Here is a 65,571-nt window from a genome sequence, read left to right on the forward strand (position 1 = left end):
GTTCACGCTTTCGCCCGGGATCGGCAGTCCTGCCGCGTCCCTCCCGTGGGCAGAGGCTCGGAGCCCCTCTCCCCTGCTCTCAGCCTCCTCGCTCGTTCCGGGGGAGGGCGTCGTTTCGCTCCTCTCGCCCTGAGCCGGCGCTCGTGACAGTGCATCCGCCACGACATTGTTCTTTCCCTTCCTGTAGCGCACGGTGAAGTCGTAGCGCTGCAGCAGCAAAGCCCAGCGTGCTAAGGGGCCGCTTGGCTCACTCAATCGCTTCAGCCAGGTTAGTGCCATGTGATCCGTCTCCATCACAAATGGCACTCCATCGACATAGTAGTCGAACTTCCGCAGAGCAAACACAATCGCGAGACACTCTTTTTCGGTCACCGAATAGTTTTTCTCTGCGGGCGTCAACGAACGGCTCGCGAACGCTACCGCACGAAGTACGCCTCCGTGCTCTTGAAGCAGCACTGCTCCAAGGCCCAGGTCGCTTGCATCGGTTTGAATTACAAACTCCCTGTTCAGATCGGGTAGCTGCAGCTCAGCCGCGTCCGCGAGCACGCTAACCAGCCTGCGCAGGGCAGTCTCCTGCTCGGGACCCCAACTCCAACGTTGCCCTTTCTTTCGCAACTTAGTTAGAGGGGCTTGCAGCTCAGCACAATCTGGTATGAATTGGCGATAAAAGTTCACCATTCCCAAAAACCTTCTCAGGCCGCTGACATCTGTTGGCGATGGATATTCTAGCAGTGCTCGAACCTTATCCTCGCATGGCAGAATACGGCCTTCATCGATCGTGAACCCCAACAACGTTATCCGGGTTGCAGCGATCTGCGCCTTCTTTGGGTTCAGGGTAATTCCTGCTAACCTCAATCTCTCAAGCACATCTTTCAGGTGCTCTACATGCTCCTCAAACGTCTTGGAGTACACTACAATGTCATCGAGGTATGCAAGGGCTTGTTGCCATTTTGCATCCCCCAAGACACGGTCCATTAGACGCTGATAGGTCGCAGGCGCTCCGACCAAACCAAAGGACATTCGGGTGAATTCGAACAGTCCTCTGTGACAGGTGAAGGCTGTTTTCTGCCTGTCACATTCATCCATTTCCACCTGAAGGTACCCGCGACTCGCGTCGAGCGTCGTGAAGTACTTCGCTCCACCAAGGTTGGAAACTAACGAAGAAATGTTAGGCAGAGGGTACGCATCTTTTTTCGTCACCTCGTTCAGCCGTCTGTAGTCAACACAAAGGCGGTATGTCCCATCCTTTTTTTCCACAAGCACAACGGGAAAACTCCATGGGCTATCTGACGGTCGCGCAACGCCCGTGTCGAGGAGTTCGTCTAAAGCGTTGTCTAGACCCTTTCTCTTAGCCTGACTAATTGGCCGGGGATTGCATTTCCACGGCAGGGCGTCCCCCGTGTCAATTTTGTGCTTGACGAGCGTTGTTCGGCCCGGACAATCAGTGAACATCGCGTCGTACTTGTGCAACAGTGCCGACAAACGCTCTTTTTCCCTCCCAGAAAGACCGTTCGTATCCGCCAACAAGGGGTGTATGCTCGCCCCCTGCACGGCAGCGCAATGGTCCTCTGCGGCTGGGCGCCCATCCGATTGTCTCTCCCCCGTCCCGGCTGCGCGCTTCCTCGGAGCAGCCTCGGGCGGTTGGGGAGGCCCGAGCGGCTTCTCATCCTCCGCTCTCGTTTTCTCGGCCTTCGGCAACTGCTCTGTCAGCGCCGAAGCTCCCGGCGGCTTTGCAAAAGGTTTAAGGGCACCAGTTGCTCGCTCTCGATATCCGCCACTGCTGATGTCTATCACAATGCCTGTCTTAAGCAGAAAATCCCGCCCCAAGATGACAGGCACTGACAGACCCGGGAGATGGACTAGGCGTTGTCGCCTTACGCGTCTCTCCCGACGCACCACTAGCCTTGACGCGCCACTTGACTGCGCCGTGCCGCTCGCAAGCCGGAAACTCGTGTCGCACATTCTCAGCCTGATATTTTTCCTGCGGAGGTGCTCCAATACCTCATCGACGAACAACGAAGCGCTTGCTCCTGTGTCCAGCAATGCGGTAAATTTCTTTCCAGCTATCGTCAGCTCAATGAAAGGTGCTGGCGAGTCGGCAGGTTGTCCCGCACGGCAAGCCAGCGGCGCGAGTAACTCGGTACAGCTCGTAGCCGCCGTCAGCTGTTCGGTGTTTGTTAACGGCGGCCTTGGCCGTTTCCCGCTCTCGACTGCTGTTGGACAGGTGGGCGCCTGCACTCACGGGCGAAGTGCCCTTGTTGGCCACAACGGTAGCACTGCCTGCCGAAGTTCTGACGAACCTGGCGCTGGCTATCTCCGGCCTCGTGCCCACCATTCCGTCCCACCGAGCTTCCTGCGGCCGGCTGATTTCTCCTATCCGGCCTTTTTCCCTCACTGCGTTCTTTCTGCACTTGGCTATTCTCCGCGCCAGATTGTACAGTCCGCCACGCGTACGAATATGGGTCTAGAGCCCTGTCTGAGAGTTCAAACCCGACTCGAGGCTGCTCGTCCGCATACGAAGCGGTAGCATCTGGTATGCTCCGATGCGACAAAGGCAGCCCTCCGTTCCACGCGCAGCGGGGCTCTAATGAGTGTGCCGCGGGCGGTGGGGGCCGGTACGCACGCGCGGCGAGGATGTCGCCCTGAATGCGCTTCGCCTCTGCGGCGAGCTCCTCGAGATCCCTGAACCTCCCTCCTCGCAAGTACGCCATAAATGTCGGGTGCGCCTGTCGCGTCACGCGATCGACTTTCTCTGCGTTTGTTGCTCGGGGGTCAGCGAGGCGATAGAGATCTTCCATCGCTCTCACGTACTCCAGTAGGGATTCATCTGGATGCTGGGTACGCAGCTCAAGATCCCGGCGCAGCCGCCACTCGTAGTTTGCGGGGAGAAACTCGTCGCGGAATTTCGCTCGGAAGCCCTCCATTGTGCGCTCTCGCTCTCCCACCAGCTTGAACCATCGAGCCCCCTGGTCCGTCAGGGAAACGGGGACTATGCGGCTGAGAAGTTCGGCCTCCGTCAGCCCCGTCGCCTGCTGGTAGTGTTGCAATTGGTCCAGATAATCGTTCGCGCTGGCTCTGTCATGGTAGCCGCTGTACTTGGGGATGTCCACCTTTACGCGTGGCTTCCCCGCCTGCGCCGGGCTCTGGAGGCTATTCATCACTACGGACGCCATATTCTCAACCAGGCGCATCGCGTCCTGAAGGAGTGCCTCTGTCGTTGGCTGACTAGCGCCAACCGGAACGGTAGAGACAGGGGGCGGCGTTGAGAACCGGCGCTGCCCTGCCTCCGGGCTCAACCCATTTCCCGCCAAAACGTTCGCGGCAGCGTCTTCCGTACCGGGCGGGAAAAGTCTGTAATCCTCGTTGCCGGTGTCAACCGCCAAAATGCCTGACCAATTGGCGCCGTCCAGAAAACGACGCTGAGCCGATAGCTCCGACAACACTCGCGCGGCCTGGAGGTCAGGCTCGCCCGCCATTGTCCTTTGTTCTCGCGCCCGGGTTCGTACGCTCTAACAAACAGAGTCCAGGCCTGCCGATTTCGCCCCACGTTGATGCGCCAAGATATGGGGTCGCCTTATTCGCTCAGCCTGGCAAGCGGGCTTCGCCTGGCGGCTCCCGCGCAAGAAACTTAGCGATCCCAACCCGCGGCGCGCTGGACAGCGGCCACGGCGGGTTCGGGCGAAAACGGAGACCTGAACTCTATGAAACACATTTATTAAGCAACTAAAAAGTACAAAAAAACACTGGCTAATCTTATTATGCTAATATAAAAAAGAGAGAAAAAAGGTCGGTCAGGCTTACCCGGGCTGGGGGCGCTCCAACAGAGAACAAAGGGACCCTGGTCGACGGAGCGGGGGTGGCCTACGTCCGTTTTCTTCCGTGGTCAGGACCCGAGAGCGCGTCCCCTCGGGTTATTTGGCGGAAAACAGAAAACGACACCACCCCCCACTTCCTCCGCTCCCTCGACGGACAGCAGCGCACCCCGCGGGCTACGCGGCGCACGGGAAAACGAAACAGCCGTGTCTCGCCTCCCGCCGCTCAGGCGCGCCGCGACACCCGCCGCAAGAGCGGGACCTCCTTGGAGGAATGCGGGAATAATTCAGCATTCCCACAAGCTATAGTTGAGCCATAGAGCGAATTGAAATTTTTGATGGCGTAGCTGGCCGCCCGCCTCCGGGCGGCCGGCCGGCCACGTTATCATGGCATTTTGTGAAGGATTTAGAATGATCTAGGTGGCTGACAAATCCCCCCCCCCCAACCTAAAACCTTACTACACTTTGGGGTTTCCCCTAAACTGGTCGAATGACTCGTGCCATAGTACGAATTGTTAATCTATTCTCTCTCCAGCTAAAAACGGCTAGCCTCCTGGTTGGCAGACTTGGAAGAGTGACTGCGCTTGATAGGCGGTGGCCCCTGCTTCGAATACTGGACCAGGACAAATTTTTCTTCAACTGCGAAGTCTCTGGGAAAACTGTGCAGCTTTACTTTGTAGCCATACGGCTTCATTTCAAGTGGATTTCAAATTTTCCTTCGCAGATCTAGCTTGGCCACTTAGGTCCGCCAGGCGTCCGCGGCCGCCCGTTAGCGGCTCGCGAACGTTTGGAGGAGTGGTGCAATAAGGGGGAGCCATTTCCTGCTACCCCTCTCTATTTGTACCTGCTGTAAAGTTTACTGGTTGTTGTTCAATGGTTGGGGCCGGAATTTGAGCCGTGAAGTATTGCATTTAACAAGAATGAATGCCACCAAATGAATTTTCCACTCGGTGGTCTCACGCACAGATGGGCCATTTGCGAACTTAATGAACGATCGTCGGGGCCATGCAAAGACAGCTTGGCGCAAGACGTAGTATTCTTAATGACTGGTTAATTAATCAATCCCAAAATCGTTAGAAAAACGCAAAGTGTGAAGATTGCTACGCAAATGTTTATGATAGGCGTGTTGTTTGATTGGATTGAAGAATACCGAATCCACTCAGTTGAAGCTGAAGGACTATATTCAAAGCCTGCAAAGTATAGTATGCTGGCAGGGAGGCTAGAGTGTTTAGATTTGGTAATAAACGCACAGCTTTAATAGAACGCAATTTCTTATGACAATAAACCCAACAAAGCAACCTACGGCCCTCAATTTTGATATCTCATTCAAGGGAATAGGAAAAAAAGCACACAGAATGCATTAGACGGCTTTTATTAGGATCATCCAGTAAAAAACCATTTTGGTTGGCAGAGGGTAAGCTTTAATATTTCCCGAAATATTATATTACAATGGCATTCACAGTAACTTTCAAGAAAAAGCGGTAAAAGAACTATTTGAGATCAAAGAGCAAAGAAAGATCACAAAGCGCTATAAAAATTTATATTTTTTTCGAAATTAACAAAATATGCAGTAACTATCACAGCAGCCACTGAATTGTCTTAATATTACCGCGGATTTTGAATACTTTTTATGACATAGCATCCGATGAAGGGGTATGTGGTATATGCTGCAATGATGTGTCATGTAAGTGGAAACTTTGTGTTCGATGGCGTGGACAGAAGGTAGTGCCTGTTGGGTAGGCCAGTGGATGAATATAATGATGATTATGAACACAAGACAACCTGCAACTTAATTCTTTGACCGGACCAGAAAGGATGTCTCACCTCTCGAAAAAATATCCGCTGGCGTACCACAGGGAAGTATCTTGGGCCCGTTGTTGTTGTTGTTTTATATTAATGAAATGACTAGAATTAACGACAAAGTAAACTTCATCATATATGCAGACGACACAAGTATATTGTTCACAGGTACCAATATACAATTGTTACAGCTGGTCATAAATGACACACTTGCGGCCTTGCAGTCATGGAGTGATGCCAACTCCTTGGTTGAATGAATGAATGAGTTTATTGTCAAGAAAAAGGAAAGGAAAGGCCACCAGCAGGCGTAAATTGTCACACCTAGGGATGGACACTGGAACGCCTGCTGGTGTGGGAGTTGGGGCAGAGGATGATAGATTCATAGAGAGAAGAGACAAATGATAGAGGTGACATATTTACAAAACACAGGGGGGAGAGGGGCATATGTACAATTTAACACACACTCACACACCCACACAAAGTCTGGTCCAGAAAAAAAAAGTCCACACAGTCACTGGGCCAGGGAGTGAAGTGACAGGTGGAGTCCTGAGGCATCCAGGTAGCCGCCCAGCACCTCGTGGACGCTGTCCCGCTCCCTGGTGTTGCCCGGCGGCCATAGCAGCTCGTCTAGCGGCCGAGCCCTTCCCCCCAGGGCGGCCAGCAGTTCCGGCCTCCCTGCCGCATACTCGGGGCACTCGAAGAGCAGGTGCGGCAGGGACTGGACAGGTGCGCGGCAGTGGCGGCAGGCAGGGCTGTCAGCTAGCCTCACGGAGCAAGAATTATTCAGGAGGCGCAACTGGGCTTGCTCCGGCGGCGCGATAAATTCACGGCGCGGGGCACGGAACCGACAGCCTTCTGTCGCGAGGCGCCAAAGGGAAAAGGCTCGCCGGTTCAAGGTCAGTCAGTGCATAGCCGGCTGCCGCCGTGGGCACACAACGCCGACGAAGACCTCGCGCGACTAGACTTTCATTGGAGTCGGTTTGCGGTGGATGAAATCATCGCGTATCAAACATTTTTCGCAGAACGAAGGGGCTTTGACTTTTTTTAGAACACGAACCTACAATAAAAGAACGTGTGGTTGAGAATCTAGGTATGATTCGTACCAGTAAAGGATGGTTCTTATCTTCAATCCCATTAGGCCATTAGTTCATATTTACACTGCCCTAACTTCGCCGCCCTGTCTGTGCAATATCAAAAGCGCGCGCAAATCTGAGAAGCCGCCCGCGAGAGGAGAGAGCAGTGAGAGTGAACCACTCGTGACGGGAAGGCGGCGTCGGCAGTCGTCGTCTGCTCCGGGATTCCTTCCAGTGTTTCTTTTCAAGCGCGGTACGGCTTGCAACTAGGGAAATATTTCTAATAACTGCTGCTAAAATGTCCAGAACTTTTATTTATTTTACAGGAAGAAATCTGGCAATTTTCACAATCTTTTCGATGATATTACAATTTTTGGAGTCGCGTCCGTATACGCCTCGAGCGCGGCCTGTAGGGGCGCCACTGAAATCCCCCTAGCGGCCCGTTTCGAAAGCAGGCGCGGGAGTCCCCGGCCCGCTCCCCCCTGTCGCCGTTGCTTTTGGGGCTCGTTCAAGACAGCGATTTATCGTTTGTCCGCGTTCGAAATACCGAATAACGCGGAGCAGGCACTCTGTTTGCAAGCGTGGTGTGTTCACGAGAGTATAAACGTTTATGACGCGATCTTAGTGAGATGTATATGAGCGCCGGGCGTGTGTCACAGGCCGGCGTCCCGAAGCCAGCATTTGCGTGTAGCTGATTGCAATTCCGCTGCCCTGGAATTTAGTGGCAGTGTCTCCGTAAACAGTGTTTCCTCCGATGGTCATGAAGCGGCCATACACACTATGATGTAAATCGACTTTGTGCACTTAGAAAATCCAGCGGAGCACTCATACCTGACAGCACGCAAGTTACGCCTGCCAATATCACATATCGGATATTGATGAGTACCATGAACAAGCCAATGCGGCATAAATCTCGCAAACATTGTACCAAAGAAGTACGATGGATAATGCAAAATTACACTCCGGAGTCAGCACACGAGGACAAATTTAATGCTGTGTCGTCTTGTCCCGAGGTGAGCGCTCGCAAAGATTGATCTGTTACATTTACCCTCCACAGAAGCTCGAAGATGGGCTTATAGAGTTATAGAGTAATCCGCGTCCGTGACCAAACTCTTCTTCAAAACATCGTCATATGACACAGGGAGACTGCCGAATCTAGCATAAACCGAAATCAGAGACTCTTATCAGATACGACACTCTTCCAATGAGCCCGTGTGTACGAGAGTTCGGCGCACGTTAAGGATCTGCAGGTGGTCAAAATTAATCCGGAGCCCTCCACTACGGCGTGCCTCATCGTCTATGTTTTGTCGGCGCGTTAAACCCTGCAATCAATCAATCAACTTTTCCAACGACACCTCGTATCGCTTGTGAACTGCATACCCTGTATTCATCAAAAAATGCATCCGCCGAGTGATCAGCCGTTCGTTGAAGGCGAAAAACAAACGAAAAGTGAACACGCAGCTTGTGTGTGTGATTACTAAAACGTTCATTCGTTGATTTCGCTCCGCATTTGTGAACAACGATAGTTGACCGTCCTCCTCACCCCCCCCCTTCCCCATGTCTAGCGAAATAGTGCATTTCGAATCTAGTTGGTCTGGTGAATACTACCTTGCTCAAACAAACGTCTTTAGCATTTCAGAGCTGCCATTGTTTTTTTTTCCTTCCCGTACGACTATTCTATTTATTCCTGACTTGCAGACCATTCATTTTCCCGTGGTTTCACTAACATATACCTTGGTTCTTACTATAAGGCATGAGTGGGCATATATCTGACAATGCACAGCCTTTGAATGTACTTAACATTTTCGCTTGGCTTATATTCCCATAAAAGGCACACGTTTTTGTCAGCTATTGGGTTATCACATCCCCGAAACATATTCTACGACGTACATATTCAAAGCAAAACCGCGTTTGTTGTTTGCGCTGCAAAACGAACCAACCTCTTACAGTGCCAGTATCAGGTCTAAACGAGGCGACAATAAATAGAATTCACTTGTTCTGACGTATTCGAAGGTGACAGCGGTGATATGCTGCTGCCGTCGCCGACGCCCGCAAGAGCGGCCAAGAAGCGCGCAGAACCGCCTCCCCGGGCAGCTATTGTTGGCGTTAGAGCGCTCTACCAAGACGCAGCTGTTTTTTTTAAGTGCCCTAAACGTGCAGTTAGCTTACAGACGTCACCATAACACGTTGTTTAGTGCGCGGAAAAGCAAAGAGAAGCGAAAGAGAACCAAAACACTGCATGACCACCTATCAGCAACGCAGCGCTAATCCCGCGAACGCCGCGGAGAAGCGGCGGCAGGCGGCGCAGCGATCGTGAATCTCGAGGCGTATAAGAACATGTAAACTATGGCAACTAAGGTCCCTAAAATTACTAAGGTAGCGCCAACCGCTCTTTCCTTCTCCGCTGCCCTCCACTTTTTTCTTTCCCCTCCCCCGCGGCGCCGCGGTCCCTTTAACTCCGCGGCGGTGCCGCCATCTTTGTTGGCCACTTGAGAGCAGACGCCCTCGCAACGCTTCGGGGCGCTCGCTGCAGTTTTTCGTGCAGTTTGCTCTTGTTTTCGCGCCGAAATCGCTCTTTGGTAGCATTTATAGGATTTCTAGAGCCCCTTTTTACCAACACGCACTGAGTGATAGTGTTTTGTTTTATATTTTTGTCTACAAGGGGATATTTGTGGGGCGGATGCCGCTGGCGCATACGCACAGCGCGCTTTTTGTTTACGTGTGCGGCATTCTGTAACATCTCAGGATAGCTCGTGAATGTGAAAGGATCGAGCGTGGACATTTCAAACTGCTCTGTTACGGTAGTTCCGTTCTTGCATTCGCGTGACTGTGGTCGTATGCCGTCGTTGGAGCGCTACGCTGGCGTCCTTGCACTCGCCTTTCTTGCGATGGTTGTGAATACTCAGCGGCGTTCACTCTGCGCCCGCTTTTACTAACGACCTACCTGCTACCTTCATTCCGCGCAGTTTAAATTGCCTTGCCGTTTTTGTAGAAATGTTTTCTTCACCTTCATGTCGTTATAGGCTGCTGTGAATAGATTAACAACATACACATGCTGTTGTGCGTGTGTGCACGTACAGCGAGGTGAAAAGCCTCTGCTTCCCCGACTTCGGAGCCGGATACACTAAACTGCACTCGCGGCCGTACGTTCATGTGCGAACCGAGTGAAAAACGCAGGCTTGTAATTCTGGGAATACGCGCCAGAGAAGACTGCGATGAATCGACCGGTTAAACTGAAATTACAGATTCGTGGCTTCTTATTTCTCATACGAACCAGAGAACGAGACCCTCTTGGTAGAAATAATGTAACTAGTTACTGCAGTTAATTAATCATGCAATACGTTTTTTCACCGGGCGCGGTCGTTTACAGCCGTTATTAATGGAGGCCCCGGGACAGAATTGTTTTTTGCTGGGATATATTCTGGCATATTTGTACATTGCACTAACACAGGAATACACCCGAAAGAAATTCGAAAGAGGACCAATGTCACGATAATTATCAAGAGAAAACAATAAATCACAAAAATGAATTGGTGCTACGAAAACGAATATTTTATTGGAACAAACTTCCGTAATGACGTCGTGCAGGCGTGCAGGTCGCTTGTGGTGCTGACGTGGCTTCCTGTGAGAAAGAATGTTGGGTGTGGCATTTGGGTTTATTTTTTTTTAATGCCAAGCTTCTCCAATATCCGTTGCTCAAATTGATCCGTGAAATCATCCTAATGAAAAAGGGAAAAAAATGTTGCCACCGAGTTTGAGAAGCGCCACAAACACTCCGCAAATATAGGCAATAATGCATTCCAGAAGAGAGTTAGTGAGCATTCTACCGTAGCATGGTCAAATTCATGTTCGCGCATCTGCTCAGTGCCGCGTCCGCTCAACTCCCTACATTACACCCGTTTAGCAAGCGTTTAGCAACCCTTTTAGCTGGACAAAAATAGGTCTGCTGAAAATAATATAGTCGCCCAGTGTGTTTTGGTTGAAATCGCAGTGACCGGATACGCTACGCCGTTGACTACGAAGTTGAAGTAAGCGCGCGCACTGCAAATGTACGGAATCACGTGTAATGCAAACGTAAGATGTAATTAACGTTCCTCTGTGCACACAACGGAAGAAAGGGCGTGCTGCCGGTACAGTGCGAATATGCATTTGAAGTGCACATTGAAACGTGCGCGAATTTAACAAAGTGATAACAGAAATTGCGAATCCAACGCACTTCAACGGCGCGGTCACTATATTAGCTGGCCTTAAATTGTTTTACCTAGCCGCAATTTTTTTTTCTCGCAACAGCCTCAATTTGCGCCGCACCGACCAAGCCCATATTACGCAGCAAATCCCTCCAATGTCGTAACTGGATTATAATACCAGCCGGGTCGCTAACACACAAAACATTGATTGATTGTGGGGTTTTTACGCGCCGACGCAACGCAGGCGATGAGGCGCGCCGTAGTGGAGGGCTCCGGATTAATTTTGACCACCTGGGGATCTTTAACGGGCGCCGAAATCTCGCACACACGGGCGTTTTTGCTTTTCGCCTCCATCAGAAAAGCGGCCGCCGCGGCCGGGAATCGAACCCGCGACCTCGTGCTCAGCAGCGCAACGCCTTAGCCACTGAGCCACCGCGGCGGGTAACACACAAAACATGACTTCACGCCAAAAAGAGCGTACACGCACTCGGAACGCACACGCTACATGGTCAGGCGCAAGCTGCCGTCGGCCAAAACAAGCACGAATTCAGGTGAACAATTCTTGCGTCACGAAAACCTTAGGACAACCGACTGAACATGCTACGCCGCTGATAATGATGCTGGAAGTTAAGCGCGCACATGACAAATACACGGCCTCTTATCCAAAGCAAAGCTTACGACGGGACGAACTCGGCGCTGCGCGCAATGCCTACTCAAAACAAAGGGTGGACGACGGTCGCGGAGGGAATACGCATTTCTTCGTAATATGACCGCTCAAGCTCGCGAAGAATTTAACAGAGCAAGAACAAGCATTCAGAAACTTACCTCGAAAAAGAGTGATGGCAGCGTCGGCCTGAAGTATGCCCGTTCAAATCTATGCAACCAAACTTTTCTCCTTTCTGCGTCGCGTTTCCCGCACGGAATAACGAACTCTTTTGCCCTCCCTGACGATATTCGCGCTGCCTGAGGCACAACACATCGGCACCGAGAAGAAACATAAAGCGACACCCGTGCGACATTTTTTTCGGAACGAGCAGCTAATTCTTACTTTGCTATTAGCTGGCGCTTACGATAAAGCCGCTACTGAAGCTCCGTTGCTCGGAAGCCAGCAATGGCGTCGCAGCGTCGGCGTTGCGCAATGTCCCAGGCGGCGAGGCATCGGCGAGAGGAGCCGGCGGCGGAGCAAAAAAAAAAAAAAAAAAACACGTGACTTTTCTGTTGGCCAATGGCACGCGGCGTTCGCCGGCGAAAAAGAAAATGGCAAAAAACGAAGGAGGAAAGGAGCGCGGGCGAGGGCGAAAGGCGGCGAGATCTAAAGATGGCGCTACCTTAGTCGTTTTAGGGACCTTAATGGCAACGCGGTTGACGCGCCATCTGTTGTGCTTCTCCGAGAGCTGCATTTCCCCCTCGCCAGACAGTGACATTAACGCGCCGCCCGCCCGCGCTGCCCCAGCCCAGCGGATTCCCCTCCTGAAATACTTCTTTCTCCGTGGCCAGCCCCATGCGGTGCTTTCGTTTCGCCGTCCACACAGCCCCCATGCGGAGGCGCAGGATTGCCGAAAGCTGCTGTCGGGGAAGCTGTGCGGCAGCTGTGCCCGCACGTGCCGCTGTATAAGCAGGCGGGAGTCGTCCGCCGCTGCCTGAGCATCCGTGGCCGAAGGCGTCAGCTCGTGGGCCTCGGCGGCCAGCTCGTCCGCCCGCTCGTCGCCCTCGAGCCCGATGAGGCCGGGCACCCACTGCATCCGCAGCCGGGCACCCCTGTCTGCCAGCCGCTCCGCCTTCTCGTGCACGCCCCGAACCAGAGGGGAGTGCGGGTCGCCCTCCCGGATGCGCAGCAGAGCCACCCGGGAGTCGCACAGCAGGGCGCAGCGCTCGGGTGCGGGCTCCAGCTCCACCAGCAGGTCCAGGCTCAGCTGTACCCCCACAAGCTCTGCCGTGGCCGAGGATGCGTCGTAGTGCAGCCGGGCCTGCCGGGTGGCCTCACCTAGAGTTCCTGTATATGCTCCCTACGGGAGCAAGAGTTGCTCCTTTGATTTCCATTCGCCGCTTACGACCCTATTCGCTGATCGCCGTCACGTGCCCAAAAAGCATCCACGCACCGCAGAGAAGCCGGCGATGCGGCTGCAACGCCGCTGCTGCCCTCTGCTGTCGGCGTCTTTCGTACATTTTGCGCCGCTGCCATGTCGCATTCGTAGTTCGTTGGGCGAGAGCGACAAGCCGCAACACGCTAGTACATGAAGAGTATCTTTTTTGCACAACTTCAGTACGCGGTCATGTGAGTCGCCTAATCGTTGCCATGACTGGGTGCTGTGCGCCGAATTGCACAAACCGTGCGGAAAGCAGCGGGAAAGCCTTCTTCTCGATTCCGTACGGGAAATCTGTTCTCCGTCGTCGCCTTCAGTGGCTGCTGCGTTCACGCCGTTCGGCCCCAACATCCAAAGGAGCAAGAATATGCGAGGTAAAGTTTCCTTTATTGCTTGAAACTGTCCCGCGTTTCTTTTAGTCTCTGGTAACCAGGTTCAGGAATTCGAAAGGAAAATACGGAGCATATACCATCATCGGTAGCAGGGCATTTTTTTGTTGGCGTAGCGCAGTTAAAACGGTGCGATAGCCATAAGCTGTTTTGTTTTTCTTATTCTGCTTTGTGGCGGTTTACTTCCGTGGCCTTGGTGCGTTTCTATTCGGACTACATTTTAACTAGTTAGTGCTTCAACATAGCTCGTAAACGTTGGCGAGGTGTAGTACAGGCTGTTGTGGTTTTTTGCTCAAACAAAGCGCTAATTTCGCGCGACAGAGTTCATTGGTCCAGACAGGTGTTGTATATATTTGCTAAACGAGTCTAAAAAGTACCTTTACAAGAATGAAGCTGCTGCACATGTTTGGGACCCATGACTTTTTCTATAACCCGGAAATCACGCTTTTCAACTCCCATTCGTAGCAGTCCAGCCGCCGAACCACTATCTGTCAGTGCTTAAAGGGGCACTGACACAAAAATTTTGCATCTTGTTCTTTTTGTTGCGATAAGTAGCTAGTGACCTACTTATAACCTGTAGAAACCTCATTTGCTTCAGCGTGCGACGGTTGTTTAATTAGAGGCATTTTCAATGCGGCCAGTCGCAGTTTTGGTTACAGCGAGTGCAGCGAAACGATAAATTTTGTGTGAACAAAGCTGACCACGTGACCGTCGGAGGGATATCACAGAGCAGAGCCGCCGTAGCACTGTCGAATCCGCATCGACGGCAGTTTCTGCGAATGCCCCCACGTACTGATCTCGTGAGGCGCTTAATTAAAAAGCGACCGTGGATGTGACGCCGGAGCTGCGAGTGCAAATGCTACCGCGGCTAAAGAACGACGCGCGACGCTCGAGACGGTGGGTGGCAAGACGCGCGCTGGGAGCAGCCGGCCGGTCTGCCTACAGGTCCGCCTACAGATGTGTTCGGCTTAGCACTGCGGCGGATATTCGAGTGCCGCTCTCGTAAGCGGTGCAGATGCCAATTTTTAATGCAACTCGCCATCGCATCATTAACTCCTTTCTCATGTAAGCCACCATGGTCGGGACCTGGGGACAATTTCGTGCAGCGTTAACAAGCTATCACTCAAGCTACCTGCGCCGGCCTGGGCCACTTCGCGGCCGTGGCCGCCGCCCGCACAGCGACCGTGCGGCTAGCTCGGTGGGCTTTTCGTGCCTCCGGAGCGTTTTCGCATCCAATGGTAATAAACAGTAATAGAAACAGAGTGCCTGGAATCGCTGTAGAACTTTGGTCACGGCCAGCTGCCCGATGAGCTGACGAAATCACGGCGCCTCCGCCGCCAACGATCGGGTCGTTCGTTCTCGAGAGCAGAAGCTCCGCCCTACGGCCATCGGATTTGAGCGGCGAGCCGGGCGAGCCGGCGAAAAACGCCGGCAGTGCGGAAGCGGCAAACACAAACTCGTGACGTGTTTGACTGTTGTTTATTTGCACAATATCCTCGGGATGTCGATTGCACGTGGTCCTCTGCTGGCTGCTCGGTTGCGTTTCGCACACTTTAAAATTGATTTTAAATATGCTCTAGGCTGTATTCGCCGCTGATATTTTGCAGATGACGTATATGTGTTCCCACCAATCTATCTCCGAAGTTATCTCGCCTTCAAAATTTTGTGTCAGTGCCCCTTTAAGAATCCTGAGTGAGCACAATATATGGGGTTGGAAAACGAATTGCGCTATAGAGTTGCCGCATTGCAACCATACGCAGAGACTACACAGCGCCGTGTAACTCCGAAGCGAGCACGTTGCGAGCATGAATAATATGATGCGAAAACACGGGAGAACTACAATCACGGGCCATGATGAGGCACGCTTTTGGAGAGCCACGGGGCATATATGAAAAATCTATTCTACTATTAGAAAAGTCGAATAGTAAATGTTCGATTCGCGAAACAAAGTATTCGCAGAGCTGCTATGCTATTCGTATTCGAGTATTCGCACACCCCTAATAATATATCAAAGCGCGCGTTACAAAAAAAAAAAGCAGCGACGTCGGGGCGCGCTCACGCTCCCCTCGCGCGGTGCGCACGACGTCTTCAAGCCGACGGTTGGCTTTCCCACGCTGCTTTGGATGCTCGGCGGTCAAGATGGCGGACCTATTCGCAACTCTTGCTCCCGTAGGGCGCATAAAGAGGACCTCTAGCCTCCCCCAGCACGGCGGCCGCTGTAGCCGAGCCCTGCCACTGCCGCACAGAGCCATCCGAGTAGGCCAGGGTGTGGCCCTCCAGGTCTTTCCAGACGACGGCCCGGGCCAGCTGCAGCAACCCGCAGTGGGGCGTTCGCCGCTTGCTGCGCAGGCCCGGAATCTCCATGTGCAGCTCGGCCGCCAGGTCCGGAGGGCGGCTGGAGGGACCCAAGTCTGTGGTGCCCACCACCTGCTCGTACCGGGCCAGCATGCGCCCCATGCGCGAGTGCCGGTGGGTGCGCAGCCGCTGCAGCAGGGGGCTGCCCCCCTCGGTTCGGCGCAGCCGGTCAATGTGGCCCAGGGCCCTCTGTTCGTCCGTCATCTCCAGCGTCCACACCCCTGCACTAGACAGCATCCTGTCGCACTGCGAGTTTCGGGGCAGGCCCAAGCAGGCACGGACGCCCTTTCGATGGTCGCCCTACAGCTGCCGCCAGTTGGGTCTCCGCAGGGTGACCAGCAGCAGCGTGTACATCAGTAGCCCCACGGCCAAGGGCTGTCTGCTGGGAGCAGCCTTTGTTTCGGGCGACCATCTTCCGCACAGCCGAGGTGGCCAGCTGTGCCCTGGCACGTAGCTCCTTGGCGGCCTGGTGGGAAGTCCACCCTGTGGTCCAGGGTGAGCCCCAGGTAGCGCACCCTGGTCTTCCACTTGAGCTCCTCGCCGTCTATGTGGAGTTTCCTCGTCCGTCCGCGGGTGGCTGCGCTCGGGTGCACAAGCATGGCCTCTGTCTTTGCAGCCGACAGCTGCACGCCGACACCTTCGAGCTTGTACCCTACCGCATCCATGGCTGCCTGCAGCTGCTGCACGACCGCCCTGCCGTCTCCTTTCGGTCCCAGCACCCACAGGGCAATGTCGGCGGCGTACACGGACATGTGCACCCTGTGTCTCCCACCTCTGGGCAGGCAGCCTGGCAGGGCTGCCATTACCAGGTTGAAGAGGAAGGGGTTGATGACGGAGCCCTGTGGGGTGCCGACATCCACTGGCCGAGGTGCCGACAAGATGTTCCCCACCTGCACCTGCACCGTTTGGCCCGTCAGGAACGCCTCGACGAAGCCCCGCAGCTTCCCCGCAATGCCAGCTTCCTCCATGGCAAAGGAGATGGCGGGGCGCTGCAGGTTGTCAAAAGCGCCCTTCACATCGAGCAGCACCAGGGCAGCCACCTGCCTCGTGGCACGGGCGTGTTCCAGGGCCGCCACCACGAGAGTGATGGAGTCGGTCACCGCACGGTGCTTCGGAATCCCCGTGAGCTGCTCCGGGATCGCCTCCTTCTCCACCACTATGTCCTCCATCCTGTGCAGCGCCACCCGCTCCAGCAGCTTGCGCCCGCAGGAGGTGAAGGCCACGGGGCGATATGCCGTGACCGCCCCAAGGCCCTTTCCCGGCTTGAGGGTGGGCCTCAGGATGGTGAGCAGCCACTCGGGCGGCAGCTGCCCCGTCTCCCAGATGCGGTTTTAGTCCACCAGGAGCTTTCCGAACCCCACCTCGTCCAGGTTGCGTATCATCTGGTAGTTAGGCCGTCTCCCCCTGGCGCCGACTTGCGCTTGCAGCTTCGGAGGGCATCGCGGAGTTCGTCCTCCGTAATGGGGGCGTCGTTGAGCGGGTGCAGTCCCTCGGGCTCCTCCAGCGCAGCCGCAGGCCTTGGTTCCGCCTAGTGCTATGGCAGGAAGTGCTCCGCAAAGAGTTCGGCCAGCTCCCAAAGCTGACCTGCTTGCGGATGGCCATGGCGGCCAGGGGGTTGCGGTTTATCCGGGGCTTCAAGGTGGAGCGGAAGATGCCCCAGAGTCGGCGGCAGCGCGGGTCTGCCTCCGAGCTGACACCCAGCTCGGCCCACCGTGGCCGGTTGAGGCGGTGGGCATGTCGTCGGCAGGCAGCATCCACGCGACGGTACTCCGTCCAGTCTGCCCGTTCCCCCTAGCGCTGCGCCCTCCGCTCCGCCCGGTTCCGTACTGACCGCAGCTGCAGCAGCGGCGTGCAGTTAGGATACCTGGCTCTCCCTGGTTCTTAATCCAACAAAAACAAAAGCTGCCATTTGTCATCCTAAGCACCATGGTTTTGTGCACAACATAAGTTTACCCCTAGGGAGTTCAAATATTGATTGTGGACAACACAAAGACATTGGGAGTTTATTTTAATAAAAATATGACTTTGGACACCCATGTTGATTCGGTGACTACTTTCCTGGCTAAATGTGTGGGGATACTAGCAAAAGTTCATTGTTTTTTCCCCAAAAGCTGTAAAACGCCTTCTTTATAACACCCTTTTCATGTCGCACGCCAACTATCTCTTCTTAGTATGGGGTAGAACTACGCAAACAAACATTCAGAAAATAATGTACAGTAGACTCTCGATAAACGGAACTTCAAGGGACCGAAAAAATTAGTTCCGTTTAACAGGAGTTCCGTTTGCTGAGCTAGATGTGTAAAGTGCAAATTTATGTGCATACACACTCTTAATGCCATTCCACGGAACTCTAAGCACTAGAAGGTGAATGTAGCTCATAGGTTTTTAGAAAGCAAGAAAACTACAAGAAGTTTAGGTACAGCATTCACAAAGTTAATTTGGCAGAAATGAGTCGCTGTGCACTACAAAATACACCAATTATTTTTGTTTGACTCTTTGCAACTGCATCTTTACGGAGGCTAGAGGACTGGACTTCGCGAGTGCTTACGAGCCACCGATTTTGAAAGACGGTAACGCGGTAATGAAGCGCGAATAGATCTATGGCATCAACGAGGTGGAAGGAGCCGAGACCTGTAACATCGGGCGTCTTGAATTGAGACAGAACAACTGGAACGGGAACGGCGGTGTTGCATTCGTTGCGCTAACACGGCTGACCACGAACGAGACGAGGCTTACGAGGCCAACAAGGCTAAAAAAAATATGGAGGAAGAAAAGAAAAAACAAAAGGGCCGGAACCGTAAAAATCTGATTCTCATGCCAATGGGTTTCACAAGAGCTCGATCCATTTCTGGTTCCGTTTATACGGTGACGCTAAAAGTTTAGTTCCGATTACCGCGAGTTTTTTTTTACGCTATGTGAATACAAAACCAACCAACTTACAGGCTCCTGTTCCGTTTAAGCTGCAATTCCGTTTAAGCGATTTCCGTTTAAGGAGATTCTATTGTATTACAAAAGAAAGCCGTTCGCCATATAGCTAATGCCGATTACTTAGCACAAACGGAGCCTTTGTACAAACGCTTCAACATTATCCCGATTCCAAAACTGTATGAGTATTATTTAGCAATCCGATACCTTCAATGTATTAAATCTAGACAACAGATTTTTGCAACTTTTTAATCATACAGTAAATATTTCCGTCTACAGCACAATGAATCAAGAATTTTGGCACATTCCATTCTACCGTACGGGTTACGGTCGTCAAATGCTGCGTCTTACAGTTCCACACCTTCTAAAGAAGTTGAGATCCCAAAATATAGATTTAGGTAGCCGCAATTGTTGTGTTATTAGGCAGTTATTCTTATTGTAAACACTGTTCACGCCTATGCTTACTTTTATTTTTCTACTTTTAATATATTTAAGTTCATGATATTACATATTACTGCCGCGAGTGTCTTCAAGGAAAGTTTGACATCCACCTGAATGCAGCCATACGGCTACAAAGGAAAGCTATCCAGCTTTCTCAAGAAGCTCGCCGTTGAAGAAAAATTCGTCCTGGTCCAGGATTATAATTCAGGACCACCGCTTCACCGGAGTAGTCGCTCTATCAAGAGAGCTGACAAGGAGGCTAGTAATTTGTTGCGCGAAAAACGAATTGATCAACAACTCGAAGCAATGGACAGGTATTATTCGACCAGATTTTAAGGGAAATCCCCAAGGTAGAGTAGGTTTCTGCGAAAACTGATATGTCAGGGAAAAGTCATAAGGTGTGCACTTAATACCTTGACAAGAAACTGCAAGAAAGAGGTCCAAGAAGAGTCAATTATGGGGCGAGTAAATACCCACCAAAGAGGGTCACGGAAACTCCCTTTTTTCTTAGTGTGCTCGACTTTGTCTTGGAAGCAGAAACAGTAATAAAACAGATCACATGTGCATAAAGGCCGGACGGTACCTCACACTGTCCCATTCGCCCAGCGATCATCTTTTCTGCTAGTTCTGCAGTTTGGTCTCTTTCAGATCTGCTTTTTTTATTGAAGGTGCACCTGTACTGGCTGCCCAACTCGTTGCATTACTTGTCGTGCTACTCATTCCGGAGGAGAGTACTGCTGTGAAGGAATTAAAGAGCTTCTACCCAAAAAATTCCCATCTCATGCTCCACGCGTAAATTTCCCTTTCATTTTGTCACAGCATAATCTATTACGAGATTCCGCAATGTAGCACACAGAACGATGGCCGGGGAGGCGGTAGGATGACACACTGATTGTAATGCACAATCTGGTATACCTATCGTAAAAGGAATTGCAGTGGTCAGAGCAATAATGCAGTGACGGAGCTTTAACTAAAGCTTGCTTTTAACATAAGTGTGGGTAACACATTCGATAACGTGACAGCTAACAAATTATTCAAGGTGACCAAATAATGTAATTCATTGGTAGCATTTATGGGCCTGTTGTAGGTATTTTCTGTTTTGTCTAAGTGTTCTGTAAATTTCTAACCTAAATTGAAGGCTTGCAGGTTGCGTGATGTGCGATTCCATAGCGACTATTGCGATTTCAACAAAAAAGGAAAGGGCAGAAAATATATCCCGCCGTAATTTCTCTTGGCGGTGGCTTTGTGAATAGTCGCTAGGACAACAAAGTCTCGGCTAGAAAGTAGGTGGTAAATCGTCGCCACTTAATCTGTTTTCCTAATATCTCGTAATTGTTTAAAGTTTGCTTTGCCATTGGGCCACTGGCCTTTTTGATTTGACTGCCGTTTTAAACTACTAAATGTTTTTTTTCTAATTTCAGTGATAATTCAACTCATCGAACCGGTTCCCGAACTGGTTCAAGCTTCCGAAATGGTGCGCGAACCGGTTCGGTACGGGTTTTTGTCGAACTGTATTTGAGCCGGAACGAAGTAATTTTGTCTGAACCGGAATCGTAACCGAACCGGTATTTTTTTCGGTTCGACACACTGCGATAAATAATCAGTAGTTACGAAACAGACGTAAGAATACAATCCGGATTTTAACCTTTAACTGTACACCAGCGACTGATGTTACCATAATTTGGTTTAAGAAAGTGGTATGTTGTTTTCAGTCTCCATGCAGGCAGTGAGAGTCACAATTTGCCTCATCACTTCAAGGGACAATGACCATCGGTTGAGTTTCCGGGCTGTGCCTCATTTGGTGTTAACGCCTGGGGATACGCCCTTAAATGCTGTTTGAAACGGCGGAATGGCTACTTTCTACGCCAAGTGGACAAGATCTTTGCTGTGGATGTCAGACTATGCTGTCCGGCTGCCTATCCACTGTCCCGATTTTGTGGGACAACGTTCGGCTCTCTGCGCCGCATACTCATTGAGGGCTCCGGGGATTCTAAGTTCTAAACTTTGTCACCTGGAGTTGACCCCAGTGTCACCGGGAGCTTAACACTTAGCCCCAGGTGCAGCACTATGAATGAACTAGCAAAGAGGATAGCAGGTGTAGTGGGGAAAGTGAACCATGGCTACTATCACTCGTCCGATAAAATCATCGTCGTATCATCATTTTGAGGTGCCGTTGAGCATCCTTGAAGATCAACATAACAATATTATGAAAGGGCCTGCCGCCGTATAACTCTGCGCTGGGACATGAGCCTGAGCCTTGGTTTCAGGCATATTTTGTAATTAGAGCCTTGGTACAGGCATGTTTATTTATTTATTTATTTATTTATACTGGTACCTACATCGCCCTCACGGGCATTATTGTAGGGGGGAAAACAAGCAAAGGAATACAGTACAGTCAATATAACAAAAAATGGTGGCGGGTAAAAGGCTGTATAGTTGAAACAACATAGTGTTGACTTACACTGTCATAAATAAGGCATCACATTGCAAATACAAAGCAAAAACGCAAAAAAGAAGACTGCTATCGGTTACACAGGGCATTAAAATCAAATAAAAATAAAATGAAAAGCAATTAGTACGGAACGCATCAGAAATGTACAGTAGGGATTAGGTCAACATAAAATTGTGCAAATTTCTAACAAAAGATGAGGGAGGCGCAGAGACAATTTCCTCTGGCAAGCTGTTCCACTCATGCGTGGTCCTTGGAAAAAAGGCGTATTTGAATGCGTTGATCCTGGACGCGTATTCACGCAGTTTTAAAGAATGGTCAGTACGGGGTGAAACATAGGTAGGTGGTCTTATATACTGATCCTTGTCGATGCCTGTTCTGTTCATGAATATGCTGTAAAATAGGGACAGTCGTAGGTATTTTCGCCGGTCAGCTAACAGAGGCCATTGTAATCCTGAAGGAATGTCAGCTGATCTTACGGTGAAGTTATAATTGCTTGCCACAAAGCGTGCTGCTCCTGCCTGTACACGCTCTAAGGCTTCTATATTTGATTTTGTTGAGGGGTCCCAAGCACTGCAAGCAAATTCCAATATGGGACGCACATTGGATATGTATAGTGTTTCTTTCAACTTAGTTGGTGCCTGTCTAAAATTGCGCCTCAAAAAATTTAGCACGCGACTAGACTTTAATGTTAAATAATTAATATGAGCGTTCCAAGACAGGTTGGCAGAAAAAATGATCCCTAGATATTTATATTCTGATGCAACCGGCAAGGTAGCCCCGGCCATGACGTAATTTGAAATCCGAGGCTGTTTTTTGTTCGTAAACCTCACCAATTTACACTTCGACACGTTTAATGCCATTCTCCATGAATCACACTAAGAAACTATAGAGTTCAAGTCATTCTGCAATTGAACGGTGTCCGCTTCAGAGGTAATGTTATTGTAAATGCAGCAATCGTCAGCGTACAATCGAACACGGCTAGAGAGATTGTCAGAGATATCATTTATAAAAATAAGAAAAAGCAGGGGCCCCAAAACTGACCCCTGCGGCACTCCTGACAATACACCGACGCTTGATGAGCACACACCGTCAAGAATCACGCACTGCTGTCTTTCAGAAAGGTACGCTTCGATCCACATGAGAAGGGCATTAGGTATACCTAGACAACAAAGCTTTTGCAACAACAACACATGTGAAACGGAATCAAATGGCTTCTGGAAATCCAGAAATATACAGTCAACCTGAAGGCCTGAGTTAATAGAAGCTGCAATGTCGTGCGTAAACTCGACCAATTGTGTATCGCACGAAAACTTCGCCCTGAAACCGTGTTGCAATGGGGAAAAGAAGTTATTACTTTGTAGATGATTCATTAAGTTTGTGTAAATGATATGTTCGAGTGTCTTGCAGCACACGCTTGTCAGATAAATAGGCCTGTAGTTACACTTGTTTGTTTTATCTCCGCTTTTATATACTGGAGTTACGTTGGCATTTTTCCAATCAGCTGGTAAAACGCATTGTTCAAGCGACGTTTTGTACATGAGTGTTAAAAAAGGGGCGATAGACACTGCGCAGTTTTTCAAGACGAAGTTGGATATACAATCAGGACCAGGAGCAGAGTGAACATTTATTTTTTCCAACAAGAGCACGACACCGCGTTCGGAAATTTCTATGTCGTTCATTTGCGGGAGCGCGCCAACATTCTGGCATACACTACGTGTGTTAACTGGCTGCGAGAACACAGACTGAAAGTATGTATTGAAACTCTCAGCTTTGGCTTCCGTGTTAGAATCGTAATTTATCCCGTCTATGGTGTCAGGTATAGTGGGTGTAGAATTACTTTTATTTTTCACGTATTTCCACACTTCCTTAGGGTTGGTTTTAAGTTTCTCGCCTAGATGACAAAGGTACATTTCTTGTGCTCTGCGCATAGCTTTTGTCACCATTTTGCCTATCGCCTTCATTCTTGAAAGCAACGCAGGATCAGGCATGCAGCAATACTTTCGATACAACCGATTCTTTCTATTTATCTTTGATCGGAGTTCCCTACTGAGCCATGGCTTATCATTGCGTCGCCTGGCCGAAATGATACGCGAAGGAATGAAAGTTTGGGTGAAGGACAATATCTTTGTTTTGAAGAAATTCCACTGCGCATTCATGTCTAACGATGAAATATGCGATTGGAACTCAGGAAAAAATGCATCTAGTTCACGCGACAGTGATGGGTAGTCACCTTTTTCATAAGAGAACACTTTGCGGGGTGCCTCAGCGCGGCGGTTTTTAGCACTACAAGACATTTTACTGATAACAACGTCATGGTCCTGATACCAGGGACTGTGACAACAGAGGATACAAGATCCGGTTCAGTGCACAAAAATAAATCAAGAATGTTTGCGCTGACCCGACCTTTCAGTGTCACATGTTCTTACATATGCTTGGTAATTTGACGGAGCAAAAACGGAGTAACTGGGTGCTCAGCAGAGTTTTCATGAATCTTCTCCGTAGATACAATTTACACTAAGAATCTGCTTGCGGTGTTTTAGAAGCCAGAAAGAAGAGTTTCCGGCTCCAAGATATGCAAACCAATTGTTAATTTTGGAAGTATCGCTCCCAATCACGTTTTACTGGCCTTAACAACGCCATATGCCTTGGCGGCTCCTGCTACGATTGTTGCCAGACTGGACTGGACTAGAAAGGACTGTATTGAAACATGTCCAGCAGTAGGCAGGAGCTGAGTTGCAGCTCCGCCTCGACGTGGCCTGGCGTCGCGCCTTCTTCTGCGACCGTACTCGTCACAAGCCCGTTTTACAGAGCTCGTGTCTTTCGAGCGCGGCGAAGACCTGCTAAATGGCCCATGACTGGTCTGTCTTGCTTGTAGATTCGATGGCTCTCTAAAGTTCCTCCGGATACTCTTCGAAGTGCGCGCCGTCTGGGTCGGCGGCACAGTCCCACATGATGCTCCACCGAGTGGCAGGTCCTTTCTTACACACATTGCACTGGTCACTCGGGTACTCGTCCGGGTACCTTCGGTGTAAGGAGGCTGGCGACGTTGTCGACGCTGTTTGGAGTCTTCTTAGATGTATCGCCTCCTCGCGGTCCAGTACCCGGTGGGGCGGCGGGTACGCTCGTCTGGCCAGACGTAGGGTTTTCAGTGGTTCGCGGTAGCCCCTGGCCCTGGCTTTGGTTTCCGTCTACCACTCCCAATCTGGACGAGTGCCCTCGTTGGGAAAGCGGTGTGTCATAGCGCGCGCTTCCCCGTGGGCCGTCTCGTTGTGGTTCGGCGCGTATACGGTGAGCAGCTGCCCGCCTGCGCAGGGATCCATCTGACCCCCACTCGTCTTCCGTCTCGAATAACTGTTCTTTCTATATTTCTTGCTGCCTTGCCGCTCACTCGACCTCTTTCCAGGTTGCGGACGGCTCTTCCGAGTCGCTCACGATTGTGTCGAAACCTCCCTCAGACATCGCCAGGGCTATGGCGATCTCCTCGGCCTCGGTGGCGTTTTCGCACTTCGCGCTCGCCGACTTAAAAAGCCGTCCCGTGCGTGCATTCAGAGCCACCAGCGCTTATCTTCCTTGCCCGTACTCCGCCGCGTCAACGTACCCCGTGCGCGCGTCCCCGCCGTACTGTTGGACGAGAAACTTTGCTCTCGCCCGTCTTCTCCTTTGGTTGTGCTCCGTGTGCACGTTCCTCGGGATGGGGCTCACCCGCACGTTCCTCGGGATGGGGCTCACCCGCACGTTCTCGCGAACCCTCTCGTCGAGTTCCTGGAGATGTCTTCATGTGACCCGGTAGCCGTAGCCCAGGGTCTCGAGGATGCTTCTGCCCGTCTTGGTCTCCGCCAGCCGCTCTCGCTGCGCTTCCAGTTGCGCCTCGATGATCTCGTCCACCGTGTTGTGGACGCCCAACTGCAACAGCCTCTCGATGTTCGTAAGTTGCCAGATATGAGCTTTTGAATTTGATATCACTGGGGAATCATCGCCGGCTTATATAACAAACGGCTTACTAGTCCTCCAGTCAGGATGTTGATGCTGGTACCTACTGCAAAGCAGTCCTCTAAATTGTTAGTCTTTATTGCAAAGAGCTTTCCCTAATTTGTTCGAAGAAGAAACCTGTTGTGTCAACTGAGTATTGTCTCTACCTTCGAGCAGTGGAGGCCTTCCCTCGTCAGCCCGGACCCGGATAACCAGCTTAAGTTGGTGACCCGAGCACGGACGGCCAGCCGAAGTCAAGGCATGGCGGACTAGGGACGCCTTCCACGGGGCGAGGCCTACACATCAGCCTCTGCTGGAGAAAGAAAAATATTTTATTCTCTCTCTCTCTCTCTAGTTCTGCAGTGACCCCTAATTTCTAGCAGGAAATTGAGACTGTACAGCAATCCTCACGCGATTTATATCGCTTCCCACTTCCATCTACTTCCTGGCTGCAGATGGAGGCCCTACGTTTCAATTTTTATTCCTACTTCGGTTTCTGTGTTTATGGAACAGGAATGAAGTTTCACTTATATTATATTATTCATTCTAAGCAAAACTGTTTTGTCAGCTCACTCTTTAGGCACTGTTATGTTTCCGCTTGGGCATGGGTGTCTTCCTGTTCCTATTTTTCATCAGCTTGATGAACTGCACATGTGCTGCAGACACTTTCTGATTTCAGCATTTCCGCTTATAAGTGTCAGCTAGCGTTATCTATCGAGTTGTCTACAGTCACTGGAATATGTACAGTTCTGATTGCCGATTTACCGATATTCCATCTAGTACATTATGAGTACCGGATCCAAGAGTAACGATCCGGCTGACATGATTCCGTAATAGACATGACTGTGGCATGCATGCACTTGTTAAAAAATGTGAAGAAAGGCCTTAAACTATACTTTTACAAGCGCCAGCCGCGGGCTACTAGCAGACTCTAGTTTTGGAAATCCCATAAGTTGTTTTAATGCAAAATAAAACTCTGAGATATTTATATTTCTAGAAGTCTTTTTAATTTCTTATACATATTGCAGGCCTCATCTATGCCTGAAATATCCATGTAGATGAAAAATGTCCATGCTTTACATTTCCGGTTTTACAGCTAGTTTTTAACTTTTTGAGTGCCCTATATATGGCTTATAAATTAGGTTTTGCGCCGGCGCGTTTCAAGCATATGGTGATGATTGGTGCTTAGTGGCGCAAGGCCAATTAGGGCAAAGAGCGACAGAAGAGTCGTTTTCAGTAGAGATTACAACGATTTAGTTTGAAGACCGCTCTGACAGCGTAGTCATGGTTACTGTTTCGGTTGTTGTAACGGGGTCACTGGTGCAGTTTTTGCTGATTTTGAAAGTTTTGGAGGTTTTGTTAGGTACGCAGGTAGTCTGAAAAGCCGATATACATTCTCGAGGTTCTTGCATACGGGGGTCTTCCCCTCTCACCTTCAGCTCACAATCAACAAGTGGAAAATATCTTTCTGAAAAAATAAAGATATAACACCTTTTTCAGTTATTTTTCCCCAAATACACTTCTCAAAAAATGATAGGAATGAGTGAATATAAATGGTAAATATTATAAGATAAATATTCCAAGCTACATATCGTTTGCCAGGTTGCTTAAATGCTAAAATGTTGGTCCCTCTGCGCGTCACTGGATTTATCCGCCCGTTAAAGATGCAGTTGCAGGATTGCTTGCACAGCAAGTATGTAAAGGCAACACAATTTCTAACTACTGTACCTGCTGGCATTGCTCAAATGTTTATATTATTCAGCTGAAAAGTTCACCTTTGGCATCTTTGAGGAAAAATGCAACTATTTGATCAACAGCACCATTGTATTTATCAATAGCTTACCACGTTGGTTGGGTTTTTACAACAGGAAATAAAAAATACTCGCAAAAACCGGTTCACATGGTGGCGCAATGAAAGGAAGCATTAAAAGAAGATGTGTAGGCTATGCTGTTCTAAGCGAAAGAGAACAAAATATCCCAACAGCAGCCTCGCGAGCAATGAGGAGGAACAAAGACGGAAAAGAATCCAACAAACTTTTATTACATTCATTAAGGAAAGAATAAGAGGGAAAAGGAAGAGCGTCCGGGTTGGTAGGGGGAAGGCTCTTTGTTACGATGCAGGGGCAGCAGAAGGCTATGGCTTTCAGTAACATATCCAGTGAAACGAGGGGATACGTGGACACTTTCTGTTGTGTAATAAAAAATTTGGCCGCGTATCTGCTACTTTCGTTGGAAATGTCGACGAAAGACGACAGTTTCTTGTCGACATATGCCAAGTAAATGCTTCCCTTCGCCGCCACCGGTAGGATCACCGCCACCGGCAGGATTCAAACGTGTGTGTGGTAGATCAGCGGCGTTAGTCGTCTTACCCCCTCAGGTACGATCATGAATTCGTTCTCGGGTCAAACGGCTTACTCCCTCGGCTGTGACTGTGGAGCACCTACGGTCACCTAGTTTAAGTGTGTGCGTTCCTTTCTTTCGTTCTGCTTCTTCGATTTGCCTCTTCTTCGCCGCTATAGCAATAAAGATGGAGTAATGGTCGTTGCGGCCGGGAAGAAGAAGCAAATAAGCGGCAATCATGGATTTAAACCATTGTAATGGTCGCGAAAGTTCTGTAGAGCTTCACTACCTTCAAATATTGCGCGTTAGTGTCAGCTTGAGCTAGTGTTAGTTAGTTGAGCAACTTAGTTTGAGTAGGAGCTTGCCTAATTGGTCTAAAGCGAAGTTTTTTACCTGGACTCGCCCCCCCCCCCTGGGTTTCTGTCGCGACCGTTGATGCCAAGAGAAAACTCTGGCGAACAAATAAAAGAATTAATTGCACTACCACGAATTGAACCTGGAAACAAAGAGAAACGGAGCGAAAGACTGATGTCTTACCAATTGAGCTACGAGCCCACTTTTTTTTCTTTACTGCATGGAAAACTGCCCTTAATACAGCTGTGATGTGAGGTTAAGGGAGATGCAAGGCGAGGTAATTGGAAGCAGGTTTAAGACAAAAACACGCAGATTTATAGGGACTCACGCACGGATAGACGTAGAGGATAAAGGGCATATACAACACGAACATAGACGACGGAGGAAATGTTCGGGCAGCAGGAAAAGGGATAACTGCTCACTGTGACAGTAAGTTGTAAATAAAGGTTAGTGCGTTCTTACGAGGTAAAGAAATGGCTGCTCGTGGCGAGGCACATGAGGGCAGGGCGTTAGGAATGTGCCGGAGGTAGCAGCCATGCGAAGTCTGCAGCAAAGGCGAAGCAAAGGTTCTCAGCAAAGGTCTGCAGCAAAGGTTCTCCCCTCAGAAAGCTCGTGTATCATGGCCAAGACTGGGCCTGTCCCCCTGAGGAGCTGATCTCACGCAGTATATGAACACTTGCCTTGGGCTTGAGTTGCTTCCGCTTCAAGAAGTAATGTATAGTCCACCTCCTCCTGAAACGTTTGTGGCCCTGTGATACTGGGCGCCTCTTGGGTCTTGCCGAACCGTTGATGAAGGAGTGACTCTTCTCTTTCTTGGGCTTGCGTTTGCGTCTCCGCATTTTGCTGCCCGCAACAAAATCTCAGTGCTCCGCAGAGCGCTCGCTTCTCGAAGCTTCATGCTCTGTTTGATCAGGGAAAAGCGACGTAACCGTTTGGGTGTTGGCTGTACACTTGGCTGCCGGCTCTTTCGTCGTGTTCTCAGACGGTAGTGAGCCATCACCATGCAGCGATGCGCTTTCATGAATTGTAGCTTCAACCTTTTTCGCCAATACTTTCTTTTGGAACTCGAAATTCGGTTTCTCTGATCCTAAATGACTCTTATTGGGATTTACTGTGCTGTATTCTTGGAGGTCATCTCGAAAGTTCCCGTGGGGTGCATTCTTGGCAGCTTCTGACCTTGGACCACGATGCTCACTGTCTTCTTCACCAATGACCTCCAATTTGTGATGCCCATCTGTACATCTTCGAAGAGACCTCAGCCGCCTTCATCTTAACCTAGTTCTCTAGAACAGTTATCTGCTTGTTCAGCATGGCTATCCGTGTTTCCTGAAATTCCTTTTCTGCTTCATATTCTGCTTCCAATCTTTAGGTTTCTGCTTCGCGCTGTGCCTTCAGACTTTGTCGTTGGGCTTCCTGTTGTGCCTTGAATTTAGCGCGCTCGTCTTCAACCCACATGCATAGCTCAGTTCCCTTAAATCCGGCTTGAATTCCTTCGGCAACAAGTTTTTCCAGTTCTTCGATCCCCATGTTGGGATCTTAACCTGTAAATCTTTTCCACTCACTTGAGTCTCACTCTCCAAGTTGTTAAAGGAGAGTCCTGTCGCGGACGCCAATTTGTGATGTGAGGTTTGGGGAGACTCAAGGCGAGGTAATTGGAAGCAGGTTTAAGACAAAAACACGCAGATTTATAGGGACTCACGCACCGATAGACGTAGAGGATAAAGGGCATATACAACACGAACATAGACGACGGAGGAAATGTTCGGGCAGCAGGAAAAGGGATAACTGCTCACTGTGACAGTGGGAATGTTGCAAGAATGTTGCAAAAACTCTATGTAGAGCTTGTACTTTAGAACGCGCACAGTGGAGTACTTGCAGCACATAAACAAGCTTTGCAACAAGGAAGACATTCCAAACGTGCGCACGCGCAAACACAGAAAGTTCTCGCCCCATCCATGCCTGAGAGGCTCGCTTGACTTTTAAGTGCGAATGCACTTTATAAGCGACCCCAAACCATCCACCGTCGGCGGCGGCGGCGGCGGCGTCGGCGTCCGCAGTGCTCCTCTATATTTAAAAAAGAAACAGCATCCGGCACCAGGTTTCGATCTGAGGACTTTGCGGGCCGCAGCCCGACGCTCTACCGAATAAGCCACGGACGCGACGCTGATATCGGTGTCAGTAACGCGCTTTATATCTTTAACGCATTCAAACTACGTCGTCAGCGGCGTGCGTTGGCGACTCAGCGGCGTTATAGCGGCTTGATAACTGCGTGGTGTACACGTGATACTACAAACCCGATGGAAGAGATGGAAGAGAAGGCGGCGAGGCGGTGGGCTGCGGGGGCCGAGCGCAAGCGCCGCAAGCGGCCCGACAACCGTGCATTCACACTTTCACATTCTCCCCCTCGGGGAAATGCGGGGGAATTTTTTCGAGTGCCGCTCTCGTAAACGGTGCAGATGACATTTTTTAATGCAACCCGCCATCGCATCATTAACTACTTTCTCATGTAAGCCACCATCGTCGGGACTTGGGGACAATTTCGTGCAGCGGTAACAAGCTATCACTCGAGCTACCTGCGCCGGCCTGGGCCACTTCGCGGCCGTGGCCGCCGCCTGCACAGCGACCGTGCGGCTAGCTCAGTGGGCTTTTCGTGCCTCCGGCGCGTTTTCGCATCCAATGGTAATAAAAAGTAGTACAAACCGAGTGCCTGGAATCGCTCTAGAACTTTGGTCGCGGCCAGCTGCCCGATGAGCTGACGAAATCACGGCGCCTCCGCCGCCAAAGATCGGGTCGTTCGTTCTCGAGAGCAGACGCTCCGCCCTCCGTCCCTCCGATTGGAGCGTCGAGCCGGGCGAGCCGGCGAAAAACGCCGGCGGTGCGGAAGCGGCAAGCATAAACTCGTGACGTGTTTGTATGTTGTTTATTTACACAATATCCTCGGGATGTCGATTGTGCGTGGTCCTCTGCTGGCTGCTCGGTTGCGTTTCGCACACTTTAAAATTGACTTTAAATATATTCTAGGCTGTATTCGCCGCTGATATTTTGCAGATGATGTATATGTGTTCACAACAATCTATCTCCGAAATTATCTCACCTTCAACATTTTGTGTCAGTGCCCCTTTAAGGGCTTCTTGAACGCTTTTTTTATCAGCACAAAGATAGGCAATGTCATCCGCGTATGAAAGGACCTTAACCTCACAGGATAGCGATGAAAAGCCCCGAACTCTTTCACTCTGCTGGATACTAACGCACAGAGGTTCGAGGAATAAGGCAAACAACAAGGGTGAAAGGGGGCAGCCCTGTCTAACAGACGACTTAATCGAAACTGGCTTATACAGAACGCGGTTGACTACCAGTTGTGTGGTGCACTGTTTGTAACAAAGCTGAATGCCTTTTAACAACACATCCCCTAAATTTACCGCTGCCAATAGTGCGAATAGAAAATCATGGGAAACGCGATCAAATGCCTTTGAAAGGTCAATGTCGATAAGAGCCACCTGCTCTGCCGAATCAGACACACACTCCAATATTGAACGGGCAACATGTATGTTTCTTTGAATGCCCCTACCTCTAATACCGCAAGTTTGGTGAGGTCCTACTAAACTAGTGATGACAAGTTGAAGGCGCCTAGATAAAATGTTTGCGAAAATTTTATAATCTACATTGCAGAGAGATATCGGCCGATAGCCGTCAACCGATTTCAGCTTTTGTTCATCTTGTGTTTTCGGAATTAAAACTGTGTGTCCTAAATAAATGGTTGGCGTCAAAACATCATGGTCGTATGCTTGCTGCTGTGAATATGTCTAACAGAACGGGAGCAAGGATAGCAGAGAACTTTTGATAAAACTCTCCGCTCAAACCATCTGGCCCCGGGGTCTTGTTTGTCTTAAGGTCAGAGATGGCAGCCTTAACTTTTTAGAGTGTAATAGGCCCAGAAACCAGAGCGCACTCATCGTCTGTCAGCTTTGGCAGTAAATCAATGAGGGAACTAAATTCTCGCCCGCGAGCTAATAGACTTGATCCCGCAAATAGCGTGCTGTAATGGTCATGGAAAGCACTAGCAATTTCAGCTGCTTCAGTGTACTTAATACCGTTATGTTGAATTTGCTATATCGCTTCCGAGCGAATAATACTTAGAGCACCAGCCACGAACAACATGGCAAGATTGAAGCCGGTTTTATTCCACGCAGCACAAATCCTGATGATGATGATCCCTTGATTGTTGGTGATGATGATGACATATCAGAATTTCGATTACTTCTTTTGCAAGTGCTGAATCCCGCCGCCCACGCGGAAATGGCGCGGACAGAGAGTGCACTTACCGAGCGCATCTGTGGGTTTACTCTCAGCGTACTTGCTGAATGCCACGTGATAGCTTCACGCGACCCCTCGATCCGCTGTGCGCTCCGCCCACGGCGCGTGTAGCTCGTATAAGCGTGCCTTGCGCATGTGCTAGGAGGAGTTAGTAAAAAACGAAGCTAAACCCCGGTGTTAGACGATCTCACTTCTCCCTTTCTGCCGCCGATCTTGTCACCTCCGTCGGCGGCGGCAGAGAGGGAGGAGAAGGGAGATCGTCTAACACCGTGCTTGAGCTTGCTTAAATTTATGAAAAGAATTTCCACTAATGTGCTTCACCAATGCCAGTCAGCCAACCACCATTCATGCATCATGCATTGATTTGTTTCCAAGGACTCTCTCTTTCATGTAGTGAAGGGTGTGGCTAAGTGCTTTTTATTGTGTCTGATTTCACCCTTTGTGGAAGCACATGTCTGAATTGAAATGACGTCGTATGGGGAATCGTTGTGCGTGTCGTATACAGCTTCGCTTTCCAACCACCTGCGCAGGGTGGATTGGCGCGGATTTTTTATTTCTTCGCCATCTTCATCTCTCTCACCCTCCATCTACGCCTTTCAGTCCCCTTCCTCTCCCAGACAGAATAGCTAGCCAGAACTAATAACATCAGTCCGAGCTTCCTGCGTTTTTTTTTTTTCATTTGAATAAAGTTTCCCTCCTATTCCTCGCTAACGGGACATCAGCCCCGCCGTTCGGCCTCAGCAGACGAATTTACCCATCGCTCGAACAGCCCTTGAGTTCTGAAAACATTCCTCCGAGCAGCTTGCGTTAGTGCATAGTTCATTTAAAGGGGTTTTATCCGCTTTCAATTCGATTTTGTTTTATTTATTGGAGCGTGTCAACGTTGGTCCGGCAGTCTTTAAGAAAGTACGTATCTGCTATTCGTCTAATTGTTAATGGTGAGATTTCGAAGCCCCTTTCTACTCATTCCCCTCTAGAACATAGAGCCTTTTTGTGGTAGTTCACTACACTGTAGCAGTATAGGTTGTTTTCATGTGCTTGCGAAAGTATTTTGACGACTTGACCTTTTTATGCAATGATAAACCGAGTATTGATAAACTTATTTGCACGACACGTGAATTGGGCTAGTTTTTGGTGCTAAGGTAAAGCTTTTGAAGAGCTCTGGATTTTGGTTCGGTTGATGGGCACTAACAGCAAACGAGTGTCGCAAAGCCCCCAGTTCGTTTGCTTTTTCTCTTTTGTAACATCCCTCTCCGGTCGCCTAGCCCCGTTTTTTCTAAGAAGCGCATGCGGAGTGTGTCGCTGCGCGCTGACCGACCGGGAGACAGCTGTTGAGGGGAGCGAGCGATCGTCTCGGCTTGTGTTACTTCGCGGCAGTGGCGTTCCATTCCCTCCGTGGCGTGTGCGCTGGTCGCGTTTGGGCTCCGTGTCCTCAGTGTTCTTCAGACGACCTTCCTGTTTTTTCCCCTGTTTACTTTAGTGTCTTTTGTCTAAACTGCTTTCTTTACACCCATGGTTCTCCAAGCGCGGGTTTTCGGGTTAGGCCTTGTGTCTGTGTTTGATTTTTCCTTTTCACTTTGGCGAGAACATGGCTGATTGGAGCTGAGAAGCGTCTCGGGGATAGGCTGCGGATGTGCCTTCTTCCACGCGGTCCGCATGCTCCGGGATGCACTTTTTCCCCCAATACGTCCTCCACCGGACCACTTGAAGAGAATATAACGCGGCTCCTCCGGCTAATGAGCGCGCCGGGCGGCAGCTGCACCAGGGGAGCCACTTGCCGCCGGTCGTCGGGGCCAGATGCCGGGAGCCCTTCGCCCGCCAACTATGTTGCGTTAATTACTCTTGGCTGCCTGTTTTCTCCTATTTTTATGCAGCAGTTTTAACGCTTTGTCTCTATGTTTTATATCTAAGTATCAGTGATTAAACAAGTTAACCTTTTGAACGTCTAAAACCTCCGAGTGCTTCATCACCGGACTCACCCTTCAACAGCAGCGGTGCTGGACCAAATTACACCGTTACACGAGTATGCCGGCATCTAGAGAGAGAGAGAAAGCTCTTTATTAGAGGAGAAAGCCGAGAGTTGGTCCGGTGTACCACCTATATACCTCTGCGTTCCGCTGTACTCCCACCGATGCAGGTCCCTCTATTGACGGGGCGCATTGAGACCCTTCGTAGTTATTCACAGAATTTTAAGCCGCATAACCTGTCGGTTTTTGGAAGGGCTCAGTAATCTAACATACTGTTGGAATCAGAATTGGCTTATGTAATGGAAATTCTTCATTGCTCTCGAATTCACATACCATTGTTCTGTCTGGTTTTTGCAACATTTGTGCGTCTACGGAGCCAATAAGACTGGATCACCTTTTTAGGCCAGTCTACCGTTCTTGTTGTTGTTTTTTCGTTTATTTAATAGCCTCAAGGCTTAGTAGGCATTAAGCGAGCCCGACCTATATCCAGGAAACTAGGTTGACCTCTCGGAAACTAGGTTGACCTCCATGGCAGGTCCATGAAGCCACCGATGGTAATGCGTGTCTTGCAGCAAATTTAGGCCTGCTGCCATCAAACATTTCTTTCGAATTTTCTTAGTTCCAGGGCGTGTGAGGTCAAAAGTGTGAGGACGACTGCGGCGGGAAATTACATCCGCCAGTCTCAGACTCCCTCCCTCCCTTGTGACCTAGTTCTTCTCTATATAATGACCCGAGATGGCACACCCCACTGTCAGGCGTGTGGTGCCTACCCCGATGTTAAGCACACTTACTGGACATGTCCTCGCGCCAGGCGATCACCTCACTTTCTTCATCCCCACCTTTTACCATGCACATTCCATACTCATGGGAAAGATGGGCCGGTCCGCCGCCTGATCTTCGCCCCATCCTTTAGCCTCGCCTCGCCCGGCACATTGCCCAGGTGTGGGGCCCTGGCACTTGCGGAATTCCCGCCTGAACGCATTCCAAGCCCACCAGAACCCCATTTTCGGCATCCCGGACATGGGCCGCAATAAATAGAGTTTGATCTCTCTCTCTTAGTTCCAGAGCATATCCACATTAGGTGGAGAAGGTCTGCCGGAACCATTTCATCATTGCAGGTTGGACATTTCACACGTCCTCGGTAGTCCCCTTTCCATCCACTCCTGCGGGCAATAATAAGAGCCACGCCCAGTCGCATCCTTTGTAGTACAACCTCCTCCATTCTGGTAAGGTTGAGGGGGAGGAGAAATGAACACAAGGTATGAGAGCACGCGTTCATCGTCGAAGATCCTCCTGCGCAGCCATTCGTGTGGCCTATGGGTCACTTGGTCGCTGGACGGGGGATGATGTGGCCGGGCAGCTGTGGGACAGGAAGTGAGCCCGTTCATTTCCTACAATACTGGTGTGACGAGGAACCCATGAACCAATCACCTTTGATGGCATTTTGCTGTGGAGCTGGTGGATACGTTGGCAGATGATGGGGGTCTGCACAACCTGTTTCAGATAGTGGACCACTTCTGTAGAGACGGTACGAAGGTTGATGGTTGTCAAGGCTTCATTGGAAGCGGCTAAACACAGCAGGGCGTCGTGTATAGCCTGTAATTCCAGCAGGATTCAGGTGCATGTCGCAGAGGCGTAGGGAATGCGGCCTTTGATGCTGGTATGAGTGGGGAGGGTTGGGCTTAACCCCGGGCAATGATTTCAGATAGAATTCAGCAAAGTATGACTAATGGACCTCTTTTATTTGCTTGAAAACATTGTATATCATTTCCTGCTTGTTCTTTTGTCAAGATTCACCAATTTTTTCCGAGAAAAAAATTTTGACTACCTGTAAAAAAATTTAGAACGCAAAAAGGAGGACCCCCACCGCTACCTGCCCATCCGAACCGGCCAAATTTAGTAACGTCAATATACGAAAGTATTTCAGCCGCAATTCGTAAATTTCATGTTTGTTTTAAACCTGGCGTACATTTCTCTAAGCACGTTTTATGGCAACAAGGTAAATGCTTCGCCACAAAATATTCAATTTTTCTCATAGCCCAATCTGTTTCAAACTTTGAGCTTAAATATTACAAAAAGTGCTTAAGTTACAACCTTCCAGTTTTGTTCACGTGTGCTCCTTACAGTTTTAAACAAACACACGGAATATTATAAATGTATAAAATACGTTAAGGGAGCAACGGCCGTGCACGTTTTAAGAAAAAATTCAAAAACACAAAGTTGAGAATCTAATACAAAATCTCAATTTTAAAAAAGGACCTTTCCAGATGCAGGCCTTACAAAGCACTTGCATTATCAAAAAAATGTTGCATAATTTTGTTTGTAGAGCGCGGGAAGCGCTTGAGAGGAGCTCTATTCGCAGGCTCCCCACGACTTACTGTAGTGATGGCGACTTCCAAAAAGTTGAATAATTTACACATGTTTTGTAGAAAAAGCAAATTACCCTTCCAATGACACAATAAGTGAGAACGGAAGAGAAAAAAATGGCATTTTTAATGTCCACGTCGGCGTCAGAACAACCCCTCTACCCCCAATGTAAAGTGTGTACTCTAACGGCAGAACTTTGAGGTGAGGTCCTGCCCCATATTTGAAAAAGGCGCTCTTTCACTTTTCGTGAAACCCTTTCAAGATGTTTCCCACTCAATTTGCATTAGTCAGAAGTAAAAACATGTCGCATCATATCGATGCTGGAGTATGTATAGAGCGAACATGAAGACCTATCTGCCATGCTTCTCGCGGGGTGCTCATAGAGGATATAGTGACATAGATACGTTCTTAAGATTTCCACATAGTATCTGATTTTTCGTACGAAGGGCATGCCCGGCATCCTCGGCATCCTGGCGATGTGCCGCGTTTGCGCAGTGCGAACACGTTACGATCGTTTGTGTCCAACGTTGATATGGAAACACCGTCGTTAGGCGTGTGAGCGTTTTGGTTTGTCTTCTCACCACGTTCGGCGCCCGATCAGGCAACCGTTATCTTTGTTGCCGCGATGAGTGAAAACGGCGCCCGCAGTTCAATTCCGTTATTTTTTATTTTGTGCTGAGCGCCCAACGGACGGTGGAAATAGCATCGGCTTTCCATATCGCGGTTGGCCACGAACTCTCGTAACTTGTTCGCCCTGCGCATACGCGGCCCGTCGCCATGATGCGGGGCATGCACTAAAAGCCGCGCGCTCCGCTGTTCCTATTTGAATTTATCACGGTAGTACTTGTCTCACTTGCCCCAACAGCATTCATTTAACGGCGTGCTGGAAATGAATGCACAGTTCCGTTCACTGGCATCTATATTTGCGTTCCTCGTATTTTTCGTGAATGCAACATAAGCGTGCTATTCGTCATAGTACGCGCAGTAGTGCATTTCTTGCTGTCGATTACGTTTGACTCATGCCGGTTGAAAAGAGTGAGATGCTAAACTGGACTAGCCCAGTGGTGTAGTAAAGAGAGTTTAGCCTGTACATGGGGAATAATTCCAGAATTCTCTTCGCCTTGAAATGCTCCTTCACAAGAGTTTCCTCGTCATCACGCACACCTAAGATAGTTTTGTGCCTTTGTCCTTTGTGCTACGTAACCTCACCATTTCTGAAGTAGTCCCGCGCCGGCAGATTTCTCGTCCCCGATCACTCTGAGTGCCTCACGAGTGTACGTTGTTGCCGGTAAGCAAAAGAGGAGTCGCTACGTGCAGCCAAGCACACAGTATTCCTAGTAAACTAGAGCTTAAAAAATGTCTGACTACTCGTATTGTGACATTTGATTTTTTAGAGCGAATGCAGCGCATTTAGAATTCCGGTGCGCACGGATCCAGTGTGTTGGTGATATGAATTAGCTCGGTAATGCAAACAGCACATAAAAAGGAATAATGTCAGCGCTTTAAGAAATCCAGAGGGGAATCAAAGTAATCGTGAAAACATCGTTCTCTTTTGTTGACAACTGCGCGCATTTCTAGAAAACGCTTCCGCGGTGCCGCTTTTGTGTGAATAGGGCGCTGTATATTTCGTATTTGTGATATGGTTCAAAGTGTTTCTACTTATAAACAAAGTAAATTTAGCAGCTCATATTTTAACGGAAAGTGCAAGTGGGCGCTGGCGCAAAGCTCCTTGGGACCCATCACCGACCACCAAATAAAAGTGGATGGCACGGACTCGTGGCTCGAGCGCTCGCATCATGTAAATATATCGCCAATGTAAATATATCGCATCATGTAAATAGATCGCATCGCATCATGTAAATATATCGCTCACATCTTCCATGCTTCATCTCATTTGCTTTGCTGCCACGTAACATGCATGTTTTGATGGAGGTTGCGGTCTTCATCCAGATCCTTTTCCCCGCTCCGCCCCGTATCGGCTCTTGGAGAGATCGTCTCGAGGCTCTTGGGTCACGTCGGCCACCCCAGCCCCGGTGAGCCTTAGACGCGCCAGTTCCCCATCCCCGTGTCCCCAGCCACGACCCGCCGAGACCAGCTGAGACGTGATATACCGCGACCTGACCAGATGACAATGTCGTTCCCCTGCCCCGTTTTCCCGCGTGTCTCCAGATGCTTCGGACCTTCTTTTCATGACATCGGCGGGCACAGCTGCTGCTGAACCACTTCTCAAGCACACCATCATAAGTGGCAGCAAAGACTTCACTGTATATTCCCATCTCATCTCATCATCTTACATCCATCCAAGTACTGTAACCTCGAACGGTGTGGTTGCCTTCGAGGAGTGGGTAATGTTACGGGAAGGGCAAGTGGGTGCTGGCGCATAGCTCCTTGGGTCCCATTACTGACGACGAGGACACAGTGGATGGCGCGGACTCATGGCTCGAGTGATCAAGGCCACTTGTAAATAGATCGCATCGCTCTGCGGCACCATCATGTAAATATATCGCCCACCTTCCATGATTCGTCTTATTTGCCTTGCTGCCATGTAACAATATGTTGATAAAGTTTCGTAAAAATGTTAAAGGGCGCTTTTTTTAAATATGGCGCTGAACCTAAGAGCTTTATCCATAATCCACACATTAAACTCCGCGCAGACAGGTTGTTATGGTGCCGACGTGGACATTAAAAATGGCACTTTTTTTCCATTCTGACATTGTATTCTTGGACGGATAACTTGCTGTTTGTACGAAACATTTATAATGTATACAAGTATGAGGGAAGCAGCTATCACTACAGTACGTCGGTGAGAGGCGGGTGATTAGGGCTCCTCTGACGCGCTGTGGGCGCCCCAGGACGAAATTATGCAACATGTTTTTGACGATACTGCAAGTGCGTGTAAAGGCCTACATATGGGGCGAAAAAATTCGAAGATGGGTTTTTTTATATTGGCGTCCGAAGTTTGTGTTTTTTAAGTTCTTAGGGGCAAATCCTTTATGGACTGAGGCGGTTGGCGGCTCCTGTCGTCGTCGTCGTCGTAATCGTCATCGTAGTCGTCGTCTCCTGTAGTCGCGGTACTAAAACACCGGGAAACCCGCTTACGCCTCGCGCTAGAACGTAACGCGTACTACAAAAATTACACTATCTTCCCGTGGGCAACCATGAGGAGGATGCGAAGCATTATGGTGGTTCCGTGTAGGTTCCATTGTGTTGCCGTTATGTTGTTTCATTTATCGGAGCACGAATGGGAACGTAGTGTGAAACACCATGTAGAGAAAGAGAAATGTAGAGACAGCGAAGAGACCGACACCCGCGTTACCTGATTGAACAACTCCTGGTTCTCGTCTTTATTGCGTGCTCACACTCCTACCCCGTTGCCCCCCCTCTTCGTCCTCTTCTCTGGTTGATCTGGAAGGCGGGTGGCGCCTGCCGTCACAGCTTTCCCACGGGAAATTCAATATCCTCCTCTAAAGTTTTCAGTTCGTCGTTTCCGTTGACGTTCAGCTTCGCGTGCCTTCGTTGTATCAGTATCGTTGTATCAGAGGGCGTTTGTTTACGTGAAAGGCATTAAGATTGTTTTGTTGTGCTTGTTCCGGATTGGGCATGACATGTTGAATTCCAGGTAGGTATTGAAGTGAAGCTTTGAATAACCATTGACTATGCGGTGTAATAATTTAAGTCAATGTAATTTCTGGCGGGGGTCTAGTGTTGGTAGGTCAGAACACCTGCGGAGTTCTGTCACGGATACTCGCCTACTGTATGCGTTGTGAATAAATCTCAATGCTTTATTTTGTACCCGTTCGAGCATCGCTGAATCCATCTTTGTGCGTGGATCGCACATAACGTCTGCATATTCGAGCAAAGGGCGGACCAGCGTAGTATACGCAACGGTCTTCGTTCTGCTTGTACAGTGCGGAAGTTGGTGCCTTAGAAGACAAACTCTGCGCAGTGCTGATGATGTAATGTTTTCTATGTGTTTGTTCCAGGTGAAGTTTGATGTCATGGTTACACCCAAAGTGATTATGTAGAGCCATTATTAATATTAATTAATAAACATAATCAATGTCTATGTTTAGGCACCTAAAGTCAAGATTAGGTTCTCAGCAGTGCAGAAATGTTAGCAAGAACTGTAAATTTTAATTGTAAAATGCTATGTTGGGACCATTCCACACATCGGTTTTGTAAATGGGCGTGGTTAGGCATTTTTAGGTGGTCTAAGGGTTAAGACGCGCCGTACAAAGAAGTTTAATTTACGTTCTGCATTGCATCAGAAGTGTCTTTGTTGTACCTATCTCGGAAGTGAAGATCCCGTGAGGCCAGTTTTCGCAAATATACGGCACGTGATTTCACATCGACACAAGAGCGTTTTGTAACACTGTCGTACGTCGCGCATCCACTCTCATAACCCTCAAGGTGGCATCAATGAAAGGTAACCGCCGCACCGATGACGGCAAAAGAGATGGCCTGTAGCATGCATGAAAATTTCTGTTTGATACATTACATGAAAATTGCGCAATATACTGAAGGCATGTCTAATGGAAAAAGTTAGCTGTTTAACGGGGTTTTGTGGAATTTCACAATGCAGGACAAAAATGGGGTACCCTAATTATAGGTTGAAAATGCTACATGCGGCTTTCCGAACGTGTGATGTGTGAAAATGAACGACCGTAATACTGCGTACATGTGCGTTTGGAAAATTATTTTTAACCTTACGAAACATGAGGGTACAATACTCAGTGATGGAGGTAAAAGTCCCGCTAGCATTCTTTGATGCATTATAATCGTGCGGAACGCCACTAGAAAAAGACACTTGAAGCCGTCTGAATTAGAAGTTTAAAAGATCCTTACCATAGAAATATTCTTGAGCGAGGGGTGTCAGGTTTAAAGTAAGAACTATACCACAGGTATTGTTCTCACCAACGTACACGAGCTGCTCCGTGAACGATTCGTCGTTTTCTGCAACAGATATGATATTAATTTATTATGCCGTTTTATTAAAACTGTCCAGCAGAAAAAAACTCATGAACTTTTTTTTTTCGGAAATACTGCAAACAACAGCGTCCAAAGTGCAGGGCATAAAAATCCGTAAGCTGGGGCGCTATTCCAGAAGGCCCGAGTTCCGCCTACTCCTGAGTTTCCGGATACTTGGGTTATAAAAGTAGTGATATTGGAGCATTCGATACACCTTGAGGGAAACCGTCGGAATCGCGCACAGCACGCCTGGCATAACCAGCGCGCTGTATTGGGGCCACTTACGTTAGTAAGGTACGGCTTGTGCTATCTTCTGCGTGCAGTTTGCTGCAGCCAGTGGCTTATGTCTCTAAACGTATCTAAATGCAACCACACTCAATTTTCCTGGCAACGCAAGCCATTCCAAACACTAGGCAATCTTAATAACGAGGCCTCAGGTAACCCACGCTAAATATTTAGGATTCACGTTTTCTTGTGACCTAACATGGAACCGACATTAAGACACTATAACAATGAAGGCAGCCCGCACTCTTCACTTCATTAAGAGAAATGTTAAGCAGGCACCGCAAGATGTACTCTTATACAGCACAAATATCCGTCCGATTCTGGAATACGGTTACCCGGTATGTGATCCCTTCACGCAGAATCTGATAGGTAGTCTCGTGGCCATACAGAACCGCGCTGCTCGTTTCGTTACGAAGAGCTACAGCTTCCAAGTAGCGTTAGTGGGATAAAAGATTCCCTTGGCTGGCATACGCTTGCACCGAGTCGCATTTTTTTTCGTATGGCTTTTCTAATAGAGGTACACTTTGACAGAACACCACTCAACAAAAATCCTTATCTGCTGCCGCCCACATATATTTCGCACCGTCTTGACCACGCGCTTAAGACTAAAGAAATCCCTGCTCGTACAACTGCATTTATGAATTCATTTTTTTCCCCGCACAAAGAAATCCTGGAATAAGCTTCCACGGGAAATCATCCGAGGCGCAGGCGACAACGAATTCCTTGGAAATTTTCGCAATTATCTTCAAAGCTAAATTTCCCCACTATTCTTCCTAGTGCGCATGTCTTCTTATTGCATACTTGTTTTACTTTGTGCGCGAGTTTATACACATGTTTCTGCATACGTGTCTCACTTGCAGTGCTGCATATTTTTCTTTATTATGCACATTTTATATGTTTCTAAATGTATGTTTTTCTCTGTATATTTCCCTGTTTGTTTTTATTCTTTCTTCCTTTATTTTTGTTGGCCCATTCCGTGAGTGAAAATGTGTTTTTACCCCTACTGTAATGCCCTCGTGTCGAAATGTAGTAAATAAATAAATAAATAAATAAATAAATAAATATCAATGTGCAATGCTCATTCCCTAGCAAAAACTAGATAACACCACTGATACCTTAAAATCCGCCGCCTGGCTGTTGGCCACGCCCGGTGCGGGGCGGTCCGTTTTTCTCGGGGTTCTGTTCTTCCACTGAATTATGTTTGCTGCGTGGCTTGAGGGTAGTCCCAGTGCCACTCTGCGCAAGAAAAAAACACGTAATCAAAGGGGTCCACCGCAGCGAACGGAACGCGCCCTGCTCCCGACCATCAAATACGTCTTTTGTTTACGGCTTGCTTGACTGTGAACAGTGGCCGCTTATCAAGAAACCGTCCACTGTCAAGAGCGCGTTTGAGCATTGGCGAGTGTGTTTTAGTTTTTAGACGTTGAAGTTGTGTCATTTGTCATCGATTGTGTTTTCATGGTGTATGAAGAAGGCTCGCGTAGGAAGTTCGTGTCGTCTTGGCCACTCCTATTGGCTCGTACAATAGTGAACTCCAGTTCGGACCGAACAACCCAGCGACTGTGGCACCATTGGCTGACGGTGGCCTGACGACTTCATTTTTGTTTTTATGTTAACTTCTTGTCGCTGCTAGCGGGCATCAAATGGCGACTTCGTGGCTATGACGCTACGTCCACGCACCCATGGGTGGTTGTGGCTTCGGTTGTTACGCCGCGCCTACGAATGGGCTGGATGTGTTTGGACTGACATTAGAACTTGGAGGGAACTCGGACATGGTTCTGCACGGCCGATTTGAGCTCGGTACGCCTTAGATGGCAGCTGCTCCAGCGTTGTTTATCTTATAGTCGCCGTAGCAGGCATATTTCTACCCCAACACGTATTTTAAACGAAGGAGTAGTTTCGAGCTCGTTTTTATCTCCTGAAAAGTGCTGTGCATTCGTTCTGCGAGTACTTCACGGCGGCTTTTGCTCCATGACCATCGAGAAGCAAATGTAGTGTGCGCTGCGGTTTTACACGACGGAGAGCTTCTACAGAAGCGTTTGTGGCGACCGCACCATCGACCGACACCAGTGAACTCTCAGCCTATTTGTGCGCAATGTGATCAGTGGGGACGTGTTTCCCAGACCTCGCCTTTATTTTAGGCGGTTTGGTGGACGTGGCTTCGGCATGTTCCTACCGCACGTCTATCCGTCAGCAGCGCGAGCGTGCGCTTTAGTTGTCGTCTGCTTGCAAAACAGTTTCAAACTAAGCGTTGCATGACTGTGCGTTTTGTTTATCATCAGCTCGAGGGGTTGCGTGACGCGCATTTCTTGCGACAAGGTTACTGACAGGACAGCTTATACGTATTACATATACTGTCAAGGAGACAGTGGACGCACCGATAGCCGGTTGAGGTGGTTTCTTCGCAGGGGTAAAGCCGATAGGAACGCAGGTCCGAGCGTTGAGATTACCGAGCTCGTTTCTCGCGCATGCGCATAATGAGGTTCATTTTCTTCCCCGGACCCGCCTTTAGCGCATATCCCCGCGTCTGGATTTGACATAATCCTACCTTCTTGAACATTGGTGATGCTGGTACGGCGCATACCCAGATAGCCTGATGGCTTGTTGCATCTGTTCTTTATCCTCGCTACAATACAATAAACTGCGCGTGCCTATTGTCACAGGCGATCTTTACACATTTCAAAGGGTTTTGTTCAGCGCCACCGCAGCATGGCAGGAAGCAGAGCCTGGAAAGCTGATAAAGGGGAGATGTAAGAATTAAAGTAACCGCGTGACGCCAGAACGAGGGTAAGCGGTAGTGGGAAGGGCGCGAAGGAAGAGAAGGTTGAAAGAGAGTGAACTCTATGAAAAAAACGACGGTGGAGAGATTTCTCCAACAAGAGTGGGGAAGAGCAAAATGAAATAACGCAAAGAAATGTGAAAAGTTGTTGCAATTGTTGCTATTCCTTCCTTGGTAACACATGATCACTTACCCGCCGCCGTGTCTCAGTGGCTGAAGCGTGCTAAGCACGAGGTCGCGGGTTCGATTCCCGGCCGCGGCGGCCGCTTTTCTGATGGAGGCGAAAAGCAAAAATGCCCGTGTGTACGAGATTTCGGTGCACGTTAAAGATCCCCAGGTGGTCAAAATTATCCGGAGCCCTCCACTACTACGCGCCTCATCGCCTACGTTGCGTCGGCGCGTTAAACCATACAATCAATCAATCAATCACCACATGATCACTTGGGGGATCGGGCCGCAAGCTGGAGCTTTGAGGAACTAACGCGCCAGGTTCGCAAAATTTATAACGCTGTGACTTTGAAAAGTAACCGTTGTAGAATAGTGCGTGCAGCGTGAAGCCTGAACGTGACGCCACAGGAGTAAGACAGGTGCACGCCATCGTCGTAGAACCCCGATTATACGAGGGCTATGGCGTGTTACACTCTACTTGCACACTAACACGAACAAATCAAAGAGAAGAAACTGCCCCTAACATGTAATAGCAGAAAAGAAGCCGTTTAAAGTAATCCCTGCCAAAAGACAAGGAAACAAAAGCGCGGAAAAAGGCGCAAGTACAATGTATTAGAAAAAAAAAAAACATCCCCCTCGCGAGGGGCACGATCAAATGCAGAACATTTTCGGGGGGTGCACATACCCGATTTTATCTGGTTCGAAAGAAATTGACAGCGAGAGCGAACGCCGAGAACCGCCCGATCACGGCACGACCGCGCCACGACCACGTCACGACTACGTCACGATCACGCCACAACTGTTGTTGCTCCCGCGCCAAATTACGACGCATGCGCGCCCCACCTGTGGCTGAACGTGATCCGAGCACGCAGAGAACACCCGAGGAGCAGCGGAGAGCAGGCGAGGAGGAGTGGGGGAGAGGACGCACCTGGAACGGCTGTGCGGACGCCGAGGCACGCCAACGCCGGGTGACATCCTGAGTTAAAGAAATGCTCTGCATTTAAAAAAATTTGCTAATGCGTATCACCAGGCTTCCGCCTTAAAAGCACGTAAGCAGACTGAACCGCGCCGTGGAAATTTTGTGTGAGAAAGCCGAGGGTGTCGATAACGTAATACGGGCAGCAACTGTTTTGAATGTGGCGCGCTTCCATCACCCGATTTCTTTTTTTGGTAGTCGGCCATAGCCCGTGATTGCACTGTCTTCCACATATGGCAGAAACTGCTTCTTGCCCTGGACTAAGGGTGCTTAGGAAAATAAAGTTTGCTTCCTTCCTTACATAGGAGGAAAAAGTTCAGACAGAAACCTCATGTGAACGCCTGGAATAAAAATATTATCATCTTTGTAGTGAAATACAGACTAATAAAGTAAAAGTACAAGAAAATAATGCAGTTGGATTTGCTTGCCACCAGTAGCAATTAGTGCAGCAGTGCAGCGAGAGAATGGACTGAAAGATGGGCTACGCCCTAGTCATGCATCCTTGGAGCGCGCCGGCGTGGACCGATTACGTCCCATCAATAATCAGCAAATAGCATCAATCGGATTTTTAAAGCGTTTTAACCCTGCCCGGAAATATTGTCATGAGCTTATTATTGTCACTACAGCTCCGCCTTGCCCGAGTTTCGCGCCAACTCGGCCTTTTGGAATAGCACCCCCGATGGCCACAAACAGAAAACATTGTGACACATGTCGAAATGATGAAAATGATTATGATGAATACATTTTATTGGTTTCATTCGAGGTACTGGCGTTAGGGCACCCGTCCAGCGGTTGGCGTCCTTAATCCGGGATGCGTTGGATCGGGCTGGCCATCCGTGCCCACTCCCGCAACTGCAGTCGTCGCTGGTCTGAGAGGTCGGATGTGTTCCGAAGAATAAAAATAAAAAATAAAAAACGCCGACTGTGCACCATGTTTTTGTGTCCCAGGCATAGCAAGGCATTTTTACAGATGGGATTACAGATGGGACAGAAAATGACAGGTGGGAAGTGTAGTCGACCGCTATCATTGCGTGATTGTCACCTTAATAACAAATTCGTCGTAATTTTTAAGAAATATACATGACGTGCAACGACAATAGTTTTATGGCACCGTGCGAAAACAGCGCGCGGAGGAACAGTAAACCGACGTAACCAAAGAAACGAAAACTTTCTAAATAAAGTGCATACAGGGCAGGTGGGGTTATTTTTTTTCGACGGCTCTATTCGTTTCCCATTATTCGTATGTGCTGAAGGATCTCCTATATACTGTGTAAATCACGGGAGACGGTCATTGTCGCCACCCCAAAGGTGCACTCCTGCTTTTATCTTCTAAACTCGAGCAATTTGCCCGGGGTTAAAAGGAAGCTGATGTTACTATGCTCTCTAGTGCGGAATTTGTGCGACGAGTGAACTGCAGTCTTTTTGGTCACCGCACATAGCACTAAAGGGGAACAGCGCAAACTCAGACAAAACACAAGAAGAAGAATGTGACAAACACGAGCGCTGACTTACAACTGACTTTTATTCCTTGGCTTTTCACATATATATGCCAATAGTCAATGTGAAAAGCCAAGGAAAAAAAGTCAGTTGTAAGTCAGCGCTCGTGTTTGTCACATTCTTCTTCTTGTGTTTTGTCTGAGTTTGCGCTGTTCCCCTTTTCTAATCATGCACCAACTCGCCGTAGCCTTAGCCCTTGCAGGCACATAGCAGCTTCATCTCAGGAAGGGATTGCGTGATCAACGACCGCACAGCAGCGCGCGCAACTCTGCGTTATTCTCGCAGCCCGCCGCCTCCGCAGAGCATGTTGTTGCAAATCGTGTTTGAACACCCAGCGCAGATATCACGCAGTTCGGATTAGTTACGGAACGAGGAGGACGCCAAGCACATACCCGGATGGCACCATTCGTTGTTAAGCAATCACTCCTGAGTTCATTCCTTCATTTCTGAGTTGTTCAGCACTCGCTCGTGGGGTCTCTCGATGGCAGTGATGGTAAGCCTATGCGTCGGCGGGGCGAACTGCGTCTCAGAAGTGAACGCGTCATTGTTGAGCAGACGGCGGCACGCGGTGCTAAGGCGTCGCCACGGCCCAACATGTTGCACTACCTCCCCCTCACACTTTCGCCAGCCGGTGCTCTTCTAGTTTCTTTCTGCTTTAGATGTCTCATTCGCTCACTGGGCTACGAGGACACGCTGGCCTTCCTCGTGGTAGCAAAGGAGGCCGGCTGTCATCGCACCCGACGGACTGAGTTGGTGAACGACACCTCCTCAGTGAAGGCGAAGGAGCGCCTGCAGACATCGCAGACCTGCCGAAGCGGGTGGACAAGTTGGACGGTCGCGAGGTAACGGCGGACGAAGTGGGCAGCCGCATCGGATCGAACCTGGGTGAGTCCTTTTTTCCTCGCGTTTGGGTGCGATCACTAGCACCCAAGAGCACACATAACGCATGATCAAGTGTTTTGTCCATGTCAATGCGGACAGACGATGGCAACCTGTCATGGGTAATGAGGATGAAAACGCGGAGGGCAGGAGCGCGGCCGAGCCAGCGACGTCAGAAGCACAGGTGAGAACTGCAGACTGAACATCGAAATCGTAAAGGAACGACACCTGGCTGAACAGGAGAAACTCCAGGCCTTAAAGGAGCCATGAAGAGAAAAAAAAAGTTTGTTTTATTCGCAAGATTGGGTGTTTCATAGTACCCCAAGCGCTTTCCCGGAAGCAAATGATGCTTTATTCACTGAGAAATAAGGCCATTTAAGCCAAAATTTTAAATCTCCCGCTAAAATTGAACATTACGTGACGTGTGCAATGGCGTCATAGAGCCGGTCCATGAAACAGATACTTAGTATGCCGACTCCATATAGCACCCACACGCGGGAGTCGATCGAGACGGCGGCCATTTTAAAAATACTAGTAAAACCTAGTGCACCCGCAGCCCTAGTCATGGAATCGCCTGTTCCGGAGAACAAAACTCTCGCCGAGGAGCTCGGGCTTGCATTTAACAACCTCACACCACTAAAACGCTCAATGCATTAAGTGCACGAGCGGCAAGAGTTGTGGGATACGCGGTGGACGGGAAAGCGACCATTCCGCGATAGCCACAACAGACGAACGCCCAGCCGTCGGCACCGCTGCCTCGTCAGCCCCGTCGCGACGGACGAATATAGACTGGTACGTATGTGCCGTATTTTGATTACGGTTAATAATAGTTCAATTTCAGTAGCAGTATCACTTATGCCATTTGGCTGGTGTCGTGTATGGAAAGCCGTTCGCGCGAGCTCTCTGCTTCGACCAGAAAGATACGAGCGTCAATGCGCGGTGTTTACGGCATTTTTTTCCCCAAGGTCAGAGCGATTTGGCGAAGTCGGCGACGAGCGCCAGCATGTCCCAGGAGTGAGCTAACGTAAGGGTCCCTGCCGTAATCACTTCCTCGGAAATGAAGCGAGCACACTCGTACTTCCTTTAGCTCTCTTTCTCCTCCGTTTGCAAAGTTCACAAAACGTAGCCACTTGCTTCGCCGAGGTTCGTCGTTGGGCAGCACATGAAAGCAGATCTCCTTACCGGCGGGGATGTCGCACTCCCTCGACGATTTGCGCGTACTACATGGGCATTTCAAAACGTAGCAACGAAATTTCATTGTAAAGTACTCGAACAAACTGAAGTTTTCAGTGGTTGTAAACTGTAAACGAGCTCCTAACAATAGCAGCAAGCCAACACCATTCCGAAACTGCGACGACTGTCACTATCTCGTCGCTGCTTGCTGTTCCTTACTCCTCTCGTTTCTATTTTTACCTTTGCTGGTTGGCGATATGACGGCCAACCTCCTGTGAAGGGATTACGATACGAAGCAAGGTCGCGGCTGTGCGTGCTGGAACGGTTCGTTGCCCCCGAAGAGCCTCGAACCCGAAAATTCGTCTGCGCGACGGCAAGATGTCGAGCTCGGCCGGCGCTAGTTTCGTAAGCATTGGCGCACACGCTTGCGTGTTCGTTCGGACCTTCAACCGTTTACTCCACCGTTCTTTGTCATAAAAAGAATGTGCAGTATGTTTCACGGGCATTTAGCTCGCTATGCAAACTGTAAGCCCTGCCTAACATGCGTTTGCTTTTGCCGGCCTCCGCCAATCACAGAGCATTTCCAAGTGACATCACAGGTTCTGTTGCGGAAAATGAGCTGGTGGGTCGCATGGTCATTTCCTTCTTTCCTAATTATGTAACTTATTTGAGCGAAGTTTGCGTTATAAGTGGTGTCGTTATGGTTCTAACGAGGCAATCTTTCGAATGAACCAAACTTGTGTTTTCTCTTCATGGCTCCTTTATGGCGGCAGATCGAGTTAGAGAAACTGAAAACGGGCTGCGAACCAAGCGTGAGCTCCGGCGACTCCGGAGAAGAGGACACACGCGGCGAACTCCGGCATTTTCAAAACTAGTTTCGGGAGTAGTGCCGAAATGTTTTTCATAATCGGAAGGGCCGAATATGGTTTGAGTCTGTGGAGGACAGTCTAGAGGCATACGCCACGCCGAATGAGTTATAGGGCGAAATTGTCTCTGCTTACAGCAGAAAGGTTCCCTTTGTGTGAACGTGGCTCACACCATCACGCATAGCTAGTGTGAGATGGTCAAAAATACAGCTCTGGAAGGGCTTAAATTGTCAGCTTGTAATATCAGATAATGTTTCTTGAGGCGAGAAAACGAGAATGTGAAGGGAGAGGCAATTCGCGATGTGGCTCCAGAGAAACCTTCATTTTTACTCGGCGGACGGAATCGTGACGTCCTTCGAGTAGGTGGTCGAGCTGCTCGTAGCCGACCATGCAAAGAATGACCTCGCCGAGTCGGCGCTGCGATATCTAACCTTTCAAGAAAGGGAAGGCTGGAAGAAAGCCCCTGCCTTGGCAGGCTTACTTCAGACTTTCGAGGACGCAGAGGCAAAGGACAGCGCATCTAGGAAGCCGGAAACGAAGGCGCGGCATGCTCCTTCCCCGCAGGAGGTAACGCCAGGTGAGCCTCCGCCAAAGCGGGAAGCGATGAAACAGAGCACCCACACGCAACTGTAGGGGAGGGGGGGGGGTGTCATGCTGCAATGAATAACTAATATAATTTAAAATGCATGAACGTTTGTGCATGGACTCACAGAGAAAACCCATGTGTCGTCGGTAATGCTTCATGCGCGGCGTACGAAAAGTCCAAAATTTAAAAATAAACATGGTATGCTGAAGGAAATTAGTTTCACTACCGGTTAGTTCCCGTAAGCGCCGCAAAAGATATTCGCGTCTATCACTTCGGGTCGTCCGGATGGCCAAAGCCGCCGCCAGAGTCGAAGGGCTTCTGGCTGACGACTGAGGAAGAGGGGAGGAAGACGAGTGGAAGACACCACCTTCTCATTCGTCCCTTTCCTTTTTAATCCCATCACGGGCAAAATAAAAGTTTCTACTACTACTACTATCGCGTGTTGCTGTCATTGCAACGGGCGTCGCGAATGGTCTCAGCGGCAGGAAAATGCTCGTGTGCACGAGATTTTGGCGCACGTCCAAGGTGGACTAAATTAATCCGGAGCCCTCCACTACGGCGCGCCTTAGTTTCTGCGGTGCGTCGGCGCGTTAAACCAATCACTGCAGTGGCAAACCAAATCAATCAGTGGCAGGAAAGAGCACTCGCTTAGCAACCCTGTGGGCGCTTGGGTTCGGAATCAAAGCAATGTGACGTTACAGGTGGTGTAATAGGCTTTACGTGACAGGGAGTGGGGCAACCGCACTTTGCGCACCTGCGCGAATTACGTCCTCCGTACTAATCGCACACGTCTTCGCAGCAGTTCGCCCTGAAGAGTGTGATTACGAAGAAAAAGAGGACGCGGTAGCTCTCTTTGTATCTTGTGCCGGCATTCGCACCGACGTTACTGCAATGGCGAAGAGGCAGTCTCAAAGGCCCACTGAAACAGAAGCTGATAAGGCAAAGTAATTCAGCTGCAGAAACCGCAGAACAAAAGCCATTGTGCGTGACATAAAATAAATATTCCATGTTATTAACTCGGAAATCTGTTCATCTATTTCACTAACAGGTAGTCTGGTAGACGTTTCGAAATATGCATAAACATTGCTAGAAATTTTCTTCTTCTCATTTCTGTTTAATTAATCAAGACTTCGGCATTGTAACCGTGTTTCCTGTTTTCATGACCCATCACAGCGCTTCTCGTCATGTTACCGAACACAGGCCCATATTACGCGAAATAGCTGGGTAATATTATTAAGCGGTTATGCATTATTTAGACAACACCAGTCTCCGTGTGAGTTTTTTCTCTCCGCATGTCTTATTCGGCCATTACCGATTTGATCATCGGTTATTTCTTCACATGTTCGGAATATTTCTCCTCTATTCCTAAGGATTGCTTATAGCACCATCGGAAGCCATCAATGGTCACTGTTAATCAATGAGTAAATTTAGTAGAAAATAAATCGATTTACGCCAAAAAATCAGATACCGAACTAGGGGATGCCTGGATGGGCTTTTTACACCACGAACGATACGAAGAATGACGGTAAGGGCATTCCGGGCACGTCGCGGTCAAACATGCGTGGCTCTGCCCAACTGGAATTCGATGAGGGTCCTCGTATCATGTGGTAGATGTTTTTTGGCCTTCATGGTATTGATAGCCCTTAAGCTTAGAAGAACAGCGGCTACACTCCGCTGGCACATAGCAGGATTCGAACTAAAAGTGGTTTCGTGTGTAGTGAGCACCACAATATTCTCGGCTGTGCTTCTATCCGTGTTGCGCCATAAACATATAATGGACAATCATTTTGACTCCCCTGAAATGTTGACGAACTCCTCTTACCTGTCTTTTACGCCCTTTTCTGCAAGCAACATGACACCAGCTATTTTCCAGGGCGAGTACAAAGTATCAGGACTGTTGGCTGTTGCCATAACGCTTTTTACACTGCTCTTACTGACGTGTGTTCTTGTTAATTTTATTGTTATGCTGTTGTGGTCTGCTTTAGAATTTCTGTCGTACTTCCTCCATTCGTGTTCCTTTTATTGCAGATAGACCAAAGGCGTAACATCAGACGCTTGCATGAAAGAGAAACAACGACTAGTGATCCGGATTTTTCGGTCGGGCTTTATGAAAGCTAAGTCTGTTGTGGATGGTTTCGTAGGCAGAAGCATGACGAATTTTAAGACTATGTGGCACTCCATCAATATTCACTCGTCTTTCTAAACGAACAATGTCACGTGCAATGTAAATGTTGTGATCATTTGTGGCCATAGATGGTTGTCCGCCTTCTTTCTGTGGTTTAACACTCGAGCGACTATTTTAAATGTTTCAATCCATTCGTGGACGCTCCATTGCGGCAACACACTGTTCCCGTATTCTAGCGAAATTGTTTGATGGATTGTGGCCCCTGATGCACCTCACAACCACAAATCCGGATCACTGCTCGTTCTTCCTCTACGGTGCCAACTTCTAATGAAACGGCAATCATCTGTCTGCAATAGATGGAAGACAAATGGAAGAATTAGGATCGAAATTCCATAGCACGACCGCAACGACATAACAATAAATTCAATGAGGACAGAGGTCACTAGGAACAATGTAGGAAAACTTATGTCAACATTGCGGATAATTTCTTACTCACACTCAGATACATATAAAATCAGCAAATATTTCCTTCGGCAGCGATCAGAACCATTTCTGTACACTGTGGAAGATACTAACAAAGTAAGATACATACCTCCACTCGTTATTTGCATGTAGGTTACTTCATGCCAAAAGTCAATGTCGTAAAAGATCCCCTTCAAGTGCTTTGTTTCGTTTTTTGTTACACGTTCATCTGGCAAAAACATCGAGTATTTAAGCTCGACACCTTAATCTCGTAACAAATCTCTCACCTGTTTTGTTTTTGGTTCTGTACTCCCTTGTGAATACAACTTCTCGGTATGTTTCGTGATGTGGTGTGTCCACCCTGCATTTTCTTCGTCCCCTCTTGATAGCTCTTGTTGTCCAAATGCGATCGGTCGTATTATAAAACTATAAGGACAAATGAGAAATTTTACTGTCACCCAATAATAGGTGCGAAAAACACCCGCATAGTTTCAAAAATGTTAAAAGAAACAATAATGAAGCCATTCGGCACGCATCCAAATCCTAAACCAGTGCCACAAGAAAACGCTTCGTTGAAGCCATCACAAGAGTAATTCCTTAAATCACAAAACATGATTGTGATTCCTTACGCAGTCTAAGCGTTAATTTTTTAGACGTTACGTGTATTGAACACAACTATTTTTCAGAGCTCCTATTGTTACCGTTGTTTCAAATCTAAAATCACAAGTTCAATATAGCTCACGTCTACAGATTACGGCCCCGCAGCACATAGCTTTATGGACGAGGAAGGACTACCTCTTCGTGAGCCTCTGGTGTTCGAACTGAGAACCCTGAACTCAGTCTCCAAAGGTTGTGAAGCACCTACCCAACGTGGTGCTCAAGTCACCGATACAGCACAGGGAGCTACTGCTTCGTAAAGGCCGCAACAAAAGCTTGAGCTTGAACCTTGCAACGTTCCATAGTAGAAGTAGGTTGTGCGGAGGAATCTCAACTGGGAAATGAAGTGGATTTTATATTGGATTATGTGAGGTAAGAGTAATAGACGAGGGCTTTAGGTATTGAAAGCGGGCATTATCTTGACAGCGGAGGGTATCTAGAAGTGAAGGCGCTTCGGGCATAATTCTTTTCCACAAAGAAATTGCACAGTCTGTGAATGTATACTGCTGCACTGGCGAGGGTGCCTCAGTCTCTGTGAAAACGTAAGTTAATGGTGGCAAAATCCTATCAACCAAATTCCACCTGAGAATCTTGGACTGTTTACAGTCTTATTCCGTTCTACGAAAAATGAAAAAAAGGCAAGCGCACAGTGCTCTCTACTAATTCAAACATTTAAATCAAATGTAGGGAGAGGTAGGTAGAAAAGCGTGCAGAGGGAAATTTTAAAATAAGTAGTTGACCAGGCCATAGGGAAACGATGGTTCGATTTGAATATACCAGGTACATATGATTACCGCACAAATAAAAGAACAGTGGCGAGGCACATGCGAAAGAACGACAGGCCGAATAAGAATTTATAAAAAGAAAAGCATGAAGTACAGATAATTAGCGACAAGAAGCTCGGCAGTCAGCAAGCCAGCTTGCCTAAATAATAAAGTAGAGGAACCTCTAAAAAAAGGAGGATCAGATAGTGTTTAAAATGAAAGATGAATTTGAATTAGAGGCGCTCGCAGCTATTCAAATGCAATCTCAAGAAAACATGATAACTTGCACAAACATCGGAAGAACACGATGAGTCCCCGAAGAAAAACAAACTTTGTAACTATGAAAAGACATCGTATCTTCAAAAACAGACGTTCCTAATTTAATCTCAACGAAGGTCTTTGCAGTGCTTCGAGGTTACCTAGGCTTTCTGACTTTCTTGTTCTTGTACCTTGCTTGCGGTCGCACCGATGGAATAGGGAAATGTCTCCCCTCGCTCCTCAGTGTCTTTGGGGGGAGCGATATATATGTACAGGTTTACGTTGTGCGAAAAGATAACTCTTGCAAGTAGCGTTGGTTGGTATAAATGATGAATTTCGAGTGTTTAATTGCATGAGTTTAAATTATAGCTCTATTACCAAAAGCCGTCTCAAAAGCGTCACCTACTCTGTAGCCAGAGTCGTTATCTCTGCGTATGAAAGCCTGAGATTGATAATTCCAACTGGTAGAACTATAGTATTTTTCATCCTTTTTGTAGCACATTAGCATTTCTTGTTGGTTTCATTGTGTATGCATGTAGGCGCGTAATTTGTAATGGCATGTAGTACGACCATGTGTTCTGCGGACCGTTTTCCTAGTCGCGCGTCGTTTGGGCTCTCCTTATTTTTTCCTGTCTTGTCTTTTCTGCTCTGTACCACTTGTGCTCTGGCTGCCACAAGGCGGCGGGCAGTGCTAAAGAAATAAACAAATAAATAAATAAACAAACAAACAAATAAATAAATAAATAAATAAATAAATAAATAAATAAATAAATAAATAAATAAAACCAGGTTTGTCGAAGTGAATGCTCTTGGTCAGGCCGAAACGCTGGTTCGACGGAAAAGAGCGGTGAGTCCCCATAATGTAGCCACCTCGAGCCGCAGCGCGATCATTGTCCTGTCCAAAGCGTGCACAATCTTTAACATGAGAGGGGGCCGTGGAAAGAATTTGCAGAATAAAACACGGCCTTTATGAAGGCAACTCGTGCGACGAGGTGTGTTTAGAATGGTTTGCGACCTTTTGGCATTCGCCATATGAGTTCCAGACGTCAGACGACACCACGTCATCGCCGCCGCTGAAACGTTTGGCTTGGGATGAGTTCATGGCTTTTTTTCAATCTGTAGGGCGTCCCTCTAAAGGGCAAAGTGCAACGTCCACCCTGTACTACCGGCTCCAGCCGTTCGAAGGCGTAAAACCAGTAACGCCGTGAGTGAGGAAATTGTTTTGAACACCAATGCCTCTGTTGAGGTGCTGTAAAAGCTTAATGTGGATGAGCTGCTCCGTGATGCCCGAGGGCTAAGTCGGCACCCTGTGGCGGTAGGTGTTTCTTCTATTGTCCCCGTTTTCTCAAGTCGTCGTTACCCTCAAGAATCAGGTACGACGGTTGGTCTAAATTGGCGGCTCATTGGGCATAGCGAGGGGAAACTGTGTTGTAGCCCGCTTACAAAATAAAATTGCTTAGGCGGCACCTCCCTGACGACGTAGCGGTCATAGTGAACATCAAACGTAACACGTTGACGAAGTGTGCGTGCTATTGGGGTGAGAAATACGCGCTTAAAATCTGATACAGATTTCTTACATGTACGGTGAAAGTTCGAGCGCACTTTATCAACAGAAAAACAGAACGCCAGAATTTCAGGAGTAGCACGAAGTGACGATGTGCGACAATCGAGAAGCTCATGTTCTTAAACGTTCCCTCCGTACGATCGGTGCAGGAAATAGCTTTTAGTATTTCCTACTCTGATTCGGCCTTCCCCGCCCTCGGTATTGAGGCTTTACCCTGAGACAAAACAGGAAAACCATATTATATGATTGCGAAACCGAATGAATCACCATATATACTATTATATATATGATCAAAGGAAGGAAGAGGGGGTAATGCCCCACTATAATGCCAAGACTTAGCTAGTTGGTAGAGCAGCCAAGCGGTAGCTCACTGAAATGCGACCGGCGCGGCTTACTTGCCTGTGTGGGGTTCTTCCTCCACGCTCTACTACGTGTAGCTTTGTCAATTAAAGAAGCTCCTTCATCCCAGAAATGACGTTTCATCATTACAGTTTCCGGGGAGAGAGAGAGGAAGAGAGCGGAAAGCCGGCAGTCAAGAACTCTAGGAGGGGCACAAGGAAAGTATGTGCATTGGTAGCGTCGAAATAAAGGCTCACTGGTTACTGGAAACAGAATTCGCGGAAATAAAATTGTTTAATTCTTCAAAAGAAAAACGGAATCTCAGTGTGAGGACCGAACCTATGACTACCGTGTTATTCCTGCGACACTTCAGCAGCTTGGTGCTATCGGGGGCTGAATCATGCGCCACTTTGGTATGGTTGTGTGACTGCATACCATACCATGCTTGGATAAATTACTAGCTCCCTCTAAGCGCAGGATGCGGTGCCCATTGATTCTGCCTTTATATCTGTAGGAGAAAACTCGGGTCTAATAAGGAGCCGAAGAAACCATGCTCGAAAATATTTCCGAGGACTATGCAAAGCTCCACAGAATGATGGCGACTATGCTAATGCTTTATGGTAAATTTTCCCTTTTATAAAATTTTGTAAATGGCCATTTTTAGCAATGATCCGGAACTAGATTGTGTTGTATAAAATTAAGAGCGCTGAATTATCCTAAACTCTTTCTTTTTAGTCGACCTTCCCAAACTCATATACAAACTTATACAATGACTGAAAATCTTGCTAATAATAAAATGAAGGCACGCCTAACAAAGCAGGATTCTTTATTCATGGTGCATTAGTTTCTGAGGTACGTTTTTTAAAAAATCGAAGAACTTACAGAAATTCTGAGACGTTTACACAGCCGTCAGGCTGCAAATTGACTTGAGCACCAGTAGAGTAAAACTGTTGCATCACAACGTCAGCTGACGAAAATATTAAGACCCACCTGCCTTAGGTCAACGGACAAAAAATACTTGCGGTTTTCTGTTTCATCTTCTGCAGAAATGGACATTTGCATTAGAAACAACGCACACAGGATCTTTGATATGGCCATGACAACATAAGGAAGTCCGCTCAACAGAGCTGTTTATATGTCGAGCAGTCATGGCGTCGTCGATGCATTCTTATTTTGTGGAATCCAAAGAACTCTTGTTATAGCTGAAACAGGAATACAGCTCGCTTGAAGAGGGCCAATTAGATGCTGTTGGCATTTCTCTAAGAATCATGAATTTGCTTTTGCAAACGTCCAAACAGTGCACGTGCGTCACCGTTATCGCGGATCCGTGAAGACGTCTGGGATATATGCGGTCTATTTTGCATTGTTCTTTTGACACGTTTAATATGAGGCTTGCCTGAAGAGTAGCAGCTAAGACAGAACGCTAGCAACTTCAGCAAGCCAATCTAACCTGCTGCCATTCTTTAGCTACACAATTTCCTTTATATTGATGTACTCTGATACCGGGTTTGGCTCTTGTCTTTCTCTTTATAATATTTATCATGGCGCCATTTTCGGAGTAGTATGTTACATTTTAAGAATTTTATGAGCGTCCTGTTATGCATTTCTGCCACTACGTTTACCATGCCTAATAACAAAGGCATGAATTCTTACAAAACATGTTATATTCTCAATGATATCTGGCCCCTCTACGCAATTTTTTTCGGATAGGCCTACCTAACCAAGCGTGTTTTATCAGAGATTGCCTGCATGTAGGAGACCTTTTTGCTGCATATAACACATAGCTAGTCCCACCCAAGTGTCATCGTAGCTAAGAAATGCCAGATCCATTTCTCCTTAACCGGCTCCGACCTCGAACAAGCTGAGAGATGCATATTGGGGAAATCTGTAGTATTATCCTTGGGGGCTATTTATGTATATTGTAATAAATATAGAAGCATTGCCGTATTGGCAAAGCTAATATGAAGCATTCAAGAGAACGCAGTAAGCAAAAGTTGAAAGCGTCCATGTGAGTTGTCAATCTAAAACATCCTGTTTAAAAATTAACTTGACTTGACTGAAAATTTTTGTATTCAATATTTGTTGCGATTTACCTTCCAAGAACTTAGTTTGTATTTATCAAATGACGGTTCAGTGAAGTCACCTTGGTTTGGAGGTTATTTAATTAAATTCACCAAACACGTCAACTTTAAACTGACTCGGTTGGTGTATAAACGTTTTTTTCGATGAAATTGGCGTTAAGGTAGCGTTCACCCGTCCACAATCAATGCAAGCTTCAAGTTATATGGCCAGGAATTTGTTCCCTAAATTGCCTGTTGAGAAGATATTTGTTGCGAAGAGAAGCTTCCCGAAAAGGTAACGGTTCCGACAGCGAAGAATATTTTTGAACTGTCTAGCGTATTCGAGACAGTCGGGCTTTTTGTTCACCTGTCTCAAGGAAAAGTAGAAGAGAGGTCTTTATGATATTACCATGTACTTGTTATAGAGTAAATTTATTGCTGTGAGCTACCAACCGATGAGAATAACCAGACAAAAATATTCATGAGCACTGAATGTGGAAGAGTATTCACGTGGAAGTGGTACAGAGCAAACAGATGAAGGACACAGAAGAAAGCACAACACGGGCTCTGTATTACAACGGCGAAATGGCGCCCTTCCTATGATTTCTTCCTCGTTCGTTCGTCTGTTTTCGCTTTACTGTTCTTACACGAACACCCACCAGCTTTCCGAACATTCAATATTGTTGCGGGAGCGAATGCCCATTAGAATGGTCTGAGTGCTCCCCAGACCTTTGCGCTGCCAGTAGCACGCTTTTCTGATAGATTTTCGCTGGGTATCGGGGTGTACTCGTATGAACGGCTACCTTTGACTCATGCGGAGGTTGTGACAGCCGACGATGGAGATGCGTCAGCCGCCTCAGCGGTGTGTCACGTACTACTGCGCAGGGTGGCTTAGGTCATGACTGTTGTGACACTGGGGAGGCAGGTATGTGCTAATGTGTGGGTGGTGCTCTTTGATTATGGGACTGGCCATAAATGGAAATCCCCGTGGTAAGCAATGGCCAATAGACATCGTCGGGCGTTTGCTGCCGACCTGTGATTTTTTAATCGTTAGGTAGTCCTAACGTTAAGCCGAAAGACGTTCCAAGCAACATGAAACACATACGTAAAGTTTTAGTTACTTGTCAAGGTTTTTCAAGACCTCGGATCGTAATATTGGGCATAAATGCAAAAAACTGCTATGAGAGCGGTGGCCAATATGCCCCGGTGTTGGGCGCTCGAAAGTCATTTGTTTGAATTTGGTTAATAATCAATTTCCGCGGCTTCTCCAACTCACTTTAGTCCGCCGTACTCGAATGTTTTATGTTTGTCTGAAATACTCTGCCAGGTTGCTTCCGACATGCTGCTTCTCACACAGCTAATTCTGCTTATGTGATTGGCGATGTTAGTCCTCACGTTGCAAGTCTACGCTGCCCTCAGGCTCCCCGTTAAAGTAGAAGCGAAACGAACTGCACTAAAATGAACTGAAGTGTGCAACATTGCTGTGATCGAGGAAACTTAGGAGAGAGAGAGAGAGAACAAACTTTATTTCCGCAGGACCTAAGTCCAGGTCCTAATTTCAAAGTTCAATTCACCGGATCCACGTAGTACTCCAGAATGTCCGTGCGGATCCGGTGCACGTGTTTGTAGAGAGCTTCCTGGGCAGCCTGGATATTTACTGTCGGCGGGGGAGACAACCAGAGCTCCCCGGAGGTGATGGAGGCGAGGGATGGGTCAAGTGATGGCGGGGTGCAGTCCCAATAAGAATGAGGGATGGATGGGTAGGAAGAACAGGTGGGACAGGAAGGATGACCAGGGCGCCGATAGATGCGGTGAAGAATGTGATGGGAGGGGAGTGAAGAGGTTTGAGCTTGCCGAATGAGGCACGCAGCCTCACGAGTTAGACGGGAACTGGGGGGTGGGTACAGGGTACGTGATAGGCGTTGTGCATGTAATTGGTAACGGCGGGAAGCGCGGTGTTGAATACGAACAGTCGGCGGGTGGTACAAGGTTGCCCAGGACATGGGCGGACCCGGGGAAGGTACTCGGGTGAGCGCGTTTGCTAAGGCGTTTCCGCACATGCCAGCGTGGCCAGGAACCCAAACCAGTGTGAAGCGGGGCCGAGGATTCGATGCAGATATCGGAGTGACGAATTGAGTAGTGTGTGGGTGAGTCTCATGGTGAGCGAAATTACGAAGGGCTGACTGACAGTCGGAGAAGATATATACTGGCGTGCTGGTAGGAACAGTGAGAGTAGCGTGCTCTATTGCAAGGGCAATGGCGTATTCTTCGAGAGAGGTCGAACCCGGTGGGGAAAGAAAGGAACGCGTGGCAGTGTCTAAAGAAGGGAGTTGGAGAAATGAAGCCGTGCCCGTTGAGTTTGAGGGGATGTCGCTGGCGTCAGTAAAGTAAACGATGGAACCATGGGAGAGTAGAAAATTAATTCGTCTGGAGAGGGCCTGAACACGCAGTGCATGACGAGCAGGGTGTCGATCAGGATTCACGTTGCGGGGCAAAGGCTCAACCCGTAAATTAGTGAAAGTCGCCCAAGGAGGGTGCTCCGGTGGTATGGGGGGTAGTTGCGAAGCTGAGTAGTTAAGTGTATTGAGAATAGCACGACCTTGGGCAGAAGTCTGCAGGCGTTCGAGTTGGGCCTGGCGATGGCACGCAATGCGTTCTTCAAGAGTATTATATATCCCTAGTTCCAGAAGGGTGGCGCTGGGGGCGTAGGGGGGTACTCCCACAGCGATACGGTAAAGTGTGCGGAGAGAGGCCTCGAGGGACGAGAGCTGAGATGGCGAGGGTTGCAAATACGGAATTGTATATAGTATACGGGACATAACAAAAGCATCGATGATGCGGAGCAGGTGATGCTCGTGCAGTCCAGCTCTTCGGTTGGCGACCCGGCGGAGGAGATGGGATAGCTGAGTGATCTGATTGTGAAGTGTGCGCAGAGTCGGTACAGAGCTGCCAGCATAATGTAAGGTGAGACCGAGGATCCGAAGGGTGTCAACATGCGGTATAAGGCTGCCAAAAATTTGTACCTGAGGAAGAAAGCGGTCCGGGGCTACTCCACGCTTGTTACTGACTAAAAGTAGAGCGGATTTTGAAGGCGAAATAGAGAGGCCGACAGACGTGACATAGCTTTGGATGACGTCACACGCTTGCTGAAGAGTGTCCTCCAGTTGGCCGGGACTGCCCTTGGTTGACCAGAGCGTGATGTCATCCGCGTATATAGAGTAGGAGAGAAGGGGAATGGCATCTAATAGTGGAGGAAGCGAAGCTAAAGCGATGTTAAAAAGGGTGGGTGACAGGATGGAGCCTTGGGGGGCACCAGCTGATAGATAGAACAGGGCGGAGGTAGAGCCCGGGATAGAGAAAGAAGCGGTACGGTTAGAGAGGAACGAACGGATGTAGGTATACATGCGAGATCCGCAGTCAGTTTTGGCTAAGTTAGCGAGAATGGCAGTGTGCTGCACATTATCGAAGGCCTTATGAATGTCGAGAGCAAGGATGTCACGGAGCTGAGAGGAGCTACGAAAGCCGTAGACGTCATCGGAAATACGGAGGAGGGTATCCTGAGTGGATATGTAGTGGCGGAATCCAGTTTGGGTGAAAGGGAGGGCAGAGTTGTGAGAAAGGTGCCATTCAAGGCGCGTCAATGCCATACGCTCAAGCAATTTACCAACACACGACGTAAGCGAGATAGGGCGAAGATTTGGAAGAGTGTGTGGTTTGCCTGGTTTCGGAATCAAAATAATTTTGGAATGTTTCCAAGACGCCGGCAGTTCGCCACTGAGCCAGATGTGGTTAAAGAGAGACAGGAGTTCTGAAAGTGCGCTGTCGGGAAGGTTGCGGAGTAGTTTATAAGTTATTCGATCTTCCCCTGGCGTCGTGTTGCGACGAAGGGTGTTGAGCGCCCGGTGCAGTTCTGTTACTGTAAAAGGCTGGTCAAGGGGGGATGGCGGGAAGTCTCGGCGTGGAAGCGCAGAAGCAGGAATGTGTGTACTAGTAGGGTACATGAGTAAGCGAAGGTCCTCTGCTAGTGTGTTAGGATGTTGCTTTGTCGAGAGGAGGATGCGGGGAACAGGGTGGACCGGTGAGGAAGGTTGAATGAGCGAGCGGAGGAGGGACCAAGCCCGTTTGGTGTTCATTTCTGGATTGAGAGAGTCACAGAAATTCCACCAGTTCGAGCGAGCTAATTGATCCGCGTAGGTCTGGGCTTCTTGTGTGAGGATGTTAATTCGACGGCGCAGGCGACGGTTGGCTTTGTTCCGGCGCCAGCGGCGAATGAGTGAGCGGTGCGCGTCCCAAAGGTGCACGAGATGTGGGTCTATAAAAGGGGCATCGGCTGTCGGGGCAACATATTTCGTGTGCCGATCATGATTGTGCATGAGAGCACAAAGCCAAGCGTCGGGATTAGATGAGTCAATGGTGGGGAGATCCGACAGGCGGAAACGATGCCAGTCGGTGAGAGCCACGCGTGATCCCGGACGAGGTTGGGTCCGCATAAACGGTAAACAGATTTCAATAATGGAATGGTCGCTTCCGAGGCTTTCGTGTAGGTGTGACCACGAAGGGCTGCCTGTGCCCTGAAAGAACGACAAGTCTGGGGAGGTGTCGCGTTCGACTGAGTTGCCGAGGCGGGTTGGGAAGGCGGGATCGTTCAGGAGACAAAAACGGCCCTGACTGATTGCAGTGGCCAAAGTTCGGCCCGTTGGGCTGGCCATAGTGTACCCACAAAGGGGGTGTGGGCAATTGAAGTCCCCCAACACCAGCGTAACCTGATCCTTGGGAGGGGAGCGGGCAAAATAGGGTGAAAGAGAGGGTAGCGGTTTGTTTGGGCGATGATAGACGTTGATTATTTTGATGGTAAGAGCCGAATTTGGATCTGGTTTAATGAGGATGCCATGGGCATGAAAATGTGGGGTAGTGTAGGAAGTGAGGTCTACGGGGGTGTAGATGAGGCTTTTTGTAATAAGGGTGATGAGATTGAGGGTGGTGGGATTGTCAGCAACACCTGTGTGATAGGAATCGTAGCCAGGAATTTGGAGGAGGCAGAAAGCTTCTTGAAGAAGAATTAAGTCCGGCTGAGGCGTGTGTGATGAAAGGAGAGTTTTGAGAGAGGAGAGTTTGCGACGGAGACCTCGAGAGTTCCATTGCCATATAATTGGTGGATGAGACCGCATTATAATTGATCTTCGGTGTCCGAGGTGAAGCTAACGTCTCGGGAGCATGGTGGAGGGGGGCTGTTCTTGCTGGGTGGGGCGCGTTTTCGACGGGGCCGTTGGTCAAGGGCCTCCTCGATGGTGGCGAGGCGGCGATCGAAATGCGAGAAAAGATTGACCATGAGGGCATAAAGCTCAGGGATTGTCTGGGGAGCGGTGGGTGGGAGCGGTAGGGTAGGAGAGGTGGAAGGACCAGGCGGGGCGAGAGCGTACGATAGGTGAGGGATGACGTTATTGGCGTGGCAGGAGGATGTGCAGGGTCGGTAGGTGCCCCGACGGAAGGCTGCTGGCTCACCTCCCCCTGTTGTACTTGAGTATGGCTTGGCAGGCGAAGTCGAACATGTTGGGATGTGGTGACGCGGCGATGAGATGGTGGAGACCGGTTTTGGCGGTGGAACCGGAAGGCGTGTCGCTGCTGAGACTGGGGCCGTTGTCGATGTCGGGATTGGGAGCGTTGTCGTCTTCGGGACGAAGATCGGTGACGCCGGTCTTGAGGATCTGAGCTGGTCATGTCGAGGGCAGGTCTCTGGGAGCGGCGGTTAGCCAAGCGACGTTGGTAGGCGCGACGTGCCGATTGTGCGTCGGCATCCATGCGTGTAGGACACTTGGGCGAAGTGCTGGCGTGAGCTCCCTGGCAGAGGGGGCACTTTGGAACGCAGTCGTGTTCCTGATCCGCTGCCAGGCCGGTGATATCCCGGGAGCAGGTTGGGCACAGCACGGTTGATGGAGGCAAGGGACAGACGTCCACTCGGTGGCCGATGTTGTGGCAGCGGGAGCAGAACTGGGCTTTTGGTATTTGGGGGTAGCACCTGAATTCAGTGTGATGGTAAATCACGTATCGTGGGATGGTGGAGCCCGCGAATGTAATTAGGGCAGTTTCAGTGCGGCCCATCACGCGTGCTGAGATGATGGAAGCACCCGGGCTGATGAGGTTGGCTGCGAGTTCTTCAGGCGGGGTGTTAGCTTGCACGCCATGGATCACTACGCGGCAAGAGTCTGTGGGAGCAGCAAGGTACGCGCGGAGGGGAATGTCGGTGTCTTGAATGCGTAGGGATTGGAGCCAACGAAGCTTGGTGAGCGCTGACATTCTAAATGAAGGATTGTGCATGTGCGCAGAGGAGACAACGTA

The 65,571-nt window shown here is 48.9% G+C and overlaps 1 long non-coding RNA gene across 1 annotated transcript; it reads right to left on the reverse strand.

Moving 5' to 3' along the window:
- Positions 1–26,587: 26,587 nt before the first annotated feature.
- On the reverse strand, positions 26,588–58,423 carry LOC144149103 (uncharacterized). Its single transcript, XR_013318183.1, has 5 exons — positions 58,166–58,423; positions 53,881–54,019; positions 53,724–53,822; positions 41,675–41,782; positions 26,588–26,955 (listed from the first exon to the last, which is right to left on the reverse strand). It is a non-coding gene; the product is annotated as an uncharacterized LOC144149103 (long non-coding RNA).
- Positions 58,424–65,571: the final 7,148 nt, after the last annotated feature.

This window comes from Haemaphysalis longicornis, unplaced genomic scaffold (assembly GCF_048455015.1).
Source record: "Haemaphysalis longicornis isolate Haplotype H1 unplaced genomic scaffold, Haemaphysalis longicornis Haplotype H1 scaffold_8, whole genome shotgun sequence".
NCBI lineage: Eukaryota > Metazoa > Arthropoda > Arachnida > Ixodida > Ixodidae > Haemaphysalis > Haemaphysalis longicornis.